The sequence below is a fragment of the Phlebotomus papatasi genome, chromosome 2, assembly GCF_024763615.1.
Source record: "Phlebotomus papatasi isolate M1 chromosome 2, Ppap_2.1, whole genome shotgun sequence".
Taxonomy (NCBI): Eukaryota; Metazoa; Arthropoda; class Insecta; order Diptera; family Psychodidae; genus Phlebotomus; species Phlebotomus papatasi.
The window spans coordinates 60259733-60331821 of NC_077223.1; the positions used below are offsets into that span (position 1 = coordinate 60259733).

The following is a 72089-nucleotide window of genomic DNA, read 5'->3' on the forward strand; positions in this document are numbered from 1 at the left end:
AAGTGGCGACGGGCCCTGAGTCAGGCCAAGACCAGTAATTGGTGGTAGCGCCGGTTAAATAAGTAAGAACACGCACATATCCATGTGATTTTAGAGTCCACTGACACTTCGTTTGCCGAAGCAACTAATTTGCATTCGAAAATATCGTAAGGGGTAAAAAAAAATGCCTGCAGAAAGAATGATCGCAGCGCCATGCAGATAAAGAAAATTGAGTCTTTACGGGACTACTTATAGATCCAAAGACAATGATATCGCGTATTTCGAAAACTAGATGATGCTTCTTTAACCCTTTAAGGACGATTGGGTCACCGGTGAGCCAAATTGAGCCCGATCACAAGTAGATTTTGATTCTCCAATAGTGTCTTGGATGAAAGGTAAATGGAACTCTATTTGCACAAAAAGTCGTTGAAGTTCGAAGAATTCAAATTCAATTTCGAATTTTCATACTAAATTTTCGAACAAGATGGGGAAAATTTATCAAATATCATACTAAAAATCTCGCAAAAGAGTTACTCAGTGATTATAGAGTGATTAAATACTGGGGCAAGAATAGTAAGCGTCGTTGTTCTGTTTTTTTCCTCACAACAATGTGAAGACCATCACATTTTGACACTTGAGCACTTCGAAATTCGAACAGGATGTACCTGATCCACCTTGCGGAATTATCAAGAAGTAAGAAAGTCTCTTTTTTGGATCTTCAAATAGATTTTCGAATTTTTCAAGATCTACTTCTGTACGGAAAGATTGTGTTTTACTTTGAGAGGTCAGAAAAAATGATTTTTTTTGACCCCGAATTTTCGATCCTCTCGTCCTTAATGGGTTAAATTCTAGTATGTTGTAGCTCAGGATAATGTCCTAGATACACTTACGACTTAAGCCGAGAGACGACTTAGTGGAAAATGATGGAAATCTAGTTAAACTATTATTTCTAATATAATTACGCTAAGCCGTCTCTCGGCTAATCCTCAGGTCTATCAAGGCCCTAACACCTTTCCAACGATGGATCGCAATCTTTCCTTGATGTTCCTTGACCTGGGCTATAAACGCTATAAATAAAAAATAACGTGACCGTTTTATATTTTCGGTGTTTATGTTGCGATTTCGATGAAATTTTAGTATATTGTATCTGAGATCGAGACCTTTCTGACAATCGATTGCATCCGCCCCCACTCCACCTCCATGTACCCTGACTCTTACTTTATCACAATTAAGCATCACGAGTTGAAGGCATTCCGAGGCGCTTGTAAAGAATCTCAACTGCATTAAGCTCATATGGGTTTACTCTAATTTTTGATGAGGATAGACAGAGGCAAGAGTAGACAAATAGAAAAACTTTGTAGACCAGAGTTGATATCTTTTACCGTTTGACCTCTGACTTATAATTACAATAATTACATAATGATTTAACAATAATTCAGAAGCTCGTTAATGGGCTGTTTTCCTCTAAATTTAGTCGCTATTGTAGAGTAGAGAGAGGTAATCAAAAGAGCTAAATTAGACAATATACTTCTCAAGATATTTATTTATTATATTTAAAAGATGATGTAAATGCGGGGAGTCGTGTTGTGATAAGGCTTCGAAGGAAAGAATTTTATTTTTTTTGTGCCGGCATTCGATGTGACCACCGTTAATTCAAGTCTTGATTTACAAATTTTGTTCATAGATGGCCATGTATGTCATAATTTCGCCGGCGAAGTGTATTTAAAAAAAGGTCCGTTTTCCAAGTAAGACTTCAGGCAACCTGTGCAATTTTCTGCGAATTTTAGTAAAACAATTTTCTCATTAGAGTTATTTAAATAGATTTCTATAAAAATGTTCTGGAAAATCCGCTTTAAACATGAAAATTTCACCTTTAATCCCGCGTGAAGAACAACCGGTTTAATCATCTGATCGTAATTGCGTAAAGTTGTCAGCCCTGCTTCTCCAGTTGTGAATTCTTGCCGTAGAATATTGCATATTTTCTTCTTTTTCTCCCTTTATTTCCCTGTGAATTCAGTTTTTCCACCTTGTGAGTGTCTTCTTTTGTACCCTGAAACCTTATTTTGCAGTAATGGCATTCAGAATGTCAAGGGTAAGAGCGCTGTTGTGTAATCAATCTTCCTTCACTTTTTGCCTCATGAAATGTCTCTTTTACAGTTCTTCCCATCCGGGAAGCGATTCTTCAGCACCAAGCTGAATGATGTGGTCATTGTGGCTGCAACAAGAACCCCCATGGGCAGCTTTCAGAGTGCCCTAGCTCCACTGAGTGCCAGTCAGCTGGGTGCTCAGGCTATTGAGGGGGCGGTCAAACAGGCAGGGATTGCAAAGGAGGATGTGGGGGAAGTTATTATGGGCAATGTGGTAAGTGCTGGAATGGGTCAGGCTCCAGCCAGGCAAGCAGCTATCTTTGCTGGTCTCCCAAAGTCCACAATTTGCACGACAGTCAACAAAGTCTGCTCTTCCGGACTGAAGAGTGTCATGATGGCTGCTCAGACCCTCTCCCTCGGCCAGGCAGAAGTCATCGTTGCCGGTGGCATGGAATCAATGTCCAATGTCCCCTACTACATGAAAAGAGGTAAGTCTGAGGAGACATTTTAAGCATTAGCAGCAGTTGCTAGGAACTAAGAAACGCACAAGATCAAGGTGAATCAGTGACAGTCTTTATGAAAAAATTTGCATGATGGGAATTGTTACGTAATTAATCACCGTAAAGTTGTTTTCTTGTTAGTCGCAGTGGAATCTTATCAATGTAAGTGGATTATTAATAATTTGTTTCTGAGGGAGTTTAAATCAGTTGTCTCTTACGGATTTTACTGATGAATATTTTCTGATTTTATTACAAGGATCATGAAGAATATTTTGAATAATTCAACAATGTTCTGATTAAAGTCGTAGCAGTGATTCAAGGTCTATTTAAATTTACCTCATTGACAATAAAAATCAATTTCATTCAAAGTTTAAATGATTTAACAATTTTTTTTCTTCTTTTACGTGAACAGAAGAAAAGCGCATTATTTATTTTATAACAGACTTATATCTAAAATAATAATAAAAGGGATAATTAGAATTATTCTAAATCGATTCAAAATAGTATTTAATGAGGTCGCAGTAGATATATTTAAAGGCAGTCCAAAATGTGTTTTTACATCTATGCACGTCAGTGACCTTGAATGATTCCTTATTACAATTTTTCAAGGTCGAGAATCGAAAAGTTTTAGAGAGATTATTTATAAAGCGATAAGGACAAATTTAAACCCAATTGAAAGGTCTTTGAATATTTCATCAATTTATTACATATTATTTGTCAATATTAATATCGATTGATGTTGAAAATCTATACAGGATCTTCTGTACAAATGAGGCTAAAACCAGTATAATTATTAATCGTGTCGAGGCCTAAAATTAAGTTTGTCTTGCCCAAAAACAGGCCATGGCAATGGCAAGCGGTATTCGCGTGTTCTTTCGACACTCAATTTAACCCTTTAAGGACGATTGGATCACCGGTGACCCAAAAATGAAATTTTTCCTACGGCCATTGTTCAGGATGAACATGAGTATGGAATAATTAAGAATATTTGATTAAACTATTCTTGTAAAACCTCACTTCAAGCACTTATGGTGTAGGGAAAATTATTATTTAATTTAAATTTATTTATTTATTTTATTATTAAATCCTTAGACATCCTGTGAGAAAAACAAATCATTTAGGTTCAGAGTACAACCTTTAGTTTGTACTTCCTCGTAGGAGGCTAAAATTTAACACTTCAAAACCCATTGCTGACTGATTAGTGATTGCAATACCCAAGGATGGGGTATGCTATCTCCCTTACCACAAGGACTAAAGGGACGAAATTAGTCCCAACATATTTTCTAGATCCTTAACTAATAGACCAATAAGGTCTAGTCCTTTAAGGACCTCTAATTTTCTCAATAAACCAAAATTACTTTATACAAATTTGTTCTTGAAAAACTGAAATTTCATTAATATTTGAATTGCAAGTTCAAGGACTTCTAGAATGAATCTTGGAATCAAATTTACACCAAACTACTTTCAGGACACTTAATTCCAAGGATTCATTCATAGAATCCTAATTTAGTTTATAGTTTACTTAATATTAGAGAAAAAAGATGAAGTGTTTTTCTTCATCATTAAAGAACAATAGCAAAATTGCACATTTTTAAACTCAAATTTAAGGTATTTAGAAAGGTGAAATGGAAGTTTAATAATTAGCAAACTATTTTTGAACTATTCAAAATTATATTTGCTAAATCAAAATTGTAAATTAATCAATAGTTTACGAACTATTGAAGATTTAAAATGTCTTGATTTCCCCGAATTTCCCATCAATAAGTGGGTCACCCGGCAATAGAGAAAGACGACACCGGGAAAAACAACAATTCGCGATTCGCGCAATCAGTCAGCAATTTTCTGTGAAGACATAATATAGGGCATAAGAAAATTGCAAAATTAGGTTAAATAATTAGGAAATTAATATTTTTAGGACAGTGCTTGAAGTGGGAATTAGCATTTAGTATATAAGATGTAAAATTTGAAATAATAAATCAGATTAAAGCCTACAGTCATTGAGAGTTCCAGTTTTTCTCAACAGCAGCAGCAAAGTACGGCGGCACTACATATAAAGAGTAAGTGCCTTAAATTGCAGGGCTTCCTTCTCAAGTTCCAGGGCCTATCAGATCGGCGGCACTTGCGTGCCCATATAATCAGCGGCCCAGCTCCAATTGCCTCCAGTGGCAATTTAGAGTCGGCTTTCAGAGAGATTCCTAGTGAATCTTCTGCTGAGATCCTGTACTGAGGCTTACCACAGCCGAGTTGCGTGCAGATTTATCTGCCTTCCCCAGAGAGGAAACTGATTGTTGCCCATAACAGGTGGCATTTCTGCCTAAGACCTGAGGCTCTTTAGCCAACCATTAGGGGCTGTCGAGAGACGCCGGGGACAACTCAGCCAGGATCCGCAGACCAGGAAGCTCCTGGAAGCCACTCGAAGAGCAGGGAATTATTCTGAGCTATTCGGAATAATTTCCTCCTCTAGCCTGAGCTCTGCTCAAGGCGGAGCTTGGACAGCCATAAACAGTTGTGTTTTGCTCTAAAAAGTCAGAAAAAAACAATTTTTTCTGACCTTCAATTTTTGACTTTCTCGTCCTTAAAGGGTTAAACCTCGTGGTGAAAGGATCAGTCAGTTCCCGGGGACTCCAGGAGCACCATTTTAGTTCCGATTAAGGCCCTAAATACGCGTGGAGGTTCCTTCTTTGCTCCTCAGCAAGGAAACCAATGATAAGCCCAGATAAGTTTATGGTAGCTGAGATTCTTTACAGGTGACCTCGAAATGCGTGCATCCTGAAGTGCATGCAACTTCGAGATGCACTTCGAGAAAAAAGAGAAGAGATGCACGCAACTCGGAATGCGTGAAAATTCGATTGTCAGTTGAATTTTGGGGGTTAACTATATTTTTGGGTAATAAAAGTCCAACATTTCGAGTTCCACATATATGCTCTATCCAGTGGAATCATATAGGGGAAAGTGACCATGCTTGATACGATCCAAGCTTGATAATAACTATTTTTTGCTTGTGTTAATCAATAGTTGTGACTCTTCGCAATATATTTTAATAGCTGGTCCTAAGTCTCACACTTCTTGAAAAAATTAGGAACCTAGCTCTTTTTTCCTAGTTTCAGGAAGCAAAAATCAAAAATAGGTCCAAAACTGTAATTTCAATACATGATATTTCATAAGTTTTTCTTAATTAATGTCGCTGTTCAGGAAAACTACTATCATAGGCACATAGAGGGTTCATCAGTATTAATATTTATGTAAAAATATTTTTACTTGGGAACACTGTTTTTGTGGGTGGTGACAAATTCATAAATTCTACCTGTGTCCATCCTATATTTTAAGAAGGGTCCATGAATGATAATTTAAATGTGGTAACTCTATCATTTGGTGTGATTCTTTCATAATTACACCTATTGTAATCCTCCAATTTTATCGACAATTGACATAACCTTCAACCCTGTAGCCTGAATTTTAAGGTTGCAGAGTGACATTTTCATGGACTCAAAGTGAAAAAATGGTTTTCGCTAGTGCCCTAATGTCATAAAAACATGGCTTAGAAAAAATTACATAAAAGTGATTTTAAAACTAAAAACCAGTCGTACAAACGATTTAAGCAGATAGATTAGAGTTCCGTCTAAATATTGATGTGCAATTTTTTGCATCCGGTGAAATTTTTACAGTGAAAATGGGCCTCCGATTTGTCGAATCAATTATTATACAGGAAGGCCCCGGACCCAACTTGTATAAAAATCGCTACTGAATTTCCATTTTCTTCTTGAGGAAAATCTAAGGATTTCCAAGAACTATTTGAGGTTGGATTATGAACCTAATAAGTGAGACATTTTTTTATCATAGTGGAAGAAACGCTTCGGTTTGTGAGGTAATCAGAAAATAATCACAAACCTTGGAAATCATTTTACAGTATAAAGCATGGTCACTTTCCCCTACAAACAATCTTTAAAATTTGTAAGTGAAAATAAGAAAATATTATGAAATTTAGTTTTTGAAGCCGTCTCCTGAAAAATGCTGAAATCTGACATCGGACATTGTAATATTCAATGTGCGATATCATATAATTTGTCGTAACTTCCATTTTTGGGGAAGTTACGACAAATTTCCATACAAAATTTTCAGTAATCAGCATTTTCCGTAACTTCTTTTGCTCATTTGCGTAGCTTGTAATTTGCACCAAAATTGTAATATTTCTCAACAAAACGTTCACAAACTCTTCCAAATATTCAAAGACAGTGCGAATAATGCAACATTAAATCATTTTAATTCAATATTTTTGTGAGAAAAAAGTGTGAAAAAGTTCCTGCCCACCTGTCATTAATTCAAAACAAAACAAGCGACGGGGCGCACAAAATTTATGAAATAAAAGTTTTAGGGACAGGGATAACAGTATATAATTGACTAATTTAGTCATATAGGGAGCATCTAAACGGGGGGATTTTATTTCGAAACCGCCATTTTGACACAAAAGTCCCCCTTTGAGCTTTAGATCAGTGCATTTTTGCCTATCTTTTGGCGCTTAAAATCTCCCTCTTCCAAAGCTCCATTTGCTTATGTTCGAATATTTTGACATTTCAAGCGATTTTAAATCTTTTTTTTGTTTTTCAAGAGATGTTTTTCTCGTGAACAATTTCCAATGTTATCAAAAGTCGATAAGCAGGTAAAATAGGGACACGGTATCGATCACTCTTCTGAATGTATCGTTTAATCTTTATTAGAATATGATCAAATTGTTAAATAGACATCCTTAAATAGAAATAAAGAAATAGTTAAATAGAATAAAGTTGATTTATAGAAAAATAAAAACTTAGGATATTTTCTTAATTTAGCAACAATATTGGCATAAAATCCAGTGGTAGGACGGTTTTGATATAGAAAAAGGGTGCCCCATCTCCTCTTCCTTATAAAGTGTTCGTCACTAGGCATAAATATTAACTTACCACTCTTTAACAAATTCTTTGATTGTAAAACACTACTGTGTGATTGACGTTCGAAACGTTTCGAAATAAAATTGAAAGTCTTTCAGACTATCTATTTTAGTCAGAGCACACTTGGAGAATTTATAACAGAGGAAGGAGAAAATTTATCTCAGGAATGAACCACTAGGGGAGATTTCCCGAGACCCACCGGTGCATAGCACAGTGGGGTGCATTTCGAAATCCTCCCGTATAGAAGACGCCATAAAGGCGCTTATTATCACTGGAATAATTCAAATTGATATAATGCATTTTAGAAAATTTTCATAACTTCCAAGATCTCCATACATTGGATGTTACGGTTTTATAAACGATGGAAGTTACGATAAAATCTTATTGTGTTTCTTGTGAGATATATCATAGCTTTTTTAAATAATTTTATTTAGATTTTCTCTAGTTAACTTGCAGTTTATTAGAGTGCAACTTTTATTATTTTGACTCAAAAGTGTATCGCATTCGGGGCTCATTTTTAAGAGGAATAAAATTGAACTGAAAATATCGTTTCCTGAAAAGTTGTCAAAAGGAAGTTACGACAAATGCTGATTTAACTGACGAATTTCTTTACCATTTTTTTTATTTTTTGTCCTAACCAAAGTAAAATATTTTAATGGTCAAAATGGAATGTTTCACTGATACACAAATGTTTTTGCCTTTAAATATTTGTAAATTGTTCGATTCATAAGCAACTTAAACCCGATTTAGATTTATCAGAAATTTAAAAAACCTTCCCAATGAATTCAAAAATATCCAAATCGGCTGAGACATACACTTTTTAGTGCTGTCTTTCACATTGACCTTGAAAAAACGCTAGAAGGAATAATTCATGGTCATTGCCGTATATTTGCGAAAACTAGATACAGTAGACTCTCGCTCAATCGGCTTTTTCTCAATCGGGCGAATAATTTTGTTGAAAATTTTCACGTTTAATTATGAAGCTAATTTTCTGAAATTCGCTGTAGTTCTTCCTATTTTATCGTGGTTCTTTATAATTGAGCGCTTTTTGTGGAATTTACAAAGGCTTTGACGTCCAAATCTATCTATAAACCGGACGACATTTTGCCCCAAATGCCCAATTTTAGAGAGAGTCTACTGTAATCTTCAAAATATATTGCAAAATGAATTCGAAATGTCCCGAAGACCCTAATGCCGGCTTCAGACTGGAGGTTTAGCCCAGTTCTCGAAGGTCTCAAAAATCTTAATAACAAGCAATAATAATCCTAAATAACAATTTCCTAAAAAATCATACATGATGAGGAACTAGAGAAGTTAAGCCAGTTAGCTAAGCCTTAGGTCTGAAGCCCGTATAAGGGCACTAAGTCGTTATCGCTAACTGTTCAGTCTCTAACTTCTTTAACCCTCGTGACAGAATATTACACACTATTCTTTCCTTGTGCCTCTCAGGAGACACTCCCTATGGGGGCATCAAACTGATTGACGGGATTGTGCACGATGGCTTGTGGGATGTGTACAATCCACCCCCCTATCAATACCGTTATTTTAGCAAATTCTCTATAGGGAATTCAAATATCCAGCGTATAAGCGGCGCGAGCGGTTTCGCGGAGAACTACAAGCGAAGTACTAGCGAATCTAGCGGCAAAACCCGCAAACCTCTTTTGACAGCTCCCACGTGAATAAATTCCTTCGAATGTGCTTACGCGGTTATTGTGGAAAAACTCCGGAAAATATTCAATAAAGTGCAGTGGCAAAGTGTACAAAGACTCTGTAGAGCATATCTCAGCTATCTGAGTAGTGAAAAGTGAGAGACATGAAGTGTGTGGTGAAAAATTGTGGAAACACCCGCCATCGGAATCCTCTTCGTGTAACATTCCACAGGTAAATATAGGCACATTTCTTTCTCCATATGATCAGTGATTTATGTTTTTATCACCAATGGAAAGCTCATTAAATTAGAGATTTTATGACTTTAGAACTATAAATTGCTGATCTTTTAATAATGAAGAAAAATTCATGGGAAAATTGTAAAATTTTTCTGAGCAACATTTTTGCCGGCTATGCCAGGGATGAATCAGGGGAACATCTCTCGCCAAAATCTTACTTTTTTCATTGAAATTATTATTAAAAAAAAAACATGTTTTATCAAAAAAATTAATCGTTCTGCTTGTAATAAAGGAGATTGTTAACGTGGTCTAACCGAGCGTTTGCAAATTAGACTTGTAGAGAAAGTAAGGGATTATAAATTATAAATTTTTTTTATTTAATTGCACAATTCATTAAATTGATTAAATTGAGTTTAAATACAGTATAATGGAAGTGATATAAGAAATAAGTATACTCATGAACCCTATTTTTACCAGTTTTTCTAATTTTGTTTTTTTGCAAAAAAAATTCTAGATTTCCGAGAAATCCCCAAACTCAAAAAGTCTGGGCTAATCGCCTTAAGCTCTCAGCTGCAGACGTGCATGATAAATACGTATGCAGCCTTCACTTCAAACCAGAAGATATAAAACTGACAAATGTCCGCAAGCAGGGCTTCAAATACCGCCACTGCTTGGATCCAGCCGCTCTTCCAATAGTAAGTAATATTTTTTCTTAATGCAGGGTTACAAGTCACAGAAATGATAAAATAGTTTAAGGTTAGTACAATGCGACTCTAGCAGTGACAACTAATTATTTCCAGCTCTGTTGACACTATTGGATTCATTGCCAACTTTGATATAAAGCAATTTAAAAAATAAAGTGATATTTTATGTTTGCACTACATCTTTGATAGTTTCAACACAGTAACTTTATACACCATTTAATTAATCCATAAATTCTATTAATAATAATAATAATAAGGATCAGTGTAAGTCGCTCATTTTTTGGACTTTCGTTGGTCCAATCTAAAAAGTAATCGATATGTTATTGACATGGTGTTTTCATTTGCTTTTCGCTCATTACTTTATGGAATTGTACAAATGAACAGTAAAATATTAAATTTGGTCAGCAAAAAATCTAAGTGAAAGATATTCATCTGCAACCATATTAGATGTTAATTATATTAATTAGACTATGCTTTTAATAGATTTTGGATTTAATTAAACTTAAATTGAATATTTTACTGGCCAAATTTAATTATTACTTCTCGTTTGTTTTTGAACCAAATTCTATAGGAGAGTTAAACTTAAAAAAAACAAATATATTAAATTAAATTACCACTTTCTCTAAAATTGTCCTTTATTACATAAATTTATGATCGTTTATTATTTATACTTTTTAAAGCAATAAATTCTTTAAAAAGTTTGAATAAATTTAGGAAAAGTTTCTTCTCTGTACTACTCAAAAAATCTGTAATTCTATACGTTAGTTATTTTCTATTTATATATCAAGTTTGTATATTTTTCCTTTTTCTAAATGTTCCAATATTATTCACTTTTAATTAAAAGTATATGTCTATTAAAATTACAACGTAACTCTTTCAGAACGAGAAGATATTTGCGAAAAAAGTAACTTCAAAACACAATTTTTTGCTGTTTAAAATCTAAAAAGATTTTCCATCCATTTGTACTTAATATAAAGCACTCATAGTTTCCTCAAATATTTTTTCTTTGTAATATTTATATACATATCCCTCGAGTTTGCCCCAATCCGAATTTGCAATGAAGGAATCACACCTCTATAAGTTAATCTAATTTTATCATTGATTTTACTTTTGATATGTTTAATGATTCTTAATAACCATTTCTTAAGGCGAAAGTTTATGAGCATTCTAGGGAGTATACATCTTGACTTTAATTGGTGAGCTATTTTAGGTTTGTTTCAAAAGAATTGGAATTTTTTGTCAAATCTTTTCTATCACATTTACTGTGATTACAAAGTTTCTATTCATTTAAAATTACTTTTGTCCATTAAGTTCTTGTTTTACTGACATATCTTCTGAAAATAAATGTACATAAACGTAGTAAATGTAAATTTAAATACTGCAAAACTGTGTTTTTGATGCGTTCTTTGATACGTGGTAATTGTTAAAAGGTTAACTAGTTCCAACCAGTTATGAATTAGTTTTTACCGATTATGAACCGATTATTTGTTTTTATTCGAAATTCAATTGTAAGCTTTGTAAGCGACCTTTTGATGGTTTAATAAATTAGTTTAAATCGGTAAATGATGCCAAAGTTTTTTTTTTACGTAAAACATCTAGATCACTAGTTCGAGAATTTCCCAAAACATGTCTTCCTTTTAATTTCAACTTTTCCTTTATACATGAATGTGACTGTCAGATATGAATATCCTGAATATCACCGTGACATTAAAGTAATTTGAACCCTGTATCAAGCGATTACTATAATAAATATCAAAAATTTCAAGAACTTATAATTTATTGGCTTCATAATTCAGGAAACACCTTTAGTTAATATTACATTTCTGTATCAAAACTATTTCTAATATATAATGACCCAGTTGAGGTTATGACTTGGAGGTAAAAAGTGCCATTGAGTCAATTTTATCTATTTCGGTCTTATGCTTGAGGATTAAAAACTTAGTTGGGAACCTAGTATAGAGGGTTATTAAAATTGTCAATGCAATACCTTGTGCAATGAAATAGCCTAAAATAAATTTTATATAGGACTTGACGGCTACGCATGAGGATATTGATGTACCTCTGGTATCAAATGATGACACGGAAATGTCCACCCCGCTTGTTGGATCAGAGATTGCTCACAACACTAACTTCTGTGAAAGGCAGGACTTAGAAGAAAATTTGATGGTTCAAAATCTTAATAAAAGTGTCGGCAATGAACCAGAAACCCGTACCATGAATATGGAATCAGAGGTGTTAGTCGTCAACGACTACGATTATGATGATGATTCTGAAATTGAATGGTTGATTGATCCTCACACTGATGATGACATGTCTGACGAATGGAGAGTTGACAGAGATTTGCAAATATCGTCCATAGAGACAGAGCCCCAACCACCACATTCAGAGGCTGCAATTAGGGAATTAAAAGCTGAAATACAAAAGTTGCAAGAGGAAGTGATGGTTTTGAAAAAAAAGAATCAGGCTCTTAATATGAAGATAAGACGACGCGATGAAAAAATCTCCAAATTGCAATCGTCTTCCTGCAAATCCACTGTCAATGTATGTGAGCGTTGCAACACATCTTTTTCTCTGGAATCCTTAAGTGGGGTTATCCGCCAAATTGTTGAACGCATTTTGGCAAGAGGGGAAAGAGAATTCTTCAACGAAAAGTATGAAGAGGAATTGAAATTCTTTGCCGTTCAGTTGCACTTCATTTCTCCCAAAGCGTACCGCTTTTTGAGGAGTGAGCTGGAGAATATTTTGCCCAGCGAAATTACCATTTTGAGGTGGCTAAGGGTAATAGATTGTCAACCTGGATTTTCGGACGAAGCCCTTACATCTCTTCACAACTATGTGGCTAGCCAAAACCGACTCGTGTGGTGCCAGTTGCTCTTTGATGAAATGTACATCCATCGCCATATCGACATCATCGGCGGTAAGGTGTATGGATTTCCATTTCTAGGAAATACCTGCGAAGGGAATAGTGAAGCCACGATCAATGATGGTGATAATGGCGAGGCGACTCAGGTGCTGGTTTTTATGCTAGTGTCCATCGACATGCAATGGAAGATCCCAATAGGATACTTCCCAATTAGCAAAATGGCAGCTCCTGAAAAATCTCAGCTCATTTATGAAGCCATAACTCTGTCCGAGAAAACCGGCGTTAAAGTTTTGGGCATTACCTTTGACGGTGCTCCGGTAAACCTGAGTGCAGTAAAGAAACTGGGTTGCGACCTTGGGAAAGACGACGGCGAATGTTACACCATTAACCATGGAGTTGGTTGTACTACGAGAGAAATATTCGTGCATCCGGACCCGTGCCACATGGTGAAGATGATTCGCAATCACTTTGCTAATCACCAGCTTGTGGACGGGGATGGTCAAGAAATTAAGTTCGAGTATGTACGCCTCCTCCATGAATATCAGCAGAACAGTGGTGCCGGCACTCGTCTTAAAGGAAATAAGCTGACAGACAGTCACGTCGCATTTTCCCAAAATTCTATGAATGTCGAACTAGCTGCACAGGTGCTAAGTAAATCAGTCGCAGATGCGATTGATTATTGCAGGGTTGAACTGCGTTTGAGTAAGTTTGAAGGCAGTGAAGCCACCTCCAAATTTCTGCGAATTTGCAATGGAGCGTTCGACGTTCTCAATACGCAGAACTGCACGCACAAAGGGTAAAATTTTATTTCTACTTAAATAACTTTTAAGTAACTCAGGAGAGAAATGATAACTTTAGCTCTCGCTAGTATCGATTCGACACTATCGAATTTCTAGTATCATTATGTGAAGTAAATTTCACTTGAAAAATACATATCAATAGCTCTAGAGGTGTTGATGAATTAGTGGCTAATCGACACTATCGACAAAAATGCAAGTGATTACCTCGATCGCCTATAATAGACACTCGACACTAGCTATTCATCGACATGCGACAGTTATCATTTCACCCAGGGTTGTCATTAGTATTTATTGGGTTCTAAATCATTTGACTTTTTGTAAACAATTATATATGAAATTTTTCCTAAAAATCATTTACAGGTACAAGGCGCCTATCGTGGATGGGAACTGCGAAGAAATCACAAAATTTTGTGAAGAAGCAGTCTCATATTTTACAGATTTGCATGTCTGGACCCACGATAAAGGACGAAAAACACAGAAATTGCAGCCAATCTCGAATTCCCAAATAAAGACTGGGTTTATCGGGTTGCGGGCCTGCTTGAGAAATCTCCCGGCTATCAGCATAAAAATGAGGGAATTTACCCAGGGAGGGTTTCTCACATATCCGCTACTCCAGGACCACCTTGAGTTCTTTTTTGGAGAAATACGAACAAAGCTTGGCTGCAATACGAATCCCACGATCTACCAATTTCGCGCCATCCTGAAGCGGCTTTTGACATGTGTGCAGATGGGAAATCTGCTGGATAACACCAACTGTAAAACACAGTCAGGAGTTATCCCAACTCTGCATGTTGAGGCCGAGATGAAGGTATGCACTTGTTTTAATGCCTCAACTTTTTGTGAAATATTTGTTTTGTTGTTCCAACCTAATCATGAAGGCAATATTATTTATGTATTACTAATTAAATCTTTATCGGCATTTTTACTAATTGTAAGCTCTTATTATTATATACTACCAACGTTCATAAATGCTAGTGAGTAAAAAGAGTATACTTTATCAGCCCCTCACGGTGATTGAAAATTGACGTTTCACTTCTTTAAAGTGCGTAGCTTGTGCCATTAAATTTTCTCTTCTCTCTTTCCTCATCATGCATTCTTTAAATTTTTCTCATATCACAAGTTTTTCTAGGTTAGTACAATTATCTGTATATAAAGATATAGTTTTGGAACAATAAAGTACTCCTCAAATCAAACCGTTTCCATTAAAATGATGTTCAAACTATTCCTTTTAAGTTGCTTTCATATTAGAGGCCATGCCAGTTTTTTATATATTATTTACATTTTAAACAACCTGAAGCGATTTGGTCCTATAGCCTTGTTTTGTACTGAAATATGCGTAATCAAGTTATTTAAAAGCTTTTTTTAACGCGAATAGGTTGAGCGCAATGGTCAATCTGAGCCGTACGATGTCGATCTAGAACCCATTGCTGAACCTTCCGATGAAGACGTCTTTGGGGAAGAGGTGCTCGCAGTTCATCTTACAGCAGATATGTTGGTATCCAAAGTGAAATTGGACTGTGAAGTTTGTGTCAGCTTTCGTGAAACGAATTCTTTATTCGTCATAAAACTCCTCGATGATGTATGTGCTTTTGGAAACAAATATTTTTGCCAGAGAGTGAAGCAAATTGGCCAAGCCCATTTCCTGAAGACATACAAGGAGGACGCTTGTGTTACCTACATAATGCAAAGTTTCAAGAACTACCCCACTACACAAAATCTGACACACTTCATCGAGCAAGACACACACTTCTTGAGATTCCTTGAACCTGCTGTAAAATTATTCGCAGAGAAAAGAGTGCGAGAGGAGTTGCGGTTTTTCAATTCCAAAATATCTGAACGACAGAAACTCCATAGACTTACTCACTTTAAAGGATTTTAAATCCGAAAGATGAGTATGTGAGATTGTATGGGAGTATGTGAGTATGTGAGTATGGGAAATTGCAAGATTTTAAAACAGGAACTTCACTTTGGAGAACCACCTCACTTCATGGATATTTTCAATGAAAATAGTGTGATTGCTTTACAATATCTCATCTTTGACCGAAAGAAACAATCAGAAATACTTAAAAGTGATATTTTCTCTTCTATCATGTCACGATAAAGAGCCATTCTTTGGATCTAGTGGTAACACGTGATGAAAATGGATTTTACGCTATAACATGCGACGCAAAAGATCCTCGTGAGAAATGCTTTATACTGAGAAATTTTTTGTGAAGAAACCCTGCCGTGGCGTCGTTTTGGAAAATATTGAGAAAAAGTAGCCAAAGTTCACCATAAAGACTATCAGTGCTACCGTGGCTACTGTACCTGCTGGTGCGGAGATTGCGGAAGTTCTTTGAAGCTGCTGTAGTACGAGTCTACACACTACTAGCACTACAAGAAGAAGAATGTGTCTGGTCCATCCCCAAGGGAGTCGGTTAGATGTAAGGTATTTGCACATTTCCCTGACAATGGCTGAACGTGCTTGGACGTATGGGATGCAGTAGTTCGGGTTGAAGGTTAATGCCATCAACCTCCAAGTGCGGATGGGTTTAAACGGTAAGGACTGGGATGGATGGGCACTTTTTTTTAGAGCTGTCGCTCTAGAAGAGTTCTATTGAGTATCTGAATAGAGCTCAGTTGATGTATTATAATATGGGAGATGCTTTTCAGAATAACGAGTAGTTCCAAACAGCCTTTGACTCAAAAGTGGCTTTTCTTCCCCTCTCAATTCTGTCTGGCATATTCCCACAGCAATTGTAACAATGATATTGTAACAAGTAACATACAGCCTGCGAAGGGACATTTCCATCGTTTAGTCCTGGAGGCTGGAATCAACGCTAAGACGGCGATGGACGCACGGGAAAGGGGGTATGAGATGAAAATAAATTGAATTAAATTAAAATTGAATTGAATCTTTAAATTTCTGGCCAATCAGTTCATATCCCAGAGCATTAAGAGCACTAAGGCTATGCAGACAATCGAGTGGCCTGGCTGGAAGATAGTTGTACATACAGAGAAAACCAGGTTCTTTGAGATGAGCATTCAGAACTTGGAAAAGAGTATTGATACGGCCAAGAATATTCAGGTAAAAATTGATAACCTCGAGAAAGCAGGAGCTAGCAAGTAAGATCACGATTTTCATTTTATTTTTTTTTCATGAATTCTTTATTCCTATTTGCAATATTTTCTCAAATATCTAAGGTTTTATTGTTTGTTGGTTATGTTAATATTAATGTAAATGGTGTCTCGAAAAAGAGACAGAAACATCAGAAAATAAGCCCTATTGATATGAAAATCTTGATGTAAATTATTGATGCAGCTGATTTGTGTGACGAAACGATCATAGGATAAAAATAAAACTAGCTATTCATATCCTCCTCAGAATGCTTAAATCACGCAATATTGTCAGATCAATATCTATTATGCATTTTTTCTTTGTTTTTTTTTTCTTCGATTTACTGTATACACAAACATTTTTATGTTGCTTTGGAATATTAAACCTGTGATGGAGTGTTTCTCCGTTTTTCTCTCAAGGTTAATTGACAAAGCTAAGATGGCGGTGAATACAGAATTTAAAAAAAAATACAACAAAATTATATTATATTACGTTAACGTCCTTAATTCATAGAATAACCCATTAGCGATGAGGCTATTTTATATACAGTTTTGGTCGTTCTGGGTTATTAGCAAAAGCGATGACTACGATGAATTTTAGAATTTTTATAAACTAAATCGAGGAATAAAAAAGAAAAAAATAATATATCAAAATTAAACTGATTCAAAAATGTTGTAACCCCTAATTGCAACCCTGTCGAAACGCCATCTGTGAACAATAATGAATACTCAATGGGTGTTTGAAAAACAACGGAAATATTTGAAAAAAAATTAACCCAATCTTTACGCTGTAACTTGAAGGCGTAGGGGGGGTGGTACAATCAGTTTCACATGGGAAATTGTGCTGAAAATACAGCCAAAAAGATGGGAATTACGCGGCAGGACCAAGATGACTATGCCATCAACAGTTACAAGCGTAGTGCAGCTGCATGGAGTGGAAAGCTCCTTGATGCTGAGATCACTCCTGTTCGAGTGCCTCAGAAGCGCGGGAAGGAGGATTTGGTGGTGACTGAAGATGAAGAGTACAAGAAAGTGAACTTTGACAAGTTTGGAAAGTTAGCCACGGTTTTCCAGAGGGACGGAGGAACTGTGACAGCTGGAAATGCTTCTACATTGAATGATGGTGGTTCAGCTTTGGTTTTGATGACGGCAGAGGCAGCTGAGAAGTTCAAATGCAAACCACTTGCAAGGATTGTTGGGTATCAAGATGCTGAAACTGATCCTATTGACTTTCCAATTGCTCCGGCCTTGGCTGTGCCAAAACTTCTGGCCAAGACTGGCGTGAGGAAGGAAGATGTGGCCATGTGGGAGATCAATGAGGCTTTTTCAGTGGTTGTTGTGGCTAATATTCGGAAGATGGATGTAGATCCGGCCAAAGTGAATATTCATGGTGGAGCTGTGTCTCTTGGTCATCCCATTGGTATGTCCGGAGCTCGAATTGTCACTCATTTGGCTCATGCACTGAAGCCTGGACAGGTGGGATGTGCTTCCATTTGCAATGGCGGAGGAGGAGCTTCATCACTGCTCGTGGAGAAGCTGTAAGAATTGCTTCCTCAAAGTCTGACACTGAAATTCATGCATTTATATATCCTTTTTAATGGAAATTGTTAATAATGTTTTCTATATTGCATAAAGAAGATGAAAGTTTGGAAAAAAGGGGATTTTTTTTCTCTTTGACATTCCAGGAGACATTCACCGTCCGGAAAGCCTACAGTCAAACTATTCTCAACCAAAGAATGCACCCTGTGTCACGATGTCGTTGAGGATCTCAAGCCTTTCAGGGACAGAATCAATCTGGAATTTGTGGATATTGCCCAGAAGGATAATGTAAAGTTCCTAAGGCTCTATCGCTATGATATTCCTGTGATATTTCTCAATGGGCATTTTGTCAGTGAGCATAGACTGAATTTAGAACTTTTCCAGAGGAAACTTGAAGAAATTGAACAGGATATGGCATGAAGGGCATAAAGGTAAATCCGATCTCAAAGCTCTTAAAATTTAAAAATAAATAATTTACCATCAATAAACTTTGCATAATTTCAGGGGTGTTTTCGTATTAGAAAGCCTCTAAAGTCTAGTCAAGATGCAAACCAATTAGATAATTTCACACAGAGAACTTTTTCCTTAAAATAGGAGATTCTCTTATCGGATTTAAAATCTCGTTGCTTGCATCAACAATTGTCCTATCTACGTTATGAGAAAGAAAATCAGATTTACATTGCTGACTCAAAAGACGGTCAGTTGATTTTTTATCTGATTTGGAATATTCTTCTAAGGAGTAACTAAGTTTGCAAGAAAATCTTTAAAGAATTATCTAAAAACTTGTATACCTATAGATAAGGATAAGCTAAAAGAGATGAAAAAGTCAAGTTTGCATAATTTACGATTTACCGGTTCACAATCGATTTATAAATCATTTCATAAGATCGTTTAAAATCAAAATAGGTTAGGAATAATACAGTTAAATTTCAGACACATTACTTATCGGTTCATTACCGATTCATAACCGATTGGAACCGGTTCATAATTTTAAAACATTTTAAGACCTTTCCAATGAGCCAAATATGACCTCATTCAATTGAGAAATACGTTCTCTAAAGCATTTTTAGGTTTTGATCTTAAAAAAAAACGTTTTTAGAAATGATTTAACGAAATATTTGTATATGAACAAAATGTTTGCATGAGCAAGTTCTAAAACATACGATTATTTTCATTTTGGACATGCGCTTAGTTTTTTATATTTGTTGAAGATATCCGTGTGGTTGGGGCGCCCGGGCGTGTCCCGAATAGATGGGGAATGACCGTAGGGTAAATGTCCTAATTCAAAAGCATTTTCACACGCTTTAACTTTGACAGAAGATTCAACACATTAAGTTCACATTTTTTCAGAAGAGAATTACATAAATTTGCTCATTGACTCTTCTAGAATATTATTGAAAAATCTTTAGATATAATTTGAAATTTTCTTAAATACAAGAAAAACACATAAGTGCAAAATGCTTCTATTAGAAACAAATGGAGACAAGGGAAATTTTCTAATTGGAGACAAACAGTGAAGGCTTCCAAAACCTTGTTGAGTTGCTCTTGAGTGCAGGATTTGTTTTTATTCCTGGTCTTTTCTCTAAAAATGATCTTTCATCTAAAACAATAAGAAAATCTCTCCAAAAAAATCATATTTCCGGGGTTTCCTATTGAAGCATTTGCAGACACTTCAGAAAAATCCTTTTTGTTCACGAAATAGGTAATTATATCAATTGAAAACTTCACATACCGTTAACAATAAAGATTAGCACTTAATTTAACTAAAATTAGCCAGAAATATGACATAAATGTTAAACAAAACGAATAAACAACAGTCACCTCATTGTGTTTTTCATTGGAAAACATGGTCGATCGATGAAAAATTCGATGGTGAAAAGGTACACTTTTAATTTTTCTGAGAAATTAACAAATTAAAATTTGTGAATATGAATGGATTTTCGCTTTATTTGGAGCAAAATTAACTAAATAATGAAACTGTGGTATAGAAAATATAAATATAATAATTTAGTACTGTATTTATCATGAAAACAATTACGTTTCCTTTTGGAATAGCGAAAAATTTCCATTTGGAGCAGTTTTTGAATTAGCTTAATTTACCCTAGTTGGTCTTAAAAATGGCTATAGTTAGTTTGAAAATGGCTACAAAGACGACGTATCGGCATTCATGTACACTCAGTCCCGGGATTATGCACATTTTCGGGACCGAAAAAAAACGCGCGAAATGGCATTATGCATCTAGAAAATTTCCATATCCTCAGGGGCTTTCTTTTGAATAAATCGGCCGTAGAACGAATTTCGTGCGAAGTAAAAGATTTCAGTGATATATCTGGCGAGAGAAAGACTTGTTGTTGGGTTGGCCTCTCAACTACTTTATTACTCTTAGGTGGCCGGGGAGGAACAGAGAGCGAGACTAAAGCGATCTCGCCTTTTATAGGATGATTATTAGTAGTGCCTCCTGAAGGGCGGCACTGGAAACATGTTATACATAACATTCAGAATAAAAGATTCCACTGTTTAATGGAAATGCATTAACAAACAGTACTTTTTGGTCAGAGTTCTTCAATAAATTGATAAAATATTCAGAAAATTTACCCTAATAAAAAAAACAAAGTTTTATTCTGAAAAATAAGCATATAGTGTTTTCAAATTTCCCGCGTCACAACATAGTAGGGTAAGTGTGCCAAATTCCGGCCAGCTTGCAATTCTGGCCACCTTTTGTGTTCCTCAAATTTCCACGAATTTTTAGTTTTTACATGCTCTAGAGATTATACAATGCAAAAATAACAAAAAAAATGTATCTTCGACAAACGAGATGACGTAAAAAGGCTTTGGGAGAATTCCCGAAAGGCAAAAATCTATGAGAATGAAGGTTGCCGAAATAGGCCACCAAAGCTATGTCTACATTTTTATTCATTTTAAAATGTATTAAGAATGATTTTAGAGCAAATAAAGACGGTAAACTGTCTATAAGGTTCCAAACAACACTCCTTAAGTAGAAGGAATGAAAAAAAAATCAATTTCTATTAAAGATATTACATTTCAAACTTGAGACTTTGGCGCTTGCATTTCGCAACTATGCTGAAATTTGGCACACTTAGCCTATACCGTTTCAGTTTTGCAGAGTACTCGATTCCTAAATTTACGACAAAGAGCCCTCAGTGTGTTTTTCGCATACCGGTTTACTACCGATTAAATTGATTTATAAATTTAAAAAGCCATTTCGATATAATAAATTGCTTAAGAAAAGCACATTTTAGAATATTTTAGCATAAGTAACAAGCATGCGGACAAATAAAAAAGTAAATCCAAGAAAGGCATTTACAGACGGGTAATTACCGATTAATTTCGATGCATCCCTTGACTTATGGGAGGGTCTTCCAAGACCGTAAGTCGATATCTCATACCGTTTGGCCTCTAGTCATGTCACAAGTTAAAAAAGTGGATTATATCTGCTCTCTCTTTGACTTCGAGCAGTAAAAAGATAGATTATCGAAGTTTTAAAAACACAATGTATAAGAGAAAATGGTATGTTTATTATTCAGCTTGGGAATTTATTTTCATAAGATAATCTTTGTTTTCTGAAATCAGGAGGTCAATTCTGAACATCTTTTTGGTAAGATAAAAGATAATTTTCGTTAAGGATGTAAATGTATGTGTGAATATTCCGAAAGTGTAGCCGAGAGAATTCGATGGTAACCCGAACATAAAATTTGACGAACTCGACGATTTTCAAAAAAAAGTAAACAATGAACATTAACATTGCAAAAAATATACATTTAATTATTTTCTGTTCCATTTTCTGCTACTGTGGAACCTGGGATAACCCATATTCACCTCTAAGGGCAGAATTCGGAGTCTCATATGCCAAATTCTCCCTTTTGCTGACACTTTCTCTCTGTGAGAACACTCTGTTTCCCTTCCCCTTATACAGAGGGGAAGTGACTCACGGTTTTCAAATTATAACCGTTAAATTCTAGGCGAGAAATTGGCTTCTATAATTTTAACTTGTTATTATTTCCGACAATTATATGGAATAAAATATGGATATTGTAGATATTGCTATAAAATAGCATTTCTCGATCTGCCTATCCACTAAACGTGTTATTACTGAATGTGATATTTAATTAATTTAGTGGTTTATTAGATTTAGTTTTATTAAGTTTTATTACATGATGAATAATGCTTTTAAAAATTCTTATAATGTTTTCCTAATTGTAACTACAATTGACAATTCATTATTGAGCGGAGCCACAGGAAAAGATTTTTCTTTTTAAAATCTTGAAAATTCATTACAAAATAGACTTTGTAAAATAAAATTATATGAGCATGACATTGGAACCGCGCGGCACTTAAAAATATATTCCAAATATCGCGTGTAAAATAAGTAAATTATTTACCATAATAATATTCGAGGAATACTTAATCGTCGTAAAGAATTCATTATTCAATTGAAAGTTGAATTACAACGATTATCGTTTCAAATATGAACTTTTTAGTTTAATAAAAATCATCGTTTTACGTTTTATTTTTTCTAAGTTCAACACTGGAAATTGTTTATACTGTGTATGGTTGGATTTATATACTTTACTAAATTAAGTGTTATACGGCAAAATTTGCGAGTTATGAATGCGTTTTTGAAGACAAATATAAATTTCAAAAAGTAGCATTTTAATAAGCTAATCATCGATTCATATCACTTCAAAAGTAGTTTAGCTTTCAAAATGTAGCATTTTTAAATATTTTGCACTTTACTGACAGTAAAGTTTAATTTAAATTTTCTTTCCGGTATTAGAAAGCAATTTTTTTTAAATATACAGCAATGATTAATGATATAAGTAAAATACGCTCATGGTAATTTTAATCCACATGATTTTTCATACTTAACTGTGAAACAAAAATGATTTAAAAAAGTATTTAAATTTTTTTAATAAATATACATATGACACTACAAAGATTTGTTTTTAAATAACTGAAACAAAATAAAGCAAATATAAAAACTTTATACTAAACCGAAGTCAAAGTTTTTTAGTTTCAAGGATTTAGAAGCAATCACTCTATTTTTAAATAAATATAGAAAAAAAATGCAATGTTATGTTTTTTTTCTTAAGTTACTCATATTTAACAAAAAACATACTTTTCATAACTTTATTTTTAAAATAAACAGTTTTTATTTGCAAAGAAAAAGTCTTCTTACCTCCTCAAGAGTAAGTAAGATAGATTTTAAATTATCTTTTCCCGCTAATTTAAAATTAGTTTCTTTCGTTAAGAAATTTTGAGAGTGGCGCCACTGTCACTTCAAGGAAAATTTTGCGGGAAATAATGTTGAATTTGGTAATTTCGGTAATTTTTGTAGTAGACTTCTAACATTCATCAATAAAATTTTCGAAGATTCTGCTTTTCCTCATTTATAATGCGTCGCTATAAGAATGAATAATTAAAACAAAATTGCACGTATTTGTGTATTCAATTAAAAAGAAAATAACCTTACTGTCGTTTTTCGCGGGATTTCTTCGAGGATCATTTTTTTATCACAGACACAGGAAAAAGTACATTTCGTTTACTACGTGTGGCGTTGGTGCTATTCGCACACTTTCGCAACTTGAATTTTCACGCATACAGTCAAACAAATTCTGTGTACGTGTATAAAGATATATCTTTTATCTTACCAAAAGATGTTCAGAATCGCCCTACAGGTCTTTATAACTTCAAATTCAAAAATAACTAACTTTTGTAAAAGAAAAAACAAAATTGGCCAAAGTTTAGCGATTTTCAGAACTAATACTCGTTATTTCAAGTTTTAAAACTCTTCAATCTAGAAAGCAAGTCACTGTACCTTATTGCTCATTCGTTTTATCGCTTATTAATGTAAATGAAATTACATAATTATTTTCAATCAATTTAAAAATAAATAGTGGAAACAAGTACAGTTTCGCAAAAATTATTTATATTTTTATTTAAACGTTTTTTTTTTATATTTTTAAAATCAATTCACATATTAAAATTTGAAGTTTAATCAATACGATAGTTATAAGTTTGAAAATTTGAATAATCAAAGTATTTTTTTTATTTCATTAAAAATCTTCAATCTATAAAATTTTCTACCAAAAGCGTAACGTATCAACTCTGATTTTTTCTCACACTTTTCAAATCAATCCTATTGAGTTTAAAAAGATCATTAGGAGTTAATGATCCTCCCTGAAGTATTTTTTTAAAACCTTAAAAGGCTTCTGAGATTCCTGCTGGGGCTCAGTATTTTTTTACCTGACGTGCTGACAGGTAATATTCATGTTCGTTTACCTTTAACTCATTATCTTGTGTTTTTTTTAAGATTAAGCAATTTAGATAAGTGATTTATTTTTTGTACTGTTAAATGATCTTTAAAGATAAGAATGTCCCTTTTAAATTGATATTTAGTTGATTTCATGAATTAATTTAATGATTCTTTGGAGAATAAGAAACATAAGTATATTTGAATAAATTTGCTCAACTGTTGCCTGCATCTTTTTAGTCTTGAATAATTCACTAAATTTCTTCAAGAAGATAGAACTTTAGGATTAAAGTTGAGAATTTAAGAAGAATATAGAAAATGCGTGAAAGGCGTGAAAGCACTACTCGTTGTCTTAATTTGCAGGAGGAGTCGGCTCCAATCGCCGATGCCCGAAAGCAGGGAGAGTATCGTCGAGGTCGTGAGTCGCCGGAAAGTGGCTCAGTTTGAATTTGTTGCCAGCGTTGTTCGCACACAAGTCTCAATAGCTCCGTGCATCCTGAACAAATCTCAAGCTGAAAAAGCTACAAATTACGAAAAGAGAGTTATTCAAAAGATTCTAAAGTGGTTTTTAAAAGAAAGGATTTTGGTGAATTTAATTTAAATCCCAAATACTTAAGTGAATCGATATTTTTTTTTTCAAAGAAGTGATTAATTTTCTTTCGTGGACTTTCAATTTAAAAAAAAAATCAATTGCGGGATTTTTTAAGAACTTCTGGAGGATCTTTTTTGTGAAAATATGGCCAGTACTCTTGTGGTATCATCCCCAAAAGTAAAGTACACGGATGAATATATTGAGGCATCCTATGACTACAGCAATACAATCGTCAATCGTCTCTCCGATGGAACTCTAGAAGTAAGTTTGAACTTTAATTTTTTTCACTAAATGACTTCAATCATTCTGATAATTTTCCTTAAACTCCCAATGAAAGCTTCTTTAAAATTTCATGGTGAAAGAAGGCGAAAAATATTATTTATCGATTTACTGACAAGGGCGAGGACGCTCTCTAGAAGCTTCGATAGGAATCGCACATGATATACGCTAGAGGCATATTTTGAAAATACATAGTTGCAGTTCTTCTCAATGAACAATAATTGAATTTGTTTATATCGGCTTTAGAAAATTATTTTCTCAGAGCATTAGGAAGTTGAAATAGATTTTTATGTTTAAATAAAATTTTTACAAATACTTCTTAAAGTATGAGTTTGTAAATGACAGAAAATGTATATAAAAAAACCTACATAAACTTTAATAACATAAATAAAACCTTTGAAAATAATTTATTATTCTTAGTTTATCAAATTTCATCCATAATTTTTTTTTAGAATTTTTAGAATTTGAGGTTATGTATAACCTAACCTTGAAAAATAAAATCAAATACCATAACAGGGAAATCATTTAACTTGTTGATCAAATAAGAGAATTATGCTGAATCTGCTGAATAAATGAAGACATTATTTTTGTAAACGAGTACAGTGCCCGCTTTGTAATCCAGATTGGGAGACAAAATGACAGATGTCCGCTTCGTAATCCGGATGGATTTTTTGAATTTATTCAACGCCTCGAAAATAAATACAAGATTTTTTTTTGTAGAATTAGAATAAAAGTTTTAAAGAAGATTAAAAAGACATAATTAGAGGAGTCTATTCTATTATACTTCATTTATTAAACAAAAATATCACAGGATAGTTCATTTTCATTGCTGAACACGCATGCATACATAACCTCAAAAGTATTTTAAATGTAACCGTCGAGGACTTGTCCGGATTAGAAAGCGGGCACTGTATATAAGAAACCTGTCTGCTACCCCTCTTACACGTTTTTCAACTTTCAAAATTGTTTCTAAATAAAAATACACAGATTTTTATTTTTTCACATAATAAGGAAAGCCTTAAAAATAAATTTTTAATCAAATAAATTTCTCAATCTGAATCGCACTGAAATTTTAATATTCTAAGGTTCAAAGGTTCTCGTGATCAATTACAAAATCAAAAGTGTATTATTGAGAAAATTTAAAATGAATTTTAAACTTATAGGTAGGTAAAAATTTTCGTATCCCATTGTAGCGTAAACAAAACCAATAATGCAATGTGATGCTCAGGAACTAAATCTTTGATTTGCGAGACTGTCACAGTTTTGAGAGTATCGAGAAGGAAGTACGTACCTTTGAGATGTTGGGGAAAATGTCTGCTAGAATAGTCTTAACATATTTTAAACTGGAAACATTCGATTTAGTTCTTAAGATATGTCTAAAAATGTCTGTTGGAAGTTAAAAGAAAGGCCTGTGCAATAAAAATAAACTAACGACTCTCTTTTGTCTTAGATTATGTTTTAAAGACTATCTTATAGTAGACAATATACCGATGCATCCTAAAAACGCTATACCCTCCTTTCGTGATACTCTCGAGCTTGATAATCCCTCAAATTCTACATTTTCCCCCTACTTTCTTATTTTTAAAAATATTTCTTAACAACCCTGAAATAGTTTAGGTTTAGGAATTAAATTTAACAAAAATACTTACAATTTTGCTTAAAGTAAACCTACCGACCGTTTTTGGGAATTTTTCCTAGCGCGTTATACGGGCTTCAGACCTAAGGCTTAGCTATATGGCTTAACTTCTTTAATTGCTTATCAGTCTAGATTTGTTGGAATAATATGACTTAGAACTCGACATTATGGGCAAATGATCCGGTTAATTCTCAAACATCAATAAAATTGGTTACTATTTTGGAAATTGAGACTTTCGGGAACTGGGCTAAACCTCCAGTCTGAAGCCGGTATTACGTCAAATGACAAACCGCGGTAGAGTTACATAAATTTTCTCCTTGACTCTTCTAGAATGTTACTGTTTAATGAAAATTCTTTAGATATAATTTGAAAACTTCTTAAATATACAAGAAAAATACACAAGTGCAAAATGCTGCTATTGAAAACATATTTATCCAAATGGAGACAAGGGAAATTTTCTAATTGGAGACAAACAGTGTAAGTGAAACCGCGACGAAAGGCTTCCAAAACCTTGTTGAGTTGCTCTTGAGCGCAGGATTTGTTCATATTCCTGTTTTTTGTCCTTTTCCATCTAAAACAATAAGAAAATCTCTCCAAAAAAATCATATTTCCGGGGTTTCCTATTGAAGCATTTGCAGACACTTCAGAAAAATCCTTTTTGTTCACGAAATAGGTAATTATTTCATTTGAAAACTTCACGTACCGTTAACAATAAAGATTAGCATTTAATTTAACTAAAATTAGCCAGAAATATGACATAAATGTTAAACAAAACGAATAAACAACAGTCACTTTGTCGTGTTTTTCATTGGAAAACATGGTCGATCGATGAAAATTTGATGATGAAAAGGTGCACTTTTAATTGTTCTTAATTGTGTTTAATTGTTTATCATGAAAACAATGACATTCCCATTTGGAGTAGCGGAAAATTTCCATTTGAAGCAGGTTTTGAATTAGCATAATTTACCCTAATTGCAGTGAAATTAATAAAAATCAATATTAGCTGTTAAACTTTAAATCTCTCTCCTGAAACATTGCATTTTTGTCTTACAATAGTCTTCTTTAGTGTCAACGATATTTATATCAGTTCCAAAAAGTGCAGATATCATTTAAATTTTTAAGAATCGACAGTCAATAGTATCGAAAATAAGTTATCATGTCATCTCAGGTTTTAGGCGTATCCTCTTATGAAAACCTAATTGAAACTTCCCATATTCTGAGTAGTAGATAATAGATTACTCTCCCATTGGATTTAATAGATTCATTGATAAAATAAAATTAATAAACTGTAAAATATATCTATGATATGGGTAGAACTATTAGAATTGAAGATACATAATTCATAAACAGTATATTACACTGTTGTGAATCGCTTTCTAAATATAATTAAGGGATCAACCAACCAATATCAAATGATCATTCTGATCGTAACTCAACACTTTGGTTTTTTTTATTTGGCATCAAAGCTTTGACGTTTCGATATCGATATATTTCGTTTATCTTTATCACGTGGTGTCGTACAATTACGGCCAACAATTATCGCGAATATTGCAAATCAAAATTTATTTTATATAATTTTTTATCGATATTATTCGCATATATATGTACGTTACAGGTAGATAGATTATTAAAATTTTATTCCTTGATGACATACGGTAAATCGATAGACAATTTTGCAGAACGTCGATCGAATTGTCGGCAATTACTTGGTTTTACGTTAAGGCTTAAAACATTTAAGGCACTTTAGATTCTTATATTAATTCTTTATAATAATGCATATGAATGTCCTGGCGAGATGTGCCACTTTAGTATCCTATCTGTGGCATATTCTCGAACATTCTCTGAAATAAGGATTTTTCTGCGAGTGCATTTGGAATTGAGAACGCTTGCGCAACCGGCATATGATTATGTGCAGAATTCCTTCTAGAACATTTTCACATCCTCCGGCGGAAGTGTTAACGTATTTGTGACGGAAATTCTCTCTCTGCTCTCGCAATCTCTAGTCTCTCCCCAAAAATTCAACCTTGAACTTGAATAAATTGCATCTGTCGCTTCTATTTCTCAATCTCTCTGCTCTCTCTCTGCTCACACTGTTATGTGAGGGGTAGAATTGCCTGAAAAGTCATCCGATAGAATCAGGTGATAATTATAAAATGGTATCACCGGTATCACCTCATTTTTTTTGTAACACCTGAAGATGATTCCGCGATTTTTGCCCCCGAAAAAATCATTACAAAAAAAAATTGTAATATAATCTTTGAGCTTTGGCATAAATCCCAAGAGCAACAGAAACAATTTCCTCTTTTCAGTTTATCGATTTTTCCCATGGTTATTTTTAGAAGCAACGCGAGAATGTCTTATTCTGGACAGTGTTTTCCAACAACAACCCGTTCACTTCACAGGGAAATTGTTGGCATAAATCGATGCAAAATTGTGAGAAATATATTATGCAAGCTTGGGAAAAAATTTCTCTAACAGCCAGCGTTTATTCATTATGAATATTTTATCAAGCGAAAATGCGATAAAATTGCGCCAGGAAAGCAGTGTCAAGTTCAAGAGTTTTCTGAGTTGAATATAGTCTCTAAATGACAGATGAAGTTCAAGGAAGTGAAAATGATAAAATGAATGATTATATAGAATATAATTTAAAAAAATGATTTTAAAAAGGGGGAAACGAATAATGATAAAGAGCTGTGGCATTTGCATAACTCATTGTAACGCGAACATTAAAAATTCTTATGCCTGGTGATAAGATAAGGACAGGGCTTGCCGATTACCGGTCTTAGACCTCAGACGGGATCATTCCAGCACGAGAGACGATAAAAAAAATTAAAACGAATCAGCAACCGGCTTTTACCACGTGCTTCCTTTACAACTTTCCGTGAATTTTTAGTCTATGCATGTACTGCACATTTTCTTAGTACATTTTTACTCATATTTCATCATCAAAAATAACATTAATAGAGTCAAATTCTAACTATTTGCACTTTTTAACAATTTAGGGTAACTGTACCAAATATCGGCCGGCTTATAATTTCGGCCACTTCTTTTGTTCCTCAATTTTCATGAATTATGAGTTTTTTCATACTCTGGAAGTTATACAATGCAAAAATAGCAAAAATATTGTTGCGCACGACGAACGAGATGATGTGAAAAAGATTTTGGCAGAATCCTGGAAAGTTAAGGGATTATAAGAATCAAGGTGATCGAAATATTACCCAAAGATATGTTCCTATATGCTCTATATTTTTATTCATTCTAAAATGTATTAAGAATGATTTTAGAATTTCATTCAATATTAAATGTACTAATGCTAAGGATTATTTTAGAGAAACAAACATGATAAACTACTTTTTAAAGTTCCAAATAATAGGTTACTTCCGGAAAAGAAGTAACAATAAATTTTAATTTGTAATACATTTTTTTATTTAATAATTTTTTTTGTTAATATTTATTTAAGGCATTAGGGTAACTGTACAAAGTTTCGGCATAGTTGCATGCAAGCACCAAATTCTTAAGTTTGAAATGTAATATTTTTAATACAAAATGATTTTTTTTGACATCTTTTTAAGAAGTGTTGCTTGGAACGTTGTGGATAGTTTATCGTCTTTATTTTTCTAAAATCATTCTTAATACATTTTAAAATGAATAAAAAATATAGACATATCTTTGGGTAATATTTCGGTCGCCTTGATTCTTATAGTTCCTTGCCCTTCTGGAATTCTTTCGAAATCTTTTTCGCATAATCTTGTCAAAGCGACATTTTTTGTTTCCTTTGCATTGTGTACTTTCTAGCATAGAGTATGCAAAAACTCAAAAATAATGAAAATTAAAGAAAAAATGCAGTGGCCGAAATTGCAAGCTGGCCAAAATTAGGTATAGTTACCCTACATCCCCTACATTTTAAACTTAATTTAATTTTAATCTGTCACGAACGAACGGACGAATAAACATAAGATACGTATAAAACGGTGACAGTCAAAGTCCCGAAAGAAAAAATCCCAAAAGCCAAAATCCCAAAAGCCAAAATCCCGAAAAGGCCAAAATCCCGAATATTCAAAATCTTGAAAGGGATGAAATTATAGAGGAAAATGTTTAGAATAATTTCCCAAGACACAGAAGATGGCACTTTTAAGAATTCGGGATTTTGGCTTTCGGGATTTTGATCGAGACCTGAATAAAATCAATTTAAAATATTTAAGAAATATTCTTCAATTGTTTATTAAGTTTTTGTCTTTGAATTAATTGTTCATCATGATTTCGTTGTACAAATTAGTTCTTGATACTGATCGAATTTAAAGAGAACGAAGTATAATCAATTTCTTTTAAACTCATCAGTCGTTCTAGAGCTTATACGGTAAAATATATTGATTTTCGGTCTATGATTGTCATCCCTTCCAAAATCCTGTTTTTTTTTCTATGTTTCAAAAATAACCCTAGCTATTTAATTAATTTTCTGATATTTATGGTATAGAACCAAGTCAGGTGAATATTTCGTCCATGACCGGAAAATTTGCCATTTTGAATTTTCGAAGGTCCACTCCAGAAGGCTCAATTTTCAACGGAATTGTTTAAATTTAAATTTTTTTAAAGGTCTTTAAAAATTTACAATTTGGTTGTAAATATTGCGCTCAATTTGTAATAAATCCGCAAAGTATCGATTTATTTTGAGACATAATACCTAAGCAACAGAACAAAAATATTTCATAAAATTGTTTGTAAATATTTGTGAATTTATTTTGGAGACTTGTAAAATGCTCGTATATCGTTTAACCCACAAAAAAGTTCGTGAATGTAATATGATCACTTGACGAACATTTTTTGTTCTTTTACAAACTTTTATTCGTATATGTTTGTAAACACACAGAAAAATGTTCGTAAAATTTTGTCATTTGTCCGTAAAGTTTTGTTAGACGAACAAAACTGTACGAACAAATCTTTGTAAAAGAACAAAAAAATCTCGTCAAGTGATCATATTACCAACAATGTTTGTGAAAAAGTACAAACTATTACGAACTTTTTTGTGGGATATTCGATTTATGAGCATTTCATGAGTCCCTAATATAGAGATTCCCAAACATTTACAAACAATTTTACGAAATATTTTTTCTGTGCGGTTAGAATCCTGATACTGCAACTTCTGAGAACATTAACAGTTCCGTTTTCTACCGCTAAAGGCGCAAAATCGCGTTATTTGCTCTTATATGAGAATATACTGAATAGGGTAAGGGCTCATAATTTTGCCCAGTCTGCTTATAAGCATCGGTGTTCCAAGTTTGAAATGCGATATTTTCGATGCTATAATTGACTTTTTTGTTACTCTCTTTTCAGAAGGGTTGTTTAGAAACTTAGCAAGCTATTTATCGTCTTATTTTTACTAAAATTAGTTTTAATACGTTTAAAAATGAATTGATATGTAGAGGTGAATTCGACTCTTATTTTGGACAACTTGATTATTAATTTGGACGACTTGGCTGTAAATTTGGACAGCTAATCCGCCTCAACAGGATGCCCATTGTTCTTCATTTCATAAACCAAACTTACCAAGTCCTCTTACCAAGGGAACCGTAGAATGTCACAAGAAGCCCGGAAACTTTCCATATCATTCATTAAAGTGAGTTGACTTCGGTACTCCAATTACGTGCAGATTCGCCCATTCCCTGGCCTTTCCGGGAGCCTTTAAGGCATTTCTCGCTACATTTCTGTCGTAGAGATGATGCTCCTTTGTTTCTCCAGGCATTTGTCCAAACTAGTCATCACAAAAGCTAAAAAAAAATTCGTGAGAAAAACACCTGTACAAAATAAGGAATATCACCTCACTGGTAAATGTCTTAAAAAATTTCCCATTCTTCACACGAAAAATCTAATTCACAAGGCAAATCTCACTTCAGGTCAAATGTACAAATCACCACTAACGTGAATCAACACAATTTTCAATGAATATTCAATAATATCACTCAAAAAAGCGAAGAAACATTGTTAGTACTTCACCACAGCTAAATAAGACTGCAGTAAACACGAAGTTCTGTCATATTTCTCGTAAGCAATTGCTTACACTGAATTTTCAACAAAGCAATTTTAACTCAAATCATATTCAAAATTTAACGAATTTAGTATTAAAATCTTCCAAAAAGAACAAATATTTAGACAGAATTCATTATTCATCAAATATTGGAATAAAAATCTATCATTTTAATCAATTTATTTTTAGTGTCCAATTTTACCCTTAAAGTGTCCAAAATAAGAAACTGCACAAAATTATGAGCCTTTCCCCTACAAACAATTTTACGAAATTTTTTTTCTGTGCAGTTAATATCGGATACTGCAACTTCTGAGAACATTAAAAGTTCTGTTTTTTGCCGCTAATGGCGCGAAATCGCGTTATGTGCTCTTATATGAGAATATACTGAATATCAGGGGCCCATCAAGCCTAATAAAAAGTGAAACTATTTTTCAATTTTCCTTGTAAAAATTTTGCAGTTATTGCACCGCGACTTAAACAAACTTGCTCGTAGTTCTTGTATAATTTTGGCGAGCATTATGAAATATGTATTTTTAGACAGCTTTTAATGCACGATTTCGAAATATATCAGACTGATAAGTTAATTCTTCATAGGAAAAAACTTGCCAATAGTCTTCAGTGCCTCTATGCAAAAACGCCAAAAACGTATGGAAAAATAAAATGTCGAGAGGCCCCTGCTGAATATTTCAAAATCAATAATGACAAACTAAGAAAAAATGTAAAAGAATTTGTTTAGAATGGTTTCTTTATAAACTTGTTCCTTTAGGTTGAGCCTCAGGTGACATCTCTCAAGATTCGCACTGAGCGTCGAGTTCCTCGTTTGGGCGTGATGCTCGTTGGCTGGGGAGGAAACAATGGATCAACGCTAACAGCGGCTCTTGAAGCCAATCGAAGACGTTTAGTTTGGCGTACACGAACCGGGCAGCAGGAAGCCAATTGGTTCGGCTCCATCACGCAATCATCGACCGTGCTTCTAGGCACAGATCAACATGGACAGGACGCATATGTGCCCATGAATCAGATCGTACCGATGGTCAATCCGGACGATATCGTGATTGATGGTTGGGACATTAGTTCCATGAATCTCGGAGATGCTATGCAGAGGGCCAAGGTGCTGGATGTTGCTCTGCAGGATCAGGTGTACAAACAACTGTGCCTGCTGAAGCCACGTCCAGCCATCTACGATCCTGACTTTATTGCTGCAAATCAGAGTGATAGGGCAGATAATTTGATCCCAGGAACGAGATTTGAGCAGTATCAGCAAGTGAGGCAGGATATCAGGGATTTTCGTCATGCTACTGGCGTTGAGGAAGTAATTGTGCTCTGGACAGCCAATACTGAGAGATTCTCTGAAGTTTCCCAGGGGCTCAATACCACAGCTGAAGAGTTAGAGAGGAGCCTGAAGGCGAATCGCAGCGAAATTTCACCATCAACGATTTTTGCCATGGCCAGTATTGCCGAAGGGTGAGTAAATAATTGATTGATTGCAGCATTGAAGCCTATCTTCCGTGAAATTTAATTTTGCCAAAGAATTGTCCACAATAGTATTCAGGGGAAGTGGGGCAGTTTCACATAGGCGAGTTTTTTGTCAAAAGTCTCTATGAATATGAATAATATGAATGAAAAAATCTGTATTCAAACCTACAATTTTTAAATAATTTCAATTACTCGAAAAATAAAATTTTAAATTCGTAACTGTCTGAAACTAACCCACTCTCTCCTAATTGATTTTTTCTTTATGCCTGGGCTGAAAATTTGCAATTGACTTTTACACATATTTTCAGTTATACGATCGATTTCAAGCTTTGTACATCATCTCATTTCCAGATAAAATGTATGTGTTTTCAAATATTCGTGAAGTTTTAGAAATTTTAAAGAAATTCTTCTATTTCTTTGAGGGAACTTATAGAATGTATTACCTTAGTTTGTTCAGCAGAGCTGTCTTATCTCATTTTCGCGAGTAAAAATGCCAAATTGTGTTAATTAAAATTCAAAATTTTTATGATTTACAGAAATTTTTGTGGCATTTCATGAAATCAAAATTCGCAGCTCTTTCTTTCTCAAAAAATTTGCATAAGTCTATTCCATTCTTTCTCATCCGAAATTAGATTGAACTAAATTTAAGTTGAGGTGATGTTCAAAAGAAGAAGAAGAAGGGTACGAAAGAGTGAGATAGACATATGCAAAACTTTTAAGAATGAAAAGAATATGAATTTTGACTCTATGAAATTTGCCTGATCTAAAAGGTATGCCGGAGCCAGAAGACAATAATTTTGATGAGTGAAGCATCTTTTCTTAGTGAAATGAATCCATAATGGCTCTGACGTACCTTTTAGATCGAGAAAATTTCATGTAGGGGAGAGACCGGGAAGATTTGGGACACTTTCATGTTTTGACTTTAAGACTGTATTCCAAAAAATCACGATAATATATTACAATTTTATGCGGTCTATAAAATACTTATGGGTATTGACTTTATAAAAAGTACTCGATAGAAGTTGGAAAACAACTGAGTTTTCTTAGAGAAGATAAAACATTTTACTTGACGCTTTGTCCTAAACCTCCCCGATGTGGGGCAGTATGGGACGCAAAAGGGGATGTTTGGGACGCGTTTTTTTCTCGCATAATTTGTATTACTCGTATTACTGGAACACGTTAATTAATTTTAAATACCAGATTAAAAATATTTCTGATAGAAATAAAAATGTTTAATCTTATATTTCATACTTTGAAATTAATATCAATTTTATTTGTATTGTAGATTCATTTATTGTCAATCAATTATTTAAAGTATTTTCTTATTATTGTCCATCTACCTTTCTTTGCTTTTTTATTCTAAGTATTGCAATCATGATCATCAAATTCCTCACATGAGTAGATTTTCTTGCAATTTTTTAGTTTTGAACTCATTGACGGATTCCTCTTTGATTTTACGACAACTGTATGTTACCTGTTTTTTCCTTAATTCTCTGAAAAAGCTCTCGTCTTGCCTTTTCTGGAGAACTTGTGAGAATTGTAGAGGATATTGTTCGAGAAATTTTTGAGAAAATAGTTTTTAACGGGATTAAGCATGTAGCGACCACTTTCAAACAAAATAAAAAATCAGATTTTCGGTTCGCACATATCACTATTTAATGAAAAAAAAAATTTAAAATTTAAGAAAACAAAATAAATATAATTTTCTGAGATGCAATATGAAAATAACAATATAGTATAATATCCGTCTGATTGCGCGTATTCTTCTGAGTCCTCGAGAAACTGCACAAAATACTCAGCCCAATTTTATAATTTTTCCGGAGTAGGATTCCGTGGGCGCCAGGACTGATGATGATGCTTCCTCGGGGACGGTCAGGAACCAAGAGAGAGTGAAAGTACATTTTACTGATCTTGTGGGATCAAGTGATTTGGTTTCCTCCTTCCTCATCAGGCTCATTTTGATAAATTAGGTGGAGTTTTTATGATACAATCACTCTAGAATACAGTGTGCCACACTGTGAGCGCAACAAGCAAAGGTCGAATATCATTTGAAGAATAAATGATTGATTCCCAAGATATTGATGGTTTAATTGTCCCTGTAGACAACTGCTCAACTGGTAAAGTTTGCACAAGGTGAAGATTTCCAGTAGAAACTGAGCATTACTCTCCATTTTGTTAATAAAAAATTGCACGCCATCTACAATCTTGTCGAAAATCAACGTCCCATTCATCCCCTTTCAGATGTCCCAAACATCCCCGCGGGTGTATTTAAGACTTTTAAGTAAAAAACAAGAGCGTATAATCTCTGAAACTTTTATAAAAATATGTTTCCAGATTATACTGCTAGCTAATGAGATAAAATAGTTTTGATTATATATCGCTGATACAAAATACAAAGAGCAAAACTGAGAAATCAAAAAATACAATTTTTATCAATTTTTAAGAAAGTGTTGGTAGAATTAAAACAATAAAACTGAGGATATCCATTCTTTTAATCAAGATACATCTTAATATTGCTTACGAATGAGTAGTGATTAAATGCCATTTATTTCAAAAATTAATTTAAAAAATCGCCTTGTCCCACGCTATCCCTGTCCCAAACCTCCCCGGTCTCCCCTAATCAAAATTCATTTGATTACATTACAGTTGCGATGACTAAAAGAAGACGAAGAACGCGAAAGAATGAGATAGTCATATACAAAGCGTGTGAAATACAAAGAAATTCGAATTTCGACTTCATGAAGTTTCTCTGATCTAAAAGGTGTACCGAAGCCATATTAAATCAAATTTAGGCATTTCTGATACCTTTGTGGCAAACCTTTTAGATTAGGAAATTTTCATAAAATCAAAAGGCATATCTCCTTTTCTTTCTGAAATGTTTTGTACATATCTATCCTATTTTTAAATTTAATTTAAATCAAGTTGAACTAAAATTGACTGTGTTTTGACGTTCAAAAGAAGAAGAAGAGTACGACAGTACGAGAGAATGTGATAAACATATGCAAAATGTTTGAAAAGGAAAGAGATAAGAATTTTAATTTCATGAAATTTTCCTAATCTAAAAGTTATATGAGAGGCATAAAATTTTAAAATATATCAGAAAAATAATGAATTTTGATCAGTGTATAAAATCTAAATCTTTATAAAAATTGGTTAATACAATTGTCTTTAAGATGGTTGCAGAAATTAAAAAAATATATATTTTTTCTATTTATTTCCTTTATTTCATTTTGGTAAAAGAAATTGTTCAAAAATTGTAGTTTTTGTCGAATTGAATGCCTTTTTTTCAAATTTTGTTTTCAGTTGTACCTACATCAACGGATCTCCGCAGAATACCTTTGTTCCGGGCCTTCTGGAGTTAGCTGATCGTCATGGGGTGTTCATTGCTGGTGATGACTTCAAGTCTGGTCAGACGAAGCTCAAGTCAGTGCTGGTGGACTTTCTGGTTGGTGCTGGTATCAAGCCGGTGTCCATTGTGAGCTACAATCATTTGGGCAACAATGATGGCTTCAATTTGTCGGCTCCACAGCAGTTCAGGTCCAAGGAGATCTCCAAGAGCAACGTCGTCGACGACATGGTGAGATCTAACAGTCTTTTGTACGCAGATAAGGAGCATCCAGACCACACCGTGGTCATCAAGTACGTCCCCTACGTGGGTGACAGCAAGCGTGCCCTGGATGAGTACACCAGCCAGATCATGATGGGTGGACACAATACGTTGGTCATTCACAATACCTGCGAGGACAGCTTATTGGCAGCACCGCTAATTCTCGACCTGGTGGTCCTGGCTGAGCTGTGCTCTCGGATTAAAGTGAGTGCTCTAGGTGTGCTCTAGGCTAGAGAGATGTTTTTCTATTTGGTGCCTTTTGTTTCAGGTGAAGCGCAATGAGGCCAATGCTCAGTTTGTGCCCTTCCGTTCGGTTCTGTCACTGCTGAGTTATCTCTGCAAGGCACCTCTGGTACCCAAGAATACTCCGGTGATTAATTCCCTGTTCCGGCAGAGGGCTGCTATTGAAAATCTCTTGAGGGCCTGCGTGGCTCTTCCGCCCAATTCTCACATGGCTCTTGAGCATCGGGTGAGTTTATTTACTTTTCTTAAAATGCTAAATTAAATTTCAATATTGAAGTTCTGTTATCTTTTTTTTATAAAATAAAATTGAGCAGAAATTAACAAACTGTTTATAGCTTTTAGTTGATTTCATTTTACTTACCTTCACTGAGATCATAACGCAATAAATTTATACGTAAACTGAGAGAAATCCGAAAAAGTTAAAATAACATTCCGGAAATGTTTATTTTACCCTGCAGTATTGATCCAAAATCGGTGTAAATATTACCCTTTTTAGGTGTATTAGGGGTTAGAGATACCCTTAATATGTTAATTTTACCCCTAATAAGGTGTAAAATTAACATTAAAAAATGTTGATATATTTTTACACCTAAAAAGTATTAAAGTTATGAGGAAAAAATGTTAATCGCACCCTCTTTTTTCTCACTCAGTGTAGCAGCTTTGGGCAATATTTTAGCAAAAAATGGTCCGTTAAAGCCGAGCTTCTTTTAGAAATATGCGAAAAATAGTATTTTCAATGTAGCCCCAGTTCAATTTAGGCCCACTTCTCCCTATGCATTCTAAAATCAATTAATAAATTATGACCATAGGAACCATAATAATGAACATAAGAATAAAGTAAAGCAATTTATAATCAGTTTTGTGTTATTCACTGAATAAGTGCAATGTCTGACTAATAATTTCGAAATTTATAACAACATGAGCAATACGGTATGAAGTTGCTTGATAAAAATGATAAAATTTGTCAGAGCGTCTCTCAAAACCATCTCAAATCTGAAAATATTTGCCTCAGTCACGTATTATATGAAGACAAACGTCAGCGCTTTGTGGAAAATTGCGAAAATTGAATGGTATGACTCAGCCTTAACACAAGGTACTTAATTAAAGACTTTTGACTATATATAAGGGTCCAAAAAAATTTCTTGAAATGGACATAACTCCGGTTCTAATTGTCAGAATTTAAAAAGTGAGGGCGTTTCGGAGAGCTCTCGTGAAATGACACTTCCCCTTCTAACATCGAAAGTCCATAAAACCACCGCTAGGGGCGCTATTTTTAAAAAGAAGATTTTTTTAATTTTCTAAGATAACTCAAAAATTCCTTTGTGCATCGGGCTGAAATTTTAGTATATGTTGTAGCCGCTGATTATATCTATCAAACAAAAAAATACTTAAGTCGATCCATAATCCCTGACCCGAGCTATAAGGGGTCAAAGTTCGAAAATTGACCGGCCTCTATCTCCGGTTCTAATTAACATAGCGACCTAAATTTTACCTTTTTGGTTTCGTCTCGATGAGCACTTTCAGATGGAAGTTCAAAAATTCACCACAGGTGGCGCTGTGATAGCGTCAAAATTCATCGAAATTCAAAGTCACTTTTCTCAAAAACGGCATTGTGCAAGTTAATGAAATTTTAGTATGTTGTAGTCCAGTCTAGGACGTTTCCAAAATGGTGCAAATGTGCGCTGTGGTTAAAACAGAACCGGAGATATGAGGGGTCAAAGTTCACAAAATTTAAAAAATCATACAGTAGACACTCGCTAATTCGGCTCTTTTAAGATCGGGCTGCTTTTTAATTCGGGAAGCGGTTACATTTGAAAAAGGTTTGTTGTCATTTTTCGAGTTTGATTATGATTATCAAATGTATCAAATATGCTCAAATTTGGCATGGTTTGTCTTAGTTTTGATGTGATTTTGCATTATTGAGGGATTTTCATGCAATTTACGTTATATATGAGTGTGTAAACTCAATATCTATATGCACATGAATAAAAAATCGTTGCATTTTAAAAAGTTTGTCGCCCGAATTTCTGTCTAATTCGGCTGACATTTCGGTCCCATATGCCCAAATTTGAGAGAGTCTACTGTATCTCCGATTCTATTTGACCGATTTTGATGAGTGAGGGCTTAAACGAAAGACCTCATCAAATGCTACAACTTTCTAGAACATTGAACTTCATGAGACCAACACCAGGGGCGCCACAGTCGAAAAAACAATTTCAATATCACATAACCTCAATTATCTCGACTGTCGCTGAACCGATTTTGATGGTTACTGCGACATAATTGTATAGGAAATTTGTGCCTACATTTCGTCCATACATCATTTTCCGCTCAGACTACGCTATCACTCCGATTTTGTCGTTTAAGTGTGAAAAATTGATTTTTCTCATAATAACGCTTTGAAACCACTCAGATGCCAATTTGACTGCTTCTACTCGACCAAGGCACTTAAAATAGGATTTTAAATGGAAAGTCTCACAAAATACAACAATTCTTTGATATAGTTGAAGTTCATCAAATGAACACTTGGGGCGCTCTGGTCGAAAAACGAGTTCACAAACAAATAATCTCGATTATCTCGGCTTCTGAGTACTCGATAAGATCCAGTTCTACGGCAAAATTATAGAGAACATTCTGGTCTACATTTCACCCATATAACACTTTTCTGTCAGTTCATCTAAATCCTTGATATTTTGGTTTTAATACAAAATTTGCATAATTTCACGAATTTGATTTAATATAACTGAATGGCGTCTCCCAACTTCAGCTCTAAATCGAATTTTAAATGCATTCCGAGTTAGCTCACATTAAGAATCTCACCCACATAAGCCGGTTAGGATTATCTGTCCCTTTTTAACGTTTGCAAGAGTAAAACGTCACAAATTATCCGAAGGCTGACAAAATTTTCCCCTAGCAATTTTGAGAATCTCCACAAAATCGACTTTTAGAAAATGATTCGAAAATCACATTTCTTTCGAAATAAAGGAAAATAGTCTTCTGCAATGTTGTAGAACAGTAAATTTCCTATAAGAATATGCTCATTATAAAACGTTTAAGTTTTCTCAGAGCTCGTGAAAGAATTAAATACAGTAGACTCTCGCTAATTCGGCTCTTTTAAGATCGGGATACTTTTTAATTCGGGCAACAGTTATACTTGAAAAAAAGTTGGTTGACATCTTCCAAGTTTGATCTTGGTAATTAAATATGCCTAAATTTGCATTGTTTTGCCTTAATTATGATGTGCTTTTGCATTATTAAGGGATTTTTATGACATTTACAATAAATATAAGTAAGTAAACTTAATGAGTGTGAAGATGAATAAAAAAATGGTTGCATTTCAAAAACTTTGTCGCCCGAATTTCTCTCTAATTCGGATGACATTTCGGTCCCAAATACCCGAATTTGAGAGAGTCTAGTGTATGCGTTTTGACAAGTTTTGCCCCAGTCTCCCCTACCATAAGCATTTCTGAGCTTATCAATGGTTTTTGTTTATCCGTGTGCTTGTAACTCACGCGGGAACGTTCTGGTACACAGGAAAAAAATCGCAAAATTGTTCGTAAATGTTTATGAATTCCTATTGGAGACTGACGAAATGCTCATAAATCGTATAACCCACAAACAAGTTTCTAAAAGTTTGTACTTTTTTACAACAAACATTGCTCGTAACATGATCACTTGACGAGCACTTTTTGTACTTTTACAAACATTTGTTCGTAAATGTTTGTAAACAAACAAAAAAAAAATGTTCGTAAACTTTTGTCATTTGTTCGTAAATTTTTGCCAGACCAACAAAAATATACGAACAAATGTTTGTAAAATTAAAAAGGGGTGGCAAAGCGTCCTAAGCTTTGCGGAATGCTCGAGCTCGCGAGATAGAGCTCTCCATGAATCAGTTTTTCGCATGATCTTTCGGTATTTACTGGTCTACTAGCGAGTGAATTGATTTATAAAACATAAAGCATTTCAAAATCGAAAATTGGTAAAAAATAATCATACACAGAAAAAACAATTTTGTAAAATTGTTCGTAATTGTTTGTGCATTTCTACTGCACTGAGAGAAATCCGAAAAAGTCAAAATACAATTCCGTAAATGTTAATTTTACCCTTCAGTATTGATCCGAAATCGGTGTAAATATTAGGCTTTTTATGTGTATTGTGGGTTAAAGTTACCCTTCTTTAATGTTGATTTTACCTTTAAAAGGTCTAAAATTAACATTAAAAAATGTTGATATATTTTTACACGCAAAAAGTGTCAAAGCAGCCTCTTTTTTTCTTAGTGCGGGCACTTAAGAAATGCTCGTAAATCGTAAAACCTATAAACAAGTTCGTAAAATTTTGTACTTTTTTTACGCTTTGTCATTATTTTTTTTTAAAGTAAAATCTAGGCAATTTAGAGTTCTGAATCAATTGTAAAAGAAATTTTTGTAAAGTGTTAAATCTCTTTTGTTTATTCTAATTCATTTACAGCGATTATTTCATAATTTTCTTTTTTATTTCTTTTTGCAGTTCGAATTGGGAAATGATGCTGAACCACCACGAAAGAGGTTGAAGGCCACAAATGGTGTTGTTTCGAATGGAACGAAGAATTGAGACTTTTTCTGGTCCTTGAAGAAATGTGGATTCAATTCAATTTAATGTGGATTAAATCAATCCTGAATACCTTAACAGTTTTTTTTTGGAGTTTCAAATATATTTTTGAAACGAAAAGAGAAATATTGGACATTATTTTTTTTTTAATTATTTTAATTGGACATTCCTTTTATTTTGAACTAAAATTGAAGTTAATTGGAAACTTGTACGCAATTGTAATCGAAGAAGGGAGAATGCGTATGTTTTGTATGAAAGAAAAAAAAATTGACGAAAAATTGTGGAAATTCTCGGGTAATTTTCCTTTTAAATTAGTCTGTAAATATTCATGTCTAACAATGTTTTATGGTAGTTTTATTCCTTGGCGAGAGAAGAAATCGAATTTGAAAGAGTTGTATTTGTTTTTTTGAATTGTACGAAATCGAATTATCGGATTTTTATCGATCAGAGTCTCAGGGATGTCTCTGAGAAAGAAAAAACAAGTATCACTGAATTAAAGAAACCAATGAACTGATCTTGAAAAAAAATGGAAAAGTTATGTCTAATCTTTTGAGAAATATATTTATGCCACCAAGGTATTTAGAATCTTAGACTTAATAAACACGTAGATATTTGTAGTTGATATGGGTTTCTTTTTCGAAAATGGTCCATATGGTCCATATATTTTGTCAGAAGACCTTATTCAGGAAAAATAAATTCCTTTTTAGTCCTATTTGGGCAATATTTTGTGCATCAACATCAACTTTAGAGTAACATTTTAAAATATTCACTCCCAGGCTAAAAATTGTGTCAAAAGGCGAAATATGCGAAAGGTAAAAAATAATTGAACAATGATAGAAATACATCAAGTAATTTATCAAATGTACCAGCAAATTTCGACTGCATGAAGGAATTTTAGTCAATAAAGATAAAAAAAAAACAAGTGAATTCTGTCTTTGACTCTATCATTTTGTCGGATTGGTTCGGTGTTTATCTGAAACACTTCTGAAATATGTTTCATGCAAATAATTCTGGATGTTTCTCATGGTTTGTTTCACTGCTAACATTATTCCTCTTTGGCTATTTCCGTATTTCATGAAACACGGTTCGAGAAAATTGTAATCAATTTGATTATTTCGTACGTAAAAATTCGTGGAATAATTTTATCTATTTAAATAAAGGATAATCAGATGATTGAAATAGATTCAATTGTCCCCGGCACACCTTTTAGATCAGAAAAAGAATTTCATGGAATCAAAATTCACATCCCTTTATTTTTCAAAAATTTTGCATTTAGGGGAGACCGAGGAGGTTTGGGACACTTTTTCATGTTTTGATTTTGAGACAGTATTCCAAAAAATCACGATAGTGTATTACAATTTCATGTGGTCTATAAAATACTTATGGGTATTGACTTTATAAAAAGTACTCGATAGAACTTGGAAAACAACTGTAATTTCGGAGAGGATACAGTAGACTCTCACTCAATCGGCTCTTTTTCAATCGGGCGTCAAATTTTGTTGACAATTTTCACGCTTAATTATGAAGCTAATTTGCTCAAATTCGCTGTAGTTCTTCCTATTTTATCGTGATTCTTTATAATTTAGCGCTTTTTGTGGAATTTACAAAGGCTTTGACGCTAAATTCTATCGCTAAACCGGATGACATTTTGCCCCATATTCCCGATTGAGAGAGAGTCTACTGCATTAGTTTGCTTTTTTTGCTTTTACCTAAACGTCAAAAAGACTTTTTTTCTTTCAAATGATGTGGATGACTTACAGTAGAGTCTCGCTATAGTCCATATTTGGTTCCAGATTTGACACTTGGGTCGCACTATAGTCCATGTTATTTTTTAAAATTATCAACAACTTTTAGTATTGAAATTGTTCGACGGCTTCCACTTTCTTTGCGATTGTGGTACTTGTCCTCGTTCTTTTCATTATGGATCACAATTATCACAATCACAACTACTCAATAAAGTTTGCCAGAAATATTAAAATGATTTTTGAAAACATTGCACGTCGCGTACTAAAAAAACATAACCTAACTCAAAATCAGTGCTTTTAAATCAACGGTCGATAAATTGTGGACTATAGAGCGATGGACTATAGCGAGACTCCACTGTATACAACCTGATAAAGAGCATTTCCACCGTTTGGTTCTGGAGGTTGATCACCAACGCTAAGACGGCGGTGGACGCAAGCATTGCTTTTTGACAAATCTTTATCTTTATACATATCTTAATAAATGTATCATTTTTCTTCTGCTTTCAAGAGCACTATAGCTCAAAAGCATGGTTATTAAAAATAAAATAAATAAAAAATAAAAATAATTGTCTCTGTAGTCCACTGCTGAACTGTTAAAGTTTGCACAAGAGGGAGATTTCCATTAGAAATTGGGAATTACTCTCCATTTTTTCAGTAACGATTTGCGCGCCACTTACAATCTTGTCAAAAATCAATGTCCCATTCATCCCCTTTCAGGTGTTCCAAACATCCCCGCGTGTATTTTTGGTATTTAAAACCTTTAAATAAAAAACAAGAGTGTATACTCTGAAACTTTTATAAAAATATGTTCTCAGATTACACTGCTAGCTAATGAGACAAAAGAGTTTTGATTTATATATAGCTGATATAAAATACAAAGAGGAAAACTGAGAAGTCAAAATATGCAATTTTTATTAATTTAAAAAAAAATGTTCATAGCATTTAAGCAATAGAACTGAGGATACCCAGTCTTTTATGGTCTCTACACATTAGAAGCAATTTTCGTCAAAAATGGCCTTTTTTAAAAAATTCTGACGTTTCTGCCTACAAGGATAGGGGAAATTTTCTTTAAAAATGCATTTTTTGAAGAAATTTCTACTAGTGTGTAGAGGCAATTTAGTCAAGATACATCTTATTGTTGCTTACGATTGAGTAGTGGTTAAATCCCGTTTATGTCAATAATTAATGAAAAATAGCCTCGTCCCATACTACCCCTGTTCCAAACCTCCCCGGTCTCTCCTTAGTAAATTAAAATTGCTTTGACGCTTAAAATATGAAGAAGATTGCGAAAGAGTGGAATAGCCATATACAAAATATTTGAAAATGAAAAGGATGTGAATTTCGATTTCATGAAATTTTTCCCGGTCTAAAAAAGATGTACTGGTGCCATATTGGCTCCGGCACCACCTTTTAGATCGATAAAAATTCATGAAATCAAAAATCGAGACCCTTTCTTTCTCAAAAAAGCCTATCCATTCTTTCGACTGCAAATTGGACTGAACTAAATTTAATTTGGTGTGGTTCAAAAGAAGAAGAAAAGTCCAAAGGGTAGAATAGACATTTGCCAAACTTTTAAGAAAGAAAGCGATGTGAATTTTGATTTTATGAAATTTTCCTGATCTAAATGGTGCGCCGGAGCCATATAGATACAAATTCGTTTGACCTAAAAATAATCTTTTACCGTGTTTTGTAGAACTTCAACTATCAATTTTCAAGCAGGGCAGAAATATTTAATAAAATTTCTTTTATCTCAATAACAGTGCATTGTAGGATGTCGATGATAAAGGACCATGTATAGAAAATTCTTCTTATAAATCCTTGAATACCTTTCTATTTCAATTTCACGGAAAGAATTGTGTAATGTCCTCTACACACTAGAGAAATTTATGTCCATATTGAAGCAAATTCCCTACGCTTGTGTAGGAAAAACTCTAAAATATGGACATATTTTTCTCTAGTATGTAGAGGCCATAAGGGACATGTTTCCTTTACAGAAATATTCTTCTTGAATAAGAACTAAAGAAAGTAAAACCTTTGAAGATCATAGACCCATAATAAAAAATAAGTTTCAAAAAATATTAGGTGAGATTCTTAACAATCTCACCTACTATAATCCTAACAAAATTTCATGTCGTCCGATCGACCTCAAACTTGGCCAAAATGTGTTTCGCCACTTCCTGATTCCGAATATATATGTGGCTAAGTTACGTTCCCGGCCGGCCGGCCGGCCGCTCTTTGGAGCTTAATAGCTCCTAAACTAAAAAAGATATCGACTTGCGGTTTTCGGCAAAGGTTATATATCGGGTGAAAATTGCAACTTGGTGCATTGACCCCCCACCCCCCACCCCTCCTTCCGCCATTTTGAAGACCCCCCTTTTTTTGTTTTCTCAATAGCTCCGCCCCTATGGCATCGAGCGGGCTCAAATTTTAGTATGTTATAGCTGGGCCTTAGAGCTTTCCATCAATACCAAACTTAAGGTCCCCCGACCCCCCTAACCCGAGCTATAAGGGTCCAAAAAAAATTTCTTAAAATGGCCATAACTCCGGTTAAAATTGTCAGAATTTAAAAAGTGAGGGCTTTTTGGAAAGCTCTCGTGAAATGCCACCTCCCCTTCTAACATCGCAAGTTCATAAAACCACCGCTAGGGGCGCTATTATTAAAAAGAAATTTTTTAAATCTTATAAGTTAAATAACTCAAAAATTCCATTGTGCATCGGGCTGAAATTTTAGTATGTTGTAGCCGTTGATTATACCTATCAAACAAAAAAAAACCTTAAGTCGATCCATAACCCCTGACCCGAGCTATAAGGGGTCAAAGTTCGAACATTGACCGGCCTCTATCTCCGGTTCTAACTAACATAGCGACCTAAATTTTACCTTTTTGGTTTCGTCTCGATGAGCACTTTCAGATGGAAGTTCAAAAATTCACCACAGGTGGCGCTGTGATAGCGTCAAAATTCATCGAAATTAAAAGTCACTTTTCTCAAAAACGGCATTGTGCAGTTAATGAAATTTTAGTATGTTGTAGTCCAGTCTAGGACGTTTCCAAAATGGTGCGTATGTGCGCTGTGGTTTCAATAGAACCGGAGATATGAGGGGTCAAAGTTCACAAAATTCAAAAAATCATATCTCCGGTTCTATGTGACCGATTTTTATGAATGAGGGCTTAAACGAAAGATCTCACCAAATACTACAACTTTCTAAAATATTTGAACTTCGTGGGACCAACACCAGGGGCGCCACAGTCGAAAAACCAATTTCAATATCACATAACCTCAATTATCTCGACTGTCGCTGAACCGATTTTGATGATTACTTCGACATAATTGTAGAGCACATTTGTCTCTACATTTCGTCCATACATCATTTTCCGCTCAGACTACGCTATCACTCCGATTTTGCCGTTTAAGTGTGAAAAAAAAATGATTTTTCCCATAATAACGCTTTGAAATCACTCAGATGCCATTTTGACTGCCTCTACTCCACAAAGACACTTAAAATATGGTTTTAAATAGAAAGTCCCACAAAATACAACAATTCTTTGATATAGTTGAAGTTCAAAAAATGACTACTTGGGGCACTCTGGATGAAAAAACAAGTTAAGAAACAAAAAACCTCGCTTATCTTGGCTTCTGAGTACTCGATGAGATCCAGTTCTATGGCAAAATTATAGAGAACATTCTGGTCTACATTTCACCCATATATCACTTTTGTGCCAGTTCATCCAAATCCTTGATATTTTGGTTTAAATACAAAATTTGTATAATTTCACGAATTTGATTCAAGATAACTGAATGGCGTCTCCCAACTTCAGCTCCAAATCGAATTTGCATGCACTCCGAGTTAGCTCACGTTAAGAATCTCACCTACATAAGCCGGTTAGGATTATCTGTCCTTTTTTCTTTTTCTTTAATATTATATGTAGACTTCATTTTTAAAGCATTATTCTTGGGAACAATCTTATCGTGCACACGCTTTACTTTATAGTCTTTAATTGCTATTTAAATTGTAAAAGAGAATTCAATAGCAGTACAATAATTCCCGAGATGTTAAATTTTTTACTAAATTCAATTATGAAGAAATTTGAAGAAAAGTTTTAAAAAAATCATATGAAGCAGGTTCTGAATAAGAGATATGCTACCTTATAATAGTGTAATAAGAGATAACATTGAATAGCAAAACTACGTTATGTTCCCGCTAATTTTCTTCGTTATAAAAAATCAATAGAATTCTATTCAAATTCAAAGTTTCAATCTGTACTGCTTTAAACTTGACCATGAAACCTCTGAAAAAATCAATTCATCGAATACAATACTTGGAGATGTTGAGGATGGGGTTTGTTTGTTGGAAAATTATCAATACCACAAATATTCAAAAACTTTCCCCAATTGCAATATCAACAAGTTTGTAGAGTTTTTAGCCAACAACCACATGCAAAAGTCCTTCGAATGGCTTTTTTCCAGCTGAAGAAAAGTACCTTTGGTATAATTCGTGCCTGGATAAAGCTTCTACCCCTAATTTCCCATAATTTGTTTTCACCCTACTAAAAGGAAGCGGTAAAAAAAGATATTTTCTAGGTCATCGATATACATAATATTTACGCGGGGAGCAGGCTGAAGTCATTTATTCAAATTGAACGTGTCTGTGATGATTATTAAGCGAATGATGGGGAGAAACCCTTACCTCTACCTTTCACTCAATTTTCCTACTTCTTTTCATCGGAAAACTTGCATGTCGTGACAGTAACCAAGCTTGACGTTCTTTGGTAAAGGATATTGCTTTTGATTAAGTATGTAGAAATTTGAAAGGGTCCTGTTGAGTTAAAAATTTTAATCTGATTCTAGTTTTGTAAAATTATAAATTAATTGATCAATACTTTCCATTAATTTCGCAAAAAATATGAGATTATCTTAGATTTTTTCTCTCATTACGTTTGCTTATGACCACAATGATCAATTTTTCCTTAGTTTTGTTTGATTTTTTGGTATTATTTTTAATTAAAGTCACACAGAACGGGGAGCAAGTGAGCACCAATAAATAATATTAATAAAGAAGGGTAAAGTGTATAGTTAAGTGTGCTAATCTGAGCGCTTCGCTATCTGGATCATTTATAACTAATCCACTTAAAATAATATTTTTATTTTTATTTCCGTAATATAGCCACTACAGTAACATAATACAACTACTCAAGTTTGAGAAAAAGCGAAAAGAGCGAAAATAATATTTTTATCCATTAAATAAGTGAGTGTCCGGATTAGCACACTTGACTGTAATCGACTCATTTTAATCTTGTGCCAGCTTGATTCTTCACTAAAAATTTTGTAGCAGTGATATTTTCGCTAATGATAGCTAGTTGATTGAAAACATTTATTGTTTTTTTTTCCTTGTGAAAAAAAGTATTTTGAATCCAAAAGTTTAATTAAAAGTGAATTAGCGAAAAGGTGACCCAGTTAGTGCATGCTGACTTATGTCAGTATTATCATTATTTTATTTCTTTAATATTTTTGATTTTTTTTTATATTATGTTTCTGAATGAAACAGTGAATAATTCTATGTATTTAGAAGAAGTAAAAAAGAATTTCATCAGTCCAAAAACAAGCGTTTAAGTAGCACTCTTCGGAAAACGATTCGGTTACCCCACCTTACTGTATGTGTACGTTGCAACACACAGAAAAATTTTGACTCTAAATTTAAGAATAGGGTACGTGTGCCAAATTCCGGCCAGCTTACAATTCCGGCCACCTTTTTTGTTGCTTGAATTTCCATAAATTTTTACTTTTTACATACTCTAGAGATTATACAATGCGAAAGAATAGTAAAAAAATGTAGCTTTGACAAACAAGAAGACATGAAAGAATTCCCGAAGGGCAAGGAACTATGAGAATGAAGGTGGCCGAAATAGGGCACCAAAGCCAGTTTACATTTTTATTCATTTTAAAATGTATTAACAATGATTTTAGAGTAAATAAAGACGATAAACTGTCTAGAAGGTTCCAAGCAACGCTCCTTAAGAAGAAAGAATAAAAAAAATCAATTTGTATGAAAAATATTACATTTCAAACTTGAGACTTTTTCGCTTGCATGCAACTATGCCGAAATTTGGCATACTTACCCTATATATAAGATCCTGGGAACTTAAATTGGACGTGAATCCCCGAGGCGTTTAAGTTTAGAAGCTCTGAGCGAATGAAATGGGCTAGAATCCCTACCTCTTTCAAGTTAAGAGATCGGGAACTTAAGTTCATCATTGGCTGAAAAATAATGTAGGGGGAGGCTTTGAACTTTCGTACACAAAAATGATGTTCAAGTTCAGTGATTTTTTCTGACTACCATGCAAACCGTATGGATTCTCCAACTACGCAAAAAAATGTCTTACTTATAAGGTTCATAATCCCACCAAACAAAATCCCAGGAAATCCTTAGATTTTCCTCCAGAGGAAAATGAAAATTTAATGGCAATTTGTCCGATAGATGAATCAAGTTTCTATTATCGCACACGATTCACGCCATCATTGAACACCCCATTTTCACCGTAAATTTTGCACCGGACACTAAAAATTGCACATCATTGTTTAAAGGTAACTCTAATCTACTGGATTAAACCATTTTTATAAGGAATAAAACATTTTAATATCACTTTTTTGGAACTTTTCTGAGAGATGTTTTATTGACATTAAAAACCATTTTTTTGCTTGATTCTACGAGAATTTCACTCCGGAAACGGTTAAATCTGATGAATACTTTCTTGAAAAGTCCAAATATCACCAAATTTACACGAATCACTAAGTTTTTAAAGCTAAAAATTGACTAAAACTCTGCAAGCGAGAAGACCACACAAGATTCCACCAAGATTTCTTTTCTTTGTCATGCAAAACAACACAATAGTGAGGTTATGTCAAAGATTGTCAAAAACCAGTTGTAAACTGTATGAGCTTATTGCAGATGTGATTCTTTCATTGCACATTCAGTTTGTGCAAGCTTGAAAAATATTTTTATATCAAAGAAATGCAAAACTGCTTAATAATTACTCAACTGCAGCCTATTTAAGTCAAATTACTTCTTGTTTATCAACTTTACGATTTTTAAGTTTTCCTTTTTAGTGGTGGATCAAATCGGTAGATTACAATAGATGTGAATATGAGGGATCGCATCTAAAATGAAGTTTCTTGGAAAATGTGAGAGAAGCCATGTCTTCTATGTGCGATCGATGAATCTGAGTCAAGTTTGTGAATTTTGTTCCACCCACAAAAAGTGCCTCTTCAGCCTAAAAGATTTTTACATAAATCTGATTCCTAATAACTCTTCTACCCTCTGTGATAGTAGTTTTTCAGAAAAGTGATATTAATTCTGCACAATCGTATGAAATATTGCACAGCAAAATTACAGTTTTGGACCTGTTTTTATTTTTTGTTTCCTGAAACTAGGAAAAAAGGATTAGACTCTCAATTTTTTCAGGAAAGATGGGATTTAAGGTTAGCTATTACAATATATAGCCATATGTGAGATTCATAAAGTAATATAGGAGAAATATGAAGTGTCTGAAGGTAGCGTATGTGCGAACGATCAAAGCCTCCCCCTATTGAGATTTGCAAATTACGATTAAAACTAAATGATCAAGGATTTAGGATTAGGGTATTGGCATTCATTGGATGGGATTTGAAATTAAATTCCTGGGTGTTTCTGTTTAAGAATTTTCCATTTTTCTGTGTGAAAGCATGAAATAGATACTCTTGAATTAAAGTCTTGTAGTTCTCTATATATAAAGTGTGCGTACGAAAGAATAGGTTCATTAAAAAATAGCTTTCAAATATAAACCACACTATAAGATAGGGTAAGTGTGCCAAATTTCGGCACAGTAGCATGCAAGCGCCAAAGTCTCAAGTTTGAAATGTAATATTTTACATACAAATTGATTTTTTTTTCATTCCTTATACTTTAGGAGTGTTGCTTAGAACCTTGTAGACAGTTTATCATCTTTATTTTCTCTAAAATCATTCTTAGTACATTTTAAAATGAATAAAAATGTAGACATAGCTTTGGTGCCCTATTTCGGCCACCTTCATTCTCATAGGTCCTTGCCCTTCGGGAATTCTTCCAATGCCTTTTTCACGTCATCTCGTTTGTCGAAGCTACATTTTTTGTTATTCTTTTGCATTGTATAATCTCTAAAGCATGTAAAAACTAAAAGTTCAGGGAAATTCAAGGAACAAAAAAGGTGGCCGGAATTGCAAGCTGGCCGGAATTTGGCACACTTAACCTAAGTGAAGTATGTATCAACTATGAAAGCTAGATCGCCACAATAAAATAAAATGATTTTTTGAAAATTATTCATCGCAAAATGTACAATAATATCAGACGTTCTAAAATTAGATAATAACATTATTATCTTGAGTCCCTCTTAAGTCATTCCAAGAATGCACACGACAACATAACTGCGGATTTTAAACCCTTTAAAACATGTGGCATATCAACAAATTGATGACGTTATGGTACACTGTATTTCCCATGAAATTTACCACTTTTTTTGCTACTATATAGTTTTGTCAAGTGCACTTGTTAAATTCACCTGATTTATAGTAATCCCTTTAATCTAATTGAGAGCCAATTATTGCTTTTCGGGAGTATATAAGATCCACAGTAGTCGGTGATAAGGTATCAGTTGCTTTACGAAATAGTGAAAGATGCAGTACACAGTGGTCTCTATTTTTGTGCTAAGTGTTCTGGGGATTGCGTTGCGATAGGAGAAGAGTTGAGTATTCAATACAATGGGCAACCAGGATGTCTCATTCGCTACGAATTTGGACGTTACTGGCCCAACAACTGCGATCGACACGCATAGGGGAAAGTGACCATGCTTGATACTGTAAAATGATGTCCAAGGTTTGTGATTATTTTCTGATAAACACACAAACCGAAGCGATTCTTGCACTATGACAAAAAAATGTCTTACTTATTAGGTTCATAATCCCACCTCAAATGGTTCCTGGAAATCCTTAGATTTTCCTCAAGAAGAAAATGGAAATTCAGTAGCGATTTTTATACAAGTTGGGTCCGGGGCCTTCCTGTATAATAATTGATTCGACAATTCGGAGGCCCATTTTCACTGCAAAAATTTCACTGGATACAAAAAATTGCACATCAATATTTAGACGGAACTCTACTCTATCTGCTTAAATCGTTTGTACGACTGGTTATTAGTTTTAAAATCACTTTTATGTTATTTTTCTAAGCCGTGTTTTTATGACATTAGGGCACTAGCGAAAACCATTTTTTCACTTTGAGTCCATGAAAATGTCATTCTGCAACCCTAAAATTCAGGCAACAGGGTTGAAGGTTATGTCAATTGTCGATAAAATTGGCGGATTGCAATATGTGTAATTATGAAATAATCACATCTAATGATATAGTTGCCACATTAAACTTATCATTCATGGACCCTTCTTAAAATATAGGATGGACACAAGTAGAATTTATGAATTTGTTACCACCCACAAAAACAGCGTCCACCAAGTAAAAATATTTTTACATAAATATTAATACTGATGACCCCTCTATGTGCTTATGATAGCAGTTTTCCTGAACAGCGACATTAATTAAGAAATACTTATGAAATATCATGTATCGAAATTACAGTTTTGGGCCTATTTTTGATTTTTGCTTCCTAAAACTAGGAAAAAAGAGCTAGGATCCTAATTTTTTTAAGAACTGTGAGGCTTAGCACCAGCTATTGAAATATATTGCGATGAGTCATAACTATTGATTAACATAGGAAAAAAATAGTTATTATCAAGCTTGGATCGTATCAAGCATGGTCACTTTCCCCTACTGGGAATGTGAAGAGTGGGGTATGGGTGCTGTGAGACATCAATGCCCACCCGAAATGAGTTTCCAAAATGTTTGGCAAAAGTGTGTGCCTGATGCAGAATGGCAGCAGACGATATATATTGAACCTCCCACGAGACCTGGATATACATTGCACCTTCAATGTGAACCATTCAATTGTACTGACCAATACACGGAAACAACGACTACAACCACAACTCCATACCCAACAACAACCAACTACAACAACGACCCCGTGTACAACGACTACAACCCCATGCCCAACTGAAACAACAACTCCTTGTACGACTGAATCGTCAACGACTTCATCTCCTGTACCATTCCCGGAAACAACTACATATTCCACTTAACCACCAAAATCCTCTGAAACCTGTCCAGGAGCTCTAGTTCATCAATATGCCCCTGGAACGCACAACTGTGCCCCACCTCAATGCACTGCGCAGCAGTTGGAACAGGGCGCTCTTTATCCCACAAGAGATCCTACTATCAATCATTTCCTCAGTTGGCAAGGATCCCTATGTATCATTTCGTACACGGAAATCTTACAAAAGACTGTATTCTCAACTGTATGCACTTTTCCTTGCCATTTATTCGAAAGTAAAGAGCATGATAAGTAAGACAGAATTGTAATAAGAGATTATTGATTTGAGACAAAGAAAACTTCTGAAGTGCCTAAAATTATGCTTTATCCAAATTCGAATTTTAAATCTTAACCCTTTAACGACGAGACACTTTTTACGGACTGAAAATCAACAATAAAAATTAAACTGGTATACAAAATCAATGATTAGTCTTACATCTAGCCTTGGAAAGTCCAACAAAGTCTGATTCGGTGTATTTTGAGCTTCTATGAACGATAGGGACAAAAAAAAAACCTAAAAATTTAAGTAATTTTTCTGACAATACCAATGAATAATAATTTTTGCTTTAATACAAAATATTACGTATGAGTATTGTAGTTTTTATTGCCAAAAGGGTTTTGCTTAAAAAAATATTAGAAGTATAAAAAATAAATAAAATCAATTATAAATTTGTGAATTTAAAAATTCACCATTTTTTAGATTAAATATTTACTATATAGCAAATAGCTGGAGATTTGCAAAAAATATCCTAGATTCCTTCAACCTTCTACTTTGCAAAAACGTACAAACATAAGAAAAAAATAACTTTAGGTAGTCAGGAAAAATTATTTTCTGTTATGGGACACCGGTGTTCCAATCGTTCTTAAAGGGTTAATGCACCTAACTAGGGTCGGAGGAACGTCTGTTCGACAGGGAACCCCTATTGACACTTTTGTCAAAATATTGAAAATTATTTAATGTATCTAGTAAAGTATAAGTAATATAACGTTTTTTTCTGTAATATACCTTTTACTATAAACAGAGATGTTCAAATTTCGTATCCCAAATGGTACAGAGTAGGGTGTTAATAGGTGCTGACACGAGTTCTTAAAGTGTCTATAGACGTTCCTTTCACCCTAAGTACTCCTTCCTAACTCTATATTTTAAAATATTATATTATGAACATTGTTTAGGGTTAAGTGGTACAAGTTGGACAGGGCTTTTTTCTTGATAAATTTAGTAATTCATTTTTATTTGTATATTTTTAATGCTTTAGTTTTATAATTTGGTTCCTTGTGCTTAAAAACAAATTTTGTACTGTATTTATCAAGAAAAAAGCCATGTCCAACTTGTACCGGCGAATTATCCAACTTGTAACACTAATTCCAAATTATATTACTTTACCCTATATTGAAATTTTAGTAGACTCGTCCATTCGATTCTTTTTTCGATCAGGGTCAAATCAAAATATACTGAAATTTGCTATCGATGTTCTCAGTATTATCGCGATTTTTTAAGCATTGAGGTTTTTGAGTTTTAACCGCTTAGTCTGTAGGTGTATTTACAGATGGACAGACGGACAAACAGCGTAATATCATATAATATATCGTTGATTTATTAATCATATCGAGATATATTTTTACAATGTTATCAGGCTGGAAAGTCGTACCGTGTAGAGAGAATGTGCTGAGTCCATTGTAGATCGCCTAAAAGAGCGTCTTCCTCGAGATATGGATGCGTTTCCGTGCTCCCCGAGTTAATAGGCATTTTTAATACGTTTTATTCCGTGTTAAAATTAAAATTCCTTTTTCTAAACACTTACAGTTGCTTGCACCAGGCAGAATTCGAACTCACAACTGCTGTGAGAGTCGAGTCAGAGATCTCATCCGCGTAAGATCCAAAGGTCTTGCTTATTACGCCACTGACATCCCCATATGTTGATTAAAAAAGGCCCAGGAAGTGCAAAGTTCAGGGATTATATAGTACTCTCTGTCGAGTTCGAACGGAAAAAGTTTATATACGATTTGCAGACCGGTTTCATAAACATACAATGTATTTGCATGACTAGACATTATTTCCCTTGAAGTTTAAAAGCTTTACATGAGTAGTTTATACATAGGGTAAGTGTGCCAAATTTCGGTCAGCTTGCAATTTTGGCCACCTATTTTGTTCCTCGAATTTCCATGAATTTTTAGTTTTTACATACTCTAGAGATTATACAATGCAAAAGAATAACAAAAAATGTAGCTTCGACAAACGAGATGACGTGAAAAAGGCATTGGACGAATTCCTGAAGGGCAAGGAACTATGAGAATGAAGGTGGCCGAAATAGGGCACCAAAGCTATGTCTACATTTTTATTCATTTTAAAATGTATTAAGAACGATTTTAAAGTAAATAAAGAAGATAAATTGTCTACAAGATTCTAAGCAACACTCCTAAAGTAGAAGGAATGAAAAAAATCAATTTCTATTAAAGATATTGCAATTCAAACTTGAGACTTTGGCGCTTGCATGCAACTATGCTGAAATTTGGCACACTTACCCTAGGTCTTGGAGGGTATACTTAAGAGTCTTATGAACAAGATTTGAAAATTTCTAACTGCTTATTGTGTTACCATTATCACAAAAATTATAAAATGACGTATCATACGAAATAACTTCCGTATAGAGTAATGTAGTTCTCAAGAAAATTTATCACTTCTTCCAATACTTGAAGGAGACTTTATTGGTTGGATCCACAACAAAGCATACAAAGCAAAGGATGATATCACAATTACTGATCCAACCGCATATTTGTCAAGTGCCCTTGTTAAATAAATGTGATATACTCTAATCCCTTTATTATCTAGCCGTTCGATAATTGCTTTATGAGGGTATATTAGAACGTTAGATTTCAATAATGCGGCATCAGTCGTTTTGTAAACAGTGGAAAATGCAGAGTGCAGTGTTCTCTATTTTTGTGCTAAGTTTTCTAAAGGTTGCGATGGGAGAAATGTTACGTCCTGTAAGCGATGGACAACCAGGATGTCTCATCCGTTACGAGTTTGGACGTTATTGGCCCAACAATTTCGATCGACACGCGTACTGGGAATGTCATGTGTGGGGTGAAGCTGCTGTAAAATATGAATGCCCATCTAATATGAGTTTCCAAGACATTTGGCAACAATGTGTGCCAGATGCAGATTGGCAACAGACACCGTATAGTGAACCCCCCACAAAACCCGGTGACATGTCGCATGATCAATGTGAACCATTAAATTGTACATCTCATCCTTTGACCACAACGACACCTCACACGGTAAGAATTATCAATATTTTATTAATTAGTTGTAATGGCACTTCATTAAAAAAAATGTTTGTCCCACAAACTACATGCACTCTTACAACAACAACACCTTACCAGACTGAACCATCAACAACAACGCCTTGCCAGACCGAAACGGCAACAACACCTACTACTACAACGCCTTGCCAGACTGAACCATCAACTACAACTACAACAACACCTTGCCCGACAGAACCATCAACTACAACAACACCTTGTCAGACTGAACCATCAACTACAACAACACCTTGCCAGACTGAACCATCAACTACAACAACGCCTTGCCCGACTGAATCGTCAACTACAACAACGCCTTGCCCGACTGAATCATCAACTACAACAACGCCTTGCCCGACTGAATCATCAACTACAACACCTTGCCCGACTGAAATACCAACTACAACAACACCTTGTCAAACTGAACCATCAACAACAAGTACAGCAACTCCTTGTCCGACTGAACCGTCACTAACTCCTACAATACCCCCTCATCATCCCGAACAAACAACAACGACAACTCCCCCTAATCCATCTGGCAACTGCCCAGGAGCTCAAGATGGTCAATATGCTCCTGGACCGTACAGCTGTGCCCCACCACCGTGCACCTGGGATCAGTGGAAAGATAAAAAACTTTATCCCACAAGAGACCCTACTAAATTCTACCAGTGTGGTCCCGGCGTTGGCAACCTTTATGTAATGCCTTGTGCTCCTGGCACTTGCTTCAGTTTTGATGTGCAAGGCTGTGTTCATGTCTATGACTGGAAAAATCCTTGCACGAGCCAATAAAAAGAAATTAATGTGTATTATTAAAATATAGAGATATATTTGTCTCTAAAATATGCTATGGGACGAAATGTAGTATAATATCGCACTGTGAGGGTCGCAATGATGTATTGAGGCCTTGGTTATTTTGAGATAGAAGCCCTCAAACATTAAACGATAATTTTTCATATATTTATAATTTATATTTTAAGGTAAAATTTTAACTAGTAATATATCATGTTGTAGCCTAAAATAAAAAAGATAATAATAATAAAATATAATTCCTGCAATGAAAATCCTTATTTTCCCAGTCTTTATTTCTGAGCTGTGACTAATATTGTTAAATTCTATCAGATATTGAAATGTCACTTTCTAAAAATATTTGAAATATTTTTTGGCTTGCACCGTGTTGATTTCACACTCAAATTTAAATAATTTCATTTTCAGGTATGTTTGAATGAAATGGTTATCTTGACGACTACCAAAACATAACTCAAAAATAAAAGAAGTAGGAGTCGTTTTCGAAATATCCCGAAAACATGATTTTGGAAGGAATGGAGGGAGGTGGTAGGAACATAAAACTCATAATACTGATCCTTGCGTCAACTTATGGGGGAGATCCCTCGAAGACCGGAAGTTCGTATCTTTTACCGTTTGGCATCTAACTGTGTTACAAGTTTTGCGAGCTGCTCAAACTTCCGAGAAGTAACCACGTGTAAACAGGGTTGGGCGATTTTTTTTGCATTTTACATTTTACATCATTTCTTTACAGTAAAAAAAACTTTTAACATGTGCTACATTTTTAACATGTAAAGTTGAAATGTAAAAAATGTAAAATTGATTTAAATTTTTCTTTTTCACTCAATGAAAGATTTCTCTATAATCAGTCTATAATCTATAATCTCTATAATCAGCGGCTTTTTGCCGTAAAGCTTGTCGTTGAAAATGCGTGGTGAAATTTACTGGCAACCCGAGTTCAAATTTTCCTCTACCCAGTCTAACAAATATAAGCCATATAAATGACGCATAATTTTTTAACCTACATGCTCAGGGAGTTTTCCAATTGTTCTGTGGTTTCCATTAATCATCACCAATATTGTGAAAATCATTCAAATTAAGACTTATTTCCTTCTTTCATCTTAACAATATTTTTTTTTTGATTTTGCTATATACCTTGTCCAAGATATCTCATCCGAGAAAACAATGTTCATAAAGAGACTCATTCTCTTCTTGCTAACACTCATTCTGTAGTAATGAATGTATGCAAAAATATTTTTTAAATGTTCTAGAAACCATCGTGCTTTGTTATTAAACTGAATCTAACGTATTAAACAAAAATTCATACTAAATATTATACAATATTGTATCGATTTTAACAAAATCTGCACAGAATGCGAGTAAAGCAATCAAAATTGCTAAAGGTTTCGTTCGGAAGCTGTGATGATTTCATATTAAATTTTAACCGTCTTATGCTGAAGCTGTGCGCTTTTTATTTGTAATTTATCCTTTTCGTAGTGAAGCTATGAGTGCTTTACATACAAGTGAAATCATTTTAAGCTTAGGTTGCGCGCAATTTTAACACAATATTTACCGTTTTATGCTGAACCAGTGCCGGTTCTGTGACAGCCTTTTTTTAACTCAAGCTGTGCGGCTTTTATGCACAATTATGATCGTTTTTACTAAAGATTATTTAAAAATATATATTTTGACTTTATTCCTTGCATATTGTGGTTAACCCTTTTGTATTAAGAACACAAAATCCTTAATTTTTCCTGCACTTCAGGAGTTTTAATTGGCTTCTTAAATATACAAAACAGCTAAGTAATTCTTAATCAACTCTACTAGTTGGAACACTTTCTTTTAGCTTTAATTTCTGGTTAAATGATGATAAAAATTTAGAAAATATATCACTGTATATTATATTTTCATTGCAATTATTGCAAATATACCAAATCGCAAATTCTTTTAGGTATCATTTTATCAAAGTCTTTAAAAATAATCCACATAATTACTATAAAAAATGAATAAAGTTTTTTTAGATTTTAAAAATTGATTGATCAAGTAATGTCATCTGCCTATTTACGAATAGTGAAAAAAAAATCATATTTTTATGTCTTATTGCTTTACAACATGTTTACTAATAATATTAATTTTGATTCTATTTTTCGTTAACGATCAGAAAATTCAACATTTTGAGGATTTAATATAGACAACATTATGAAATATCTATCTGTGAAAGAAGGACGATGTTCTTTTTAATTAGAAAAATTAACCCTCTAACGGTGTTTTCTTTAATATCCAAAAAATGTAGTTAAATAATTTTGTCTAGGGTAATTAAAGGTCCACTGAACTCAAAAATACCATCCATTCTTCATTATCTTTTTCCGTTTGGGCGCCAGGTGAGAAAAGGTAAAGACCGCCTGCAGGCGGTCATATCCGTTTAAGGTATAAAAAGACTGAAATATTTTAATTGAGAAATAGTGAACAAATAGTAAAATAAATTAATTTTAAACGTTTTCTATGGATGAATGTTGTATGATTATCTAAGAAATGATAATTTTTAGGAAAAAACGTTTATAATTTTTATAATTAGACGTTAATGAAGTTCAAGGTGTTTCATTGAGACTGATTTTATACTAATAGGTCGCAGGCTAGGTATGAAAACGTCACCTTCTTGTATAATTTGAAGGTCCTTTGAAATACATTGCTCATCTCCTGGTTTTATTTCACGATCTGGGGCATTAAAGCACGAATTAGGGAACTCATCATCACTGTTGAAGTCTGCTTCTTTATCAATTTTGCTTAATTCGCAGAAATCGACCATTTTACTCATTCTGGACAGTCTTCGTGTAATCTCAATTGTTTTCCATGATTAATACATTGTAAAATAATAATATATTTTATTAGAACAACCAAAACAATTAAATAAAAAAATCGGTAATTTTTTAAAATTTTACCCTTGAACTGATAAGACCGCCCACAGGCGGTCTTCCTTTTTTTCTTCTAAAACTCATACTCTTAGTTTTTTTACACTTATCAATTGAAATATACAAACTAGAATAACATATCTTTCAGAAAGTAATACTCTTACTACAGTTAAATTACTTTAAAACAATCTTTTTTGCACTTGAAAACGCGAAATGTCGCGAGTGACATTTTGTTGCTTTTTCTCTGACCTGTCACACAAAACTGAAGATTGTAAGCAAACGAAAGGTCAAAATGAGTTCAGCTTCAGAAAATAAGTTAGTAAGACTATAACTGAGGACACTGTACATATTTCAACTTCAAATAAGTAATAATATTGCAGTAAATGCGATTTATAGAATGACCGCCTGGAGGCGGTCTTACCCGTTAGAGGGTTAACGCTATTTTACCACAGGAAGTATGTTTTATGTGTACAAAATCGTTCAATTACTTCACATCTATGGGTTTTCAAAACGAAATTGAGTTCGTGGTTTTCCCAAAAATGTTTCCTTGATATTTCTCATAAGCAATATCAATATTGGTATTGCTTACAGGAAATGTTCAAAAGATTCAAAAATGCGTAAATTTCCTATTTTACATTTTACATATTTTTTTTACATTTTTACATATTTTTTACATGTAAAATGTAAAAAATATTTTTTACTATGTAAAGGCACAACCCTGCGTGTAAATATTGTTTGATGTAATTTTTTGGGTATATAATCAGTTCAATTGTTCAATATCGTTTTAAATTTGTTACAAATCATCAGAAATCCAATTTGAAGTTGAATATAGATCAAGGGGGTATTTAAAAAAAAAACCGGTCATTGGTAGACCCAGGGTTGTAATCCATGTCAAAGGTATATAGTTTGTAGGTCGTAAATTTCAATAAGATTTTCAAATATTCAAAAATTTCTAGCTTCTTCGATAATTTTTTTCCTCGATAGTGTTGTAGTCTAGTCTAAGTTCTTCTGCACTTTTCAAAAAGTATGGCAGGGATTCCCTGTGTTTAAATAGTGCAGGATACATGGGGTAACGGGTCACAATTCACGAAATCAAAAACACCGTTTTTCCTGTTCTAGACCGCAGCAAAAAAAGTCAGGGATAGAATTAGACAGAGAATTTTTATAGTTTTCTCTATACACTGAGAGAAATCCGAAAAAGCTAAAATAACATTCCGGAAATGTTAATTTTACCCTGCAGTATTGATCCGAAATCAGTGTAAATATTATGCTTTTCAGGTGTATTAGGGGTTAAAATTACCCTTTTTCGTGTTATTTTTACCTTTAAAACAGTGTAAAATTAACATTAAAAAATGTTGATATATTTTTACACCTAAAAAGTATTAAAGTTATGAGGAAAAAAAGTTAATCGCACCCCCGTTTTTTTCTCAGTGTACAGCATATTGAGAAAACTATAGATATTTATTAAGAGTAATTTACTCCCTCCTTATTGATAGAGACAAAGAAAAATTTCATTTTTTGACGAATTTTGATCTGAATTTCATGGGACCAACACTAGGGGCGCCAGAATCTAAAATGGATAGATATTTATTAAATATCATTCTTTTCCTGGATATTTTGGTACAAGAGGTAGATAACTGTACCGCTCGCTATTCACTCGAGTGCCAATCTGCCGATGTTTTGGAAAAATTATGCCGATTTCCTGATTTTGCACGGATTTGACGATCTCGTGTCGGTCTGCCGATTTGGCAGAATTTCCCGCAGATTTAAATGTCAATTCGCTCTTATGTCGTATGACTTGTTATAAACTGTGTGGTTCGTTTAAACTCGTCGCGGAAATTCTGCAGAAATTCTGCAACACGAGTTTAAGCGAACCACAGAGATTAAACGACTCACACGAATTTAAACGAACGCTGTGCTTCATAGGAGCGAACTGAAATTTGAATCTGCCAATTCTTCGCTAAAATTGTGCTTATCTACCGATTTTTACTTATTAACATGGCGATCCTAGTCCCCGGCGAGTGGCATTTAAAGTTGAAGCCAATTTCTTACTTTCACATATAAATGCTTATGGGAATTTTACTGCACTCGTGACCGTTACACGATATATGTCAAAATTGAGGTGTTCCTTCTGTACAAGACTGTGGTCCTTGTAAAGAGGGATAAATATACTATATTTCTGTCTAAATGCGGTCTTGTTCTAAGAAGTGTAAGCTGAATTTCTGATCAATTTGTGAGTTGGCTTCAAATAGCTCCATATAAAAAAAACACTTCGCCGGGGGCTAGTGTCGATCTGTTGATTTCTGGCCTAATTGTGCCGATCTGTCGATTTTTAGCTCCAGATCGACACAATTTTGCCGATAGTCGTTCACAGTTTTCAGTGATATTTTAATTACATGAGGCTAATGTTTAATACTTTAACTTTTTCATCTTATTGACAGTTCTCTATATATAAATACAATTGATATTGAACTAAAATTTCGCATAAAGGCCTCTACACATTAGAGAAATTTATGTCCATATTTAAGCAAAATTCCCTACACTGAGAGAAATCCGAAAAAGTTAAAATAACGTTCCGGAAATGTTAATTTTACCCTGCAACATTGATCTAAAATCGGTGTATGTAAATAATACCCTTTTTAGGTGTACAGTGCCCGCTCTCTAATCCGGATCGCCGTAATCCGGACGAGTTATCGACGGTTACTTTAAAATCATTTTGAGGTTATGTATGCATGTGTGTTCAGCAATGAGAATGAATTATCCTGTGAAGTTTTTATTCAATAAATGAAGTATAATAGCATAGAATTCTCTAATTTTGTCATTTTAAGCTTCTCTAAAACTTTTATTCTAATTCTCGGAAAAAAACCTTGTATTATATTTTCAAGACGTTGAACAAATTCAAAAAATCCATCCGGATTACGAAGCGGACATCTGTCAAATTGTCCCCTAATCATCCGGATTACGAAGCGGGCACTGTATTAGGAGTTACAGTTACCCTTTTTCATGTTAATTTTACCCTTAAAAAAGTGTAAAATTAACATTAAAAAATGTTGATATATTTTTACACCTAAAAAGTGTTAAAGTTATGAGGAAAAGAAGTTAATCGCACCCTGTTTTTTCTCAGTGTACGCTTATATATGAAAAACCTTTCAATAGGGACATAAATTTCTCTAGTCTGTAGAGGCCATAAGTCTCACTTTAACACTTTATTTTTAAAGAATCTATAAGCAATGTTTGAAATTTTATTTGTTTGAACTCTGCGAAGTCTAAGCGTCGCCCTGAATTAAGTATTGTGGTTTGTTTCTGTGAAAAGTTGCTGTTCCCGCGCTCAGGAAGCCCCCAGTTCGTTCCAAGTTCCCTTCCGTGAATGTACTTTTCATTTTCGCGCCGATTTATTCACAAATCACTCTTGGCTCTTTGAGTCTTCAAATTGAATTACTGTTAAGGGAAATGTAGTGCAATAATCGTAGATGAATATTTGAAATAGAAAAAAACATAATTAACTAAAGGTAAAGGGAGAGTTTATTAATTATCTGTAGAGAATATTTTGATATCAATAATGGTGATTTGGCAAATAGCTCATGGCTGAATCTGAACCGCCTGGAGCGGACCCCCAAGAGTCCGAAGTGGACAAAGAGGCTCTTGAGCGAGAGAATTATGCTCGCAGGGAAGTAGCAGCTGAATGGCATGTACCTCTGGGTGGTAAGGTATTTCGTGTGGAATTTGAGCATGGAACAGCAAGTGGGAAAAGAGTCCTTTGGATTGATGGGAAGGAGATTTTGAGACGAGACTGGATGTTTAAGCTCGTTGGAGAAGATTCTTTCCATTTGGATGGAGTTCGGTGCATCCTTCGTGTGGACCCAGCTCCGGGATTTAAGTACACTTATTCACTTTTTGTGGGTGGACAAGCTTTTGAGCAATTTACAGAAAGGCAAGCAAGAGCTCTTAAAGCATGGGAAATTACAGTCAGGGACAAATTCTACAGGATAGTGTTAGGTAAGTCATTTTGGTATGAAAGATTCATTCATTAAATATTGAGAGATTTTTTTTTAGATTAAATGTTCAGTTATCTTCCTTTATAGTCGAGTATTTATTTCTATATTTAATGTCAAATACACTACACACCCTTCTCGTGACAACATCACCTTGAAATGTGGTGTTACCATAAATCAAAGAACATGAAATTATAATTTAGTGATTAATATTTAAACACATTGTGAATGAATATCACCCTCAATTCAGTGTTTCCTCGCGCTTCTTTTGTTACTATGAAAAGGCCAAGTTTTCCCTGGAAAAATCGACTTTCTTAAAGAAATTCTTATCATCCTTCTAGCAATTATTCAAAAGAAAATTCTCCCCTAAAGGAAGGAAAAAAATCGATTGTGGTGCAAAATGTGGAGAAAAAGTAGGAAAATGCAAATTGGGAAAATTCATGAAACAATAAAAAATGATTGCTTAAAGCACCAACCAGGGACAAAGAAAAATCAATGAACGACTTATAAGTCAATAAATATTTAAGAAAATCCATCGATAAACCTTGTTTTGCTCTTCGAAATCACTTCAAAATAGATTTAATCAGCTAGAAATTGTTTCCTGCAAATTTATTTGCCATATTTTCGTGTTTTCACTCAATTTTGGGCTGAAGACAAAACACGAAAGAGGGACAGACGGTAAGGAGGAAATCTTTCATGGCATTAGAAGCCCCTTTTCGCACGAACAATTATTTAGTCACAGGGGAGGAAATATTTGTTTTGCATCGCGTGAATAATTAGCACTTTTTCAATTTTTTAGTCCTGAATATTCCAGGAATTCTTCAGGAAATGTTTTCTCTCTATTATTTTCCCTCGTGTTTTTTTTTCCTCATTTGCACAACGACGAATGAATGAGTGATGCAAATTCTTTAAGTTTTAAGGAGTTGCATTATTTGCATTGTATATTATGGAACTTATAAGAATTCTTAAAGAATTTCAGAGAAAAAAAGACAGCAAATATTTTCAAGTATAATTTAGATACAAATTAGAGTTTTTTATACTTAAATTCTTATATCAATATTTCGCTTCGAATTCCGATAGGATTATTTAAAAACTTCTTAAAATGTTTAGCAATAGGGGAAAGTGGGGCACCTTAGAAGTGGAGTAGCTTGAAATTGGGATTTTCGCTTATTTTTAAATGGAACTGAGTCTTATCGCTTATCATGATGTAATTTAGCTTAGCAAATAGTTTGTGAAACAAAATTATATCACAATAAGGTCTAGTTTAATTTAAAAATAGGTGTGATTAAGAATCACACGTAATTGGAGACAAAAAACAAATTTCAAAGTTTCCTCGATTCAAATGTGCCCCACTTCCCCCTACTTTTATATTAGTCAGAAAATGTTAAGCCTCGTTTGTAATGTGTCAGGAACTGACTCACTACAAGTTTTCGTATGTTATAGCTGGGCCTTAGGGCTTTTGATCAATATCAAACTTAAGATCCCCTAACCCCCCTGACCCGAGCTATAAGGGTCCAAAAATATTTCTTAAAATGGCCATAACTCCGACTCTAATTTCCAGAATTTAAAAGGCGGGGGCATTTTGCAAAGCTCTCATGAAATGCACTTCCATTTAGACATCTGAAGTTAGTAAAGCCACTGCTACGGGCGATATTATTAAAATTATTAAAAAGGAAAATTTTCAATTTTCTAAGTTAAATAACACAAAATCTCTATTGTGTATCGGGCTCAAATTTTAGTATGTTGTACATATCGCATATTATACCTATCAAACAAAAAAAACTTAAGGCGTTGAGTAACCCCTTACCCGAGCTATAAAGGGTCAAAGTTCGAATATTGACCGGCCTATAATTTCCTATTCTAATTAACATTTTGAACTAAATTTTGGATTTTTGTTTCGTTTCGATGAGCACTTTCAGATGGAAGTTTAAAAAGTTACCACAGATGGCACTGCGATAGTGTCAAAATTCAAAGTCATTTTTCTGAAAAACGTCATTGAGCAAGTTAATCAAATTTTAGAGTGTTATAGTCTAGGCTATGAAGTTTCCAAAAAGTGGCCTGGGTTCGCTGTGCTTAAAATAAAATCGGAGATATGAGGGGTCAAAGTTCACGAAATTCAAAATGCCATATCTCCGGTTCTATTTGACCAATTTTGACGAAAGAGGGCACAAATTAAAGGGCATTGAATAAACGAGCAGTAAAAAGTCAAATTTGGTCAGCAAAAAATTCGAAATGATCAGTAAAAAATAAAAAAATGACCAGTAAAAAATAAAAAAAGGGCAGCAAAAAGTTTAAAAAGATCAGTAAAAAATTAAAAAAGAGCAGTACTTTATTAAAAGCGGTCAGTAAAAAATTAAAAGTGGTAAGCAAAAAATTAAACATGATCAGTAAAAAGTAAAAAGTGATCAGTGAAAATAAAACATGATCAGTAAAAAGTTAAAGATGATCCGTAAAAAACAAAAAGTGGTCAGTAAAAAATAAAAAGTGGTCAGTAAAAAATTTAAAATGAGCAGTAAAAATATTAAAAAAAAAAACAGCACAAAATTAAAAATGAGCAGTAAAAAATAAAAAGTGGTCAGCAAAAAATTTATAACGAGCACTAGAAATATTCGAGATGGTCAGTAAAAAGTTAAAAAATGATCAGCAAAGAATTAAAAATGAGCAGTAAAAAATAAAAAATGGTCAGTTTTTTACTGGCCACAATTAATTTTTTATTGTTCACTTTCAATTTCTTACTGACCGTTTTTAATTTTTTATTGACCAATTTTTATTTTTTACTGCTCGTTTTTAATTTTTTACTGATCGATTTTTATTTTTTACTGACCACTTTTGATTTTTTACTGACCTCTTTTAATTTTTTGCTGACCAATTTTTATTTTTTACTGCTCCTTAATTTTTTGCTGACCACTTTTTACTTTTTACTGCTGATTTTTAATTTTTTACTGCTTTTTTAATATTTTTTGGTGCTCATTTTTAATTTTTTGCTCATCAACTCGAATATTTTTACTGCTAATTTTTAATGTTTTACTATCCATATATTCTTTTTACTGACCATTTTTAATTTTTAGCTGATTAATTTTTAATTTTTTACTGATCAACTCGAATATATCTACTGATCAATTTGAAGTTTTTACTGACCAAATTTAACTTTTTACTGACAAATTTGAAAATTTTTGCTGATTATTTCGAATTATTTGCTGATCAAATTTGATTTTCTGCTGACCACTTTTGACTTTTTACTGACCATTTGGTTTTTGCCAAATTAAAGCAGTATATACATATAATACCTCGATTTTTTTTCATTTTTAAATGTGTTTTAGAGATTACTCAGGCGAAATCTTATTCTTATACGAAAATCCCGTTGAATCATTCTTAATAACGGTTTTTCAAGGTCAAAGATTAAAAAGGCTCTAGAGAACATCTCTCTCAACCGAGTAGTATCATGTTTGAGCTCGTTGGAAAGGTCTTGGAATTTTCAATAAAACTAAACTGTTTATTAGTCGAGTACAACAAATCCAAGTAATGTGTTAGGTTTTTGTGTCGATGGTATCTCTTCAATTTTGTTTAATATATAGTAGCGAGTGTGTTGAATACTATGAAGATATGATTTTAGGTGTTCATTTTGTTAAACGTCTTAAGTTTTATTTTTGACCACTTTATATATCAAGATCTGCAAAATAGGTCTCATGACCTAAGACCTTGGTAAAGTAGCTTAAGGAAGGGAGGGGCGGGGGAAACAAAAAAAACTACACTAGTTATAATAGACATAATAGAAAGGAATAATAGTGCATATAACATTTAGGATTTTACAATATTAGCAAATAATGAACCGATGCATAACCGATAAGTAATTTTAATCAGAAAATCAATTATATTACTCCTAAGCTATTTTGCGCGATCTTTTGAGTAATTTTTGAATCGGTTATAAATAAGTAAATGGTAAATGATGAGAAAGTATTGAGGTATAGCATCTAAGTCACGAAACTGGACCTTACTAGAATATAATTTAGCTCCACAGACCGTGAAGCTAAAATACATCACGATAAGACTCAATTCCATTTAAAAATAGGTGAGAAAGCCCAATTTCAAGGCTGCTCCACTACCCCCTAACCCTAAAATTCAATTCAAAATTAAATTTTCACGTATTTCGAATTGCAAGCACCCCGAGTTGCATGCATTTCGATATTGCTTGTAAAGAATCTCATCTACCATAAGCTTATTTGGGCTTATCGCTGGATTTTTTAGCCTCCTCCATATTACCTGTTAACCTGTTAGTTGTTTTCTAAACAGGAGTAAAGCTAATTTATACTAATATTTAATTAATAAAAGAACAAGAAAATTATTTCAAATCCTTACACGATAATTAATGATATAACAATCCCAACAATCTCTTAAATTCTGAAATTATTTTATTTTAAAGGTATTCGCGGAAACATTTTAAAACGTTATTTAATTAATGCTCAACATTTTGAAATAAGCTTTAAATAAACAAAGCGTCATTATCCCCATTAGCCTTTTAGGGTCCTATCACTATCCTATCCTAGGAATTTCACAATTTAATTTTAAATTCAATTGAGCTAATTGAGCATTAAAAGATTTCTAGAATTTGCTTGAAAATTCTCACAGCCAGGACACATTTTGCAAGAAATTTGCTCAATTTTAAATAGTGCCATGGAATTTTTGATTGTGAATGACTCCGGAAAATCTGTGATAGTACTTAAAATGTCTTAAAAGTCACTTATTTGTTATTAAGAAGGATCCCTAAAGCCAGAAGAAAGGGTTGTAGGCAAGGGGACTCATGAAGAGACTTTCATACAGTCTTGTTGAAAATCTGTATTAAATTATCCCAACTGCGTTTTCTTGACACAACAATTTTCTTCGAATTTGGACACTGAGAAAAAAAAGAGGGTGCGATTAACTTTTTTTCCTCATAATTTTAACACTTTTTACGTGTAAAAATATATTAACATTTTTTAATGTTAATTTTACACCTTTTTAAGGGTAAAATTAACATGAAAAAGGATAACTTTAACCCCTAATTCACATAAAAAGCATAATATTTACACCAATTTCGGATCAATACTGCAGGGTAAAATTAACATTTCCGGAATGTTATTTTAACTTTTTCGGATTTCTCTCAGTAGAGGAACTCAGCAAATTACTCTCGATACTGAAGCTTCACTCGCGTACAAGTTTATCACTAATCACTTTACTTATCATATTTTTTTGGCCACAAATAAGAACTAATTACGAGTGAATAAATTTAATAAGAACAATTTGGTTCAAAAGGCTACTTGTTTAACTGCAATAAAATTGAAATGAATGAGCAATTTTAACATTTTAATTTGCTGAATTTAAATTTAAATGAGCAACCACATTTATGCTATTTTAGCATGTTTAAAGATATTTTGGTAAGCCAAGTATTAGTTTATATCCAATATATAAGCGAAAATCTATCAATTCAAATGATTTTTAATGCAAAAAAACAAGGAAGAATTCATTTAAAAATTAAATTGAATTTACAAATTGAAAAAATCCTATTGTGATAGCACGAGAGTGGGAAATCACTCATTTTCACACTAAATATTTAACATAAATCACTAATCCTCCTTTGTTTGAGAATGAGAATGAAATGAGTTAATCCTATGGCATTTTACCTGATCTTCCGCAGAGAAAGACAGTCTCAACGTGTACCTGAACGGAAAACTTCGGGAAGAAGTAGGAGAATTTGTGGATGGCGGTGCAGATACCACATTCCAAGCTGATGGCAACGTCTTCATCCTGCACAGCCGAAGCAGTGGCAACAAACGCACTGGTATCCTCCATTCAGTGACTGTGAATGGAGCCCAAGTGCCCGAAGTGGATATAAAGTAAAAGGAAATTAACAAAAATCAAACGAAAGGGTTGACTACCCCTTAGCCAAGACACCCTCAATGGAGACGCCGGGTGGGCAAGTAGTAGAGAGAAAAACGATATTTCAAATTGTATGTTCATTTTAATTAATTTTCATGCTATTTTTCTTCAATATTGTTATCATTAATATTTGCAATACAAACCATT

The 72089-nt window shown here is 33.8% G+C and overlaps 5 protein-coding genes across 10 annotated transcripts in view; 4 read left to right on the plus strand and 1 right to left on the minus strand.

Annotated features, from left to right (window-relative positions):
* Window positions 1-1883: 1883 nt before the first annotated feature.
* LOC129801944 (acetyl-CoA acetyltransferase, mitochondrial) lies at window positions 1884-18496 on the plus strand. The gene is made up of 4 exons (XM_055847437.1): window positions 1884-2071; window positions 2137-2554; window positions 8941-9004; window positions 17656-18496. Exons 1-4 carry the CDS (start codon window positions 2051-2053, stop codon window positions 18380-18382), a joined length of 1230 nt encoding a protein of 409 aa, XP_055703412.1. The 5' UTR covers window positions 1884-2050; the 3' UTR covers window positions 18383-18496.
* Window positions 18497-18525: 29 nt separating this feature from the next.
* LOC129801943 (inositol-3-phosphate synthase) lies at window positions 18526-44019 on the plus strand. The gene is made up of 6 exons (XM_055847436.1): window positions 18526-18810; window positions 25014-25503; window positions 33946-34643; window positions 37959-38466; window positions 38531-38731; window positions 43012-44019. The coding sequence occupies exons 2-6, from the start codon at window positions 25387-25389 to the stop codon at window positions 43093-43095; spliced, it is 1608 nt and encodes a 535-aa protein (XP_055703411.1). The 5' UTR covers window positions 18526-18810; window positions 25014-25386; the 3' UTR covers window positions 43096-44019.
* Window positions 44020-54667: 10648 nt separating this feature from the next.
* Window positions 54668-59400, plus strand: LOC129801001 (mucin-2-like). Its single transcript, XM_055845752.1, has 3 exons — window positions 54668-54995; window positions 57935-58321; window positions 58427-59400. The coding sequence occupies exons 1-3, from the start codon at window positions 54732-54734 to the stop codon at window positions 59132-59134; spliced, it is 1359 nt and encodes a 452-aa protein (XP_055701727.1). The 5' UTR covers window positions 54668-54731; the 3' UTR covers window positions 59135-59400.
* Window positions 59401-65368: 5968 nt separating this feature from the next.
* LOC129801946 (fas apoptotic inhibitory molecule 1) overlaps window positions 65369-72089 on the plus strand; it is a 7321-nt gene continuing 600 nt past the window's right edge. Inside the window, exons 1-3 of the mRNA XM_055847444.1 lie at window positions 65369-65546; window positions 65616-66033; window positions 71701-72089. The exon at window positions 71701-72089 is cut by the window's right edge and continues 600 nt beyond it. Of these exons, the coding sequence (XP_055703419.1) occupies window positions 65619-66033; window positions 71701-71903 (618 nt within the window). The 5' untranslated portion in view covers window positions 65369-65546; window positions 65616-65618 and the 3' untranslated portion in view covers window positions 71904-72089. The remainder of the gene's footprint in view (window positions 65547-65615; window positions 66034-71700) is intronic.
* LOC129801945 (atypical protein kinase C) overlaps window positions 72005-72089 on the minus strand; it is a 154142-nt gene continuing 154057 nt past the window's right edge. For all 6 annotated transcript variants that reach the window (XM_055847443.1, XM_055847442.1, XM_055847439.1 and 3 more), the window contains one exon: window positions 72005-72089. This exon is cut by the window's right edge. The gene's annotated coding sequence lies outside the window, so the exon portion shown is untranslated.

Coding starts and splice junctions, on each gene's coding strand:
- LOC129801944 (XM_055847437.1), top strand. CDS start 2,051: ATGGCATTCAGAATGTCAAGG. Junction 2,555..8,940: donor CCCCTACTACATGAAAAGAG/GTAAGTCTGAGG, acceptor TGTGCCTCTCAG/GAGACACTCCCTATGGGGGC. Junction 9,005..17,655: donor CACGATGGCTTGTGGGATGT/GTACAATCCACC, acceptor GTAGGGGGGGTG/GTACAATCAGTTTCACATGG.
- LOC129801943 (XM_055847436.1), top strand. CDS start 25,387: ATGGCCAGTACTCTTGTGGTATCATCCCCAAAAGTAAAGTACACGGAT. Junction 25,504..33,945: donor TCTCCGATGGAACTCTAGAA/GTAAGTTTGAAC, acceptor TTGTTCCTTTAG/GTTGAGCCTCAGGTGACATC. Junction 38,732..43,011: donor ACATGGCTCTTGAGCATCGG/GTGAGTTTATTT, acceptor TTCTTTTTGCAG/TTCGAATTGGGAAATGATGC.
- LOC129801001 (XM_055845752.1), top strand. CDS start 54,732: ATGTTTGGCAAAAGTGTGTGCCTGATGCAGAATGGCAGCAGACGATAT. Junction 54,996..57,934: donor CGTCAACGACTTCATCTCCT/GTACCATTCCCG, acceptor ATGCGGCATCAG/TCGTTTTGTAAACAGTGGAA. Junction 58,322..58,426: donor CCACAACGACACCTCACACG/GTAAGAATTATC, acceptor ACACCTTACCAG/ACTGAACCATCAACAACAAC.